The following is a 72089-nucleotide window of genomic DNA, read 5'->3' on the forward strand; positions in this document are numbered from 1 at the left end:
CATCGAACAAATGAAATTAATGCATGAAACAAATTCAAATAACAAAATTTCATGAACATCCTTATAATATAAAACATAATATTAATACATGAACAATGCAATATATTTCAAAAGATGTATATATCATCTTAAATGTTTATAGACCACATCATAAACACACATAATAGTTTGGCACTAATAAAAAAAATCTCTATATTTTTTTTCACTCAATGCTACTTTTATATGTTGAATGTTAAGAGGATGTACATTAAACAATATGAAAATTAAAAGAAAAGGATATATCTATTAAAGATGAAGAGGATGATGTGCTAACACCTTTTCTAACAGCTCTACCAGTTCAACCAATATTGGTTAATACTTTGGATCCTTTAGTAGCACCAATAAACCCCCTCATAACACGTTTGATTCCTCTCATAGCATCACTAGATCCCTTAAATCCCTTTATAATACCTATAAATCCTCCCAGACCTCTAGATACTTTATAAAGAATACTAGCATTGCCTTTTTGGTATATCTTGAAATTATAGCCATACTATTTGCATTTATTACACCTTAGTGTGACAATCTTTTTTCTAATATTACTAGGTCCTTCTTCCTTTTCTTCCTCTCTTTTATTCTTTATTGGTCGACTTATATTTTTTTTGGATTCAAGGGTAGTACAATTATATTTTCATCTTTAAGATTCAATACAGCCTCAGACTATGTTTTTATAATGTAATACATATGATATAAATCTTCAATTTAATTATTTTTTTGTACTTCAACCAAGGTACCATATGCCTTTTCAGTATTCTAGTCATCTTTTATTCACCATAAAAATAGTTTTTCTTATCCAAATCAATACAAAACTTTATTTGACCATCATGTACTCGATACTCAACATTACTAACTAAAATCATTCTCATGTTTTTTCCCATTCTTAATATACTTGTCCAATAACTTCCTCGTATATGGTGTAGTTTTTGTTTCTCATCTTATAGACTATACAAATCTACCATAAAACCTATTTATTAGTTTCAATATAATTTTTTTTAGCACAATCACAATTGGAATAGCCTTGTATTTCCCAACCTCAATATTAAAAGCTTTTGACAAGTTGTTAGTGATATTTTCTACCTTGATTGTATTGTCAAATAAATGTCTAGCCTACGTCTAACTAGGTATTTTTTTTTTAACCAATTCTATGCTCCATTGCATACAATCTCAATATCCTTCATATAATTGTTGTATTCCATATTTGTATAAGCTTTTGAGGCACCTAAATCCTTATATATATATATATATATATATATATATATATATATATATTATATATATATATGTTTGCAACAATATATTTGGGTTGCCTTTGAGAAAATCTCCATCACAACTTTAAACAGACTTTATTAAAAAAAAAAACATAAAAATATATGAAAACATCAAATGAGTTATAAAAAATACAAATAAAATATTTTGTTGTAAAAGAGGTATATACCTTTTCTCTATCATATATGATACAGAAAGGTCTCTAGTGTATCTTATGCTTGATTAATCCATAAAGTGCATATAAAAACAATCTTTTTATGTATCATTGCTTTCATATTGAACAACAACATAAACAAGAGAAAATTGTTTATTATTATCATCCAAACCAACTACAAATAATAATACTCCTCTATAAGAACTCTTTAGATGGTAGTCATTAATCCTAATAAAAGGTGTACATCCATTAATGAATCTTTCATTCATCACCTTTAAACATACATACACCATTTGAAATTTCCTTAGTGAATATATTTCATAGTTGTAGTTAAGTTTAAATCTTACAAACACATTAGAACCTGGGTTATATTATTTTAAAATTTAAATATATCTAGGAAGTCTCTTGTAAAACTTCTTTGGACTTCCTTCCACAAGGTCTTTAACCTTAGTCTTAGCTCTTCATAAATGTATCAGGAATGACTTAATCCCAAACATATCATTCAATATTGTATCAAATGCTTCACTAGATATGTTTGGGTCATTAATAATTGAAAGCAACTTCTTTGTTATCCAAGTAGAATTAATTGTTTATTTATTTCCAAGCCTAATACGACTATGTTGGTCTTACAAAGATTTAACCATGAAATTCTTGCTACCAAGAACTAAAGAAGCATATATCGGCCACACACAATAATCACGTATACTTGTAGCTCCAACCGTTTTCCTTTTGATTAACTTATCTTTTCATATGATATCCATGTTTCACTTTATATTCTCTAAGAACATCTCTGAAGTGAGTGATATTAGTAAAAACTTAACATTCAACAAACTTATCAATCCATTAACACCTACCTTAATGTTGTTTAAGGATTAAGACAATTTAACACCTATAAGGGGGTGAATTTGATGTATCACTAAATTTTACAATTAATACAAATTACTTCAAGTAAATGCAATAACCAATAATTTAATTAAAGTACTTAGAGTAAAGAGTTAAGGAAGATAATTTGCATATTCATTTTTTAACGTGGTTTGGCAAGCCTACATCCATACCTCAAGTAGTAAATTGTACTTGAGTATTGTATTCCTTAACTTATCCGAGCTTTAAAGTATAATTTTCACTTGATGAATTCACACCAAGCTTTTTACACTACTTGAAGAAATCTCTCTTAAGATATTTTTTTTTGTGAGATTCCCTCATCAATTCCAAGAGTTTTTACCTAACTCTCAAAGATTTACAAAGATAATTTTGTTTTCACAATAAACTTTCTCAATAGAGTGGATAGCACAATTGAAATTCTAATATCTTTATACCTCTCTAGATAGCACTTATAGAATATGAAAGTGTTTAAGTGTAGTGAGAATGGGATTAAATACTCTTTGTACTATAATATCAAGGTTTAATAGCACAAATTAGAGTATGATCAAGGATTGATACTTTTGTAGTTGTTTTAATCTTAGAATGGCTTGCATAATATATATGTTCAGATTCTTTTACTAATTTTACAATTAGACAAGCTATATATGTGTTTCTAAGAAAAAATAGTTGTTTATAGCCATTATTGTTACTCTAACAACTAAAATGGTTGACCGGTTCAAATTGATCAAGCTATTCAATCGACTAATTAACCCTAAACGGTCGACCAGTTCATGCAGAATTCAAGATTTGAGAGTTTAACCTAGGTGAATTTTCAGAACCAACTAACTTAGTTTTTATCTGATTATTATCATTCCTTTAATGTATACAAAGTGAAATGTGTGAGTTCATTTTAATTGTACTATCAAGTAAGATATAAATATTTATGTTTAAGCACTAAAATGAACACTTATTCTAAGCCTTCATTTTACTCTCTTCTTGGACTTTTGAATTGAGTTCTTTATGTAATTTATCATGCTTGTTGATATGTTCTTTGTATAAAACTTGTTTGAAGTTTTTTCTTAACCAAGCATAATATTAGTCCATTTTTTATTTTATTGTTATCATCAAAATATATAAAAACATGAATGTGTAACTCAATCAACACTTAAAGCCATTTATGCCACTTATATCCTTATCAAAACTATTAGTAGTTTCACTGCCTTCAACATCAATATTATCTTCATCACTGTTTAACCTCTATACATTCTCTAAATCTATTGTATCATTCAATGTTTGACCAAAACAAGCATCTCCTTGTAAATTATCAATCCATTCATCTTCATTTTCATTCTAGAATTCAAATCATTCCTTATATAATGAAATATAATCCTTGTCATCTTTACTAGAATCATCATCCTAGTAATATTTCTCACATTTAATATGACCCTCTACGCTAAAACCAACCATATTACTTAATATATTATAATTTAAACTACCCACTCCAACACTTACACCTTTACTAGAACTATCAACACCCACTTGAAAATCAACACCATAACTTCTATTAACACTACGAATATCTACATTGGTAGTTGTACCCTCTTCAAAACCCATACCGACACAATTATCATCTTTATTGAAATATAAATCTTATTCTTCAATAATTATTGTGACTTCATTACCATTATTGTTTATAAAATATTTTCTTATATTAAATCTACCAACAACATTTGGTTTGACTTTATAACATTTAGGCATTTTTATTATTAATAAAACAACATTATGATCAACATCAACATAAATATGGATTTTTTTTCATCTCCTTACTTCATGCATGTTCATAATTTACAATGTCAAAACATTATCAACTATTTTAATACATCTGCCATCCCTTATATTAAACTTATGCAAGTTTGTTTTATTACCTTCATCATCCCTTATATTAAACCTATACAAGTCTACATCGTAAATTATTGTGCATCAAAAGTGTCATTAAATCTCTTATTTTACATATGTATTTATTATTTTTATTTGGGTTTTGCATAATAATTGGTGTGCCTTTTGGTAATGAAGTTTGGTTTAATGTTTCGATAGATTTTTAAAGCTTAAATGAATTATTTCAAATATTTTTAAGGTTAGAATTTGGAACGAAGAATTGAAGAGAAATTTAGTGAAGATTGAAGCAAATTTTAGTTCAAAGAAATGCTCCAAATTTTCCCTAAAAAACATTTTCATTCCAATCCTAGAAAAGGTTAACACATGATCTAATTCAAGCCTAAACTTGCTTCATGTCATGTGCAAACTTCAACCACCAAACATTCAAGATTTCAATGACAATTTTAGCCCAAATAATATATACATTTGTAACCTTGTTTGATGCTTGAATTCAGCCCCTAAAGAATCCCAAAACAGCCCCCAAATTAGCCCAAACTCAACCTATGATCTTACAAGCCCACATAACAATAATATTTGGCATGTTTTGGGTAATTGATTTATAAAGAAGGACAAACACATCGATAGAAAGTTAGAGGGGACAATATCACATCATTTTAGGTCAAATAAATGAAATAAATACCTTATAAAAAAGAAAACACATGCACCAAAGTCTTCTCCAAGATGGTCTAATTTGACTTTCTAGAATAACCTTTGGTGTGTTGCCTTTAACTTTTGACTAAGATGTCCAAATGAGTTATTCTTTAATGATATGAAAATATAACAGAACTTTCAAGTATGAGTTACAAATTTATTGTATTTTTTTTTATTTGGATGTCGACTTTTAGTTTTGACTTGTTATCTAATATAAGTCTTTCATATTGTTTAATACCACTAACTTCGCCGATATTCCATGAGGTATCTCAGGTCTGGTTAGCACAAGTTCCATTACATTGCTTTGATATAGTTGGGATGCACTACCCTAGTTGGGTAATGCAACAATTTGGTTTGTCTGAGAACATACTAAATTAAGTTAATACTAGTGACGAGCTGCATAGTATCAACTATAAGAGAAAACATAATGAGAATTAGTTAGTGATTCATGTACCTACCTAAATCTTTGAGATATTACGAGGGATTAAATACTTGAGGATCGACATTTGACAACACACACACATGAAATGATATTTTCCCATCACGTGTTAGTTTATTACACTTACCTAGTTATGTTTCCCTAGGTGTCCACATTATATGATGTATTATTATTATATACCCTGATATCCGAGATAGAAAATCGATTGACACAACATTTTTTAAATACAACATTTTTTAAAATTATTAATGTTACTATCTAATTACTTTTTAATATATGTATATAGACTTATTACTTATGACGTGAGGCTCAAAAGGTAGCATCCACTATTAGTGAAGGCATCAATGATATGAGATCATAATTTTGAAACCCAGCCCTGTGGGTCGTTTCAGGACCCGGTTGACTCGGGGCTGGAACCGAGCCGGGTTTAAGAAAAAATAGGGGAAGTCACAACCCGGTGTGACCCGGTGTGACCCGGTTGACCTGGCCGGTTGTAACTCGTTGATAATTTTTTTTTTTTTTTTATCAAAACGACATTATTTTGATTTATACAAAAAATAGGGTTGACCTAGGTGACCCGGTTAAAATCCAATGACTTGAGAAAAACCTATGACCCGGGCCTTAAGTCGGGTCGGCTACCGGGCCGGGTTTCAAAACTCTGGATGAGATGTGTCATGACCAACATCACACTCAATTTGTTTCGTGGTGGACTTTAAGATATTGAGAAAGTTAAATGTCTCGAAGTGACATTAATAAAAGATAAGATCGCTATTGTGAAAGTGTTAGGAATACTAGTTTATATTAGAATGTCCTAGGCTTGTTTATGAGTTATGTTGATATTGATACTAACTCTTATATGGGTGCTATAAACCCATTTTTTAATTGAACAAGTTGAGGTGGTGGTGTAGATTTGTCCATGAGTTGAGGTGATTTTACAAATAGTTAGACTGTATGATATAATATTATAAGAATTATGAATAAATGATTAGATATAGTTATTTTAATTTTAATAAAATGTTATGTATGTGAATAATTGTATTTAATTATGAGTTGTAAAATAATTATGTGAATAAAGTTTGAATATTTTTGGGTTACTACATCTAGATTAATTTTTTTTAGCTAGTCGCATATAACTATTAAGACTAATAAAAAAGTAAATACATATTAGATTTTTTTTGTAACGTGTAATTGTTTTTTTTTTTAATTTTTAAATTTACATGTGAGTTAAAATAATAATAAAAAAAAAACTGATTGGAATGACTATATATACCGTTTGGGTTATAAAATACAATTATAAACATGAAACGATTAGCAGCTCATTGTCTCCTTGTTTTCCCAAGTCCGACTCTCTGCCCTCACTCCCTGGCGTCTCAATCTCTTTGTTCTTTTCGCTAAATTCTGGTCTGAGTTACATCGATCGGCCAGGCGGCCACCCCCAGAAGCCATCCAGCCAGCAACTGCGCGCGAATGTTTCTTTAGAAGCAAGGAATCGAGGCAATTTTTAGTGAGGGCTTTGTAAGTACCCATTATGGTATTTTTTTTCTTTTCACTTTCCTTCTCTCTCCACATCCCTCCTATACACATGTCTGTCTGTAAACAACAAATTTTAATTTCCAGGGTTTATTTGTCTGTCAATTTCAGTTTGTAACTTTTAATGCCTTTTGAATCAACTTTCATGTGTGCCAATTACAAAGTAGTAGAACAATGAAAAATATATATTTGTATGACTGAATGCTATGACTTTTGTTAAGATGATGCAAGCTGTAGAATGAACAATCCATTGGCAGCAATAGAGTTGACGAAAAAGCTGCCATCTGTAAAAGATAATCTGCTCTACTGCTTAAATCGGTGAAATTTATCCAAAAACTAATTTGTGTTCTTCATTGAGTGACTTTTAGAGAGAAACCCAATTCTTATTTCTGTTTATTTTTTAAACCCATTTGTAGATTTGTTGAATGAAGTTTTGGGTAATTCTTAGTTGTTCATTTTGGCTGTGATTTTGGGATTCTTGAGATCAGATTTGAGTTGAAAAAAGAAAAGGGAGATCAGGCTTGAGTTCTTGTTGTTGGTTGATCTTGATTTTGTGTTCTTTTTTTTCAGAAATAATTCATAAGCAGTTTGGTAAAAGATATTCTTGGAGTTCAATCAATATTCCATCCTCGGCAACATTTAGAAGTTGTATTTGGAAAATGGAGAACCAACACGATGACAATTGTTGTCTCTTTACTCCTTCCATCATCACCCTCACAGTCAGTGCTGTTTTGATTGCAATTACCCGCATTCTCTACATTCTATGTCAATCAGGAAAGCCCTTGCGTCCCTCAAAATCCCCAAAACCACTCAGCACTTTAATTGTTTTGGGATCAGGTAACTCAAACAAATTCTTTTAACTGTAATATTTTTCAGCTATGTTAATTAATTATTATTGCTGTCAATTATAGGAGGACACACGGCGGAGATGATTAATGTGTTGAATGTGCTGCTGCAAAAAGATAGGTTTTGTCCTAGGTTTTATGTGGCTGCTGCTACTGATAATATGAGTTTACAAAAAGCTCATCTTTTGGAGGAAAATGTTTTTAATCTGGTAGGTTCATCAAATTATTCTCTTTTTAACTTTTCTCATTTTGGTTTTCTCGGTATAAAATGTGGAACTTAGGTCGAATTGAATTCTTGGCTTTATGAGTTAGGCTTAATGTTGCTTTTATCTTTTATTTTAATTGTGAGTGGTTTTAATTGAAAAGGAAAAAATAATTGTGAATGGTATATTTTGGATTTATACTAATTTGAAGTGGTTTTTAACTTGTTGTTGCAGAATGGGGGTAAGGGAGGCTCTACTCAATTCCTGCAAATTTACAGAAGTAGGGAAGTTGGTCAGTCATACATAACCTCTATTGGAACAACTTTCCTAGCTTTGGTTCATGCATTATGGCTAATGATTCGAATCAGACCTCAAGTGGTAAAATTTCTATTCTTTTTCTAGTCGTTTCTGTTTCTAAAGAAATTCCTAAATTAAGTGCCACTGACATTCCTCAGGTTCTATGCAATGGCCCTGGTACTTGTGTTCCTCTTTGTGTAATTTCATTCTTGTTCAAGGTATATGTCTTCTTTCTCAGCCCTTAGTCTTTGTGTTGTGTTTCTCTAATATCGTGTTGGAGTTAATTGTAATACCATATCATTTGACCTGCAGATGGTGGGGGTTAGGTGGTCATCTGTTTTTTATGTTGAGAGCATAGCGAGAGTGAGGAAGCTCTCTTTAAGTGGTTTGCTTCTTTACAAGTTGCGGATAGCTGATCAGTTTTTTGTACAATGGCCACAACTACAGAAAAAATATCCACGAGCTCATTATGTTGGCTGTCTCATGTAGTTCATTGATTTTACCAGTTACATGAGTACATATTAAGCCTCCATGTTTTTGCACTGTAATCTACATTTTGAAGTTTTCTTTTGAGTGGTATTCAACCTGTAGTTCGTAGTCTCCAGCTTGAATTACATGTGAGAAGGAGATCTATTTGTTTTATGGATGTCCATAACAGGGAGAGCAAGGGAGGGGAAGAGTGTTGCTTTTGTGAAGCTCTTATTGCATAGATATATAATATATACATATACAAATTCATATGCGAGAGTGATGTAAGGTATGAACATGATTTGCCAGCATGTGAAGAGCATCTCTTCGCCACTATGCTATGAGCTGGTCATTTTACTGCCTAAACATCTCTTCGTCACTTGTTTGGTACAATTCTAACTCTCTTTTGGTGTACTTTTTTAACACAATAATTGTTTGGAATATACATTTGCTAGCTGTTTCTCATGCCTTATTTATGAAATGGAGGAGATAGTGACTAGGAGAACAAAATTTGTTATAGGAGTGAATGTTTGATAATGGAGGACTTGGGGAAAATTTTGAAGGGCATCTGGAATGTGCATGGCCCAATCCAGCACTTCATGGTGCTTGCAGCTAAGAATAGATCAAAAGAGGCATGTGCAAACAATCGGAGGTAGATAGATGGCTGTTTCTTTTTTCTTTGGTGGATGCTGTTTATTGTGGGATTTTCCAGTTGGGAGCAAGCAAGGAATGAGCAGGAGCTGCCATCAATATACTCTTTGTGCCCTTGCTGGAGTACATTCTTCCCAATAGTATAGCTGCTGACAAAAACTGTATGCATCACCAGCTGGATACAACACAAGTGATCTTATGTTTTTAAGGGAAATGTTTTGGACGGGAGAAGCTGTCCTGAGGCAGCTTTAGATGGAAGATGCATGTCAAATATTGCCATGTCATATATCCATGAGATTTTAGAGTTTGCGGTTGGGCTGTTGGACGTCAGCCAACATTTAATTATTATATAATTATATATTGTTATTGTTAAATAAACTACAACTCCTCACTGTGCACAAATGACTGAATTTTTTTTTCCCATTCCTAACACTTGGTCTTTGTGGTTTGCACAATTTTCAAATTTAGTTAATTAACTTTATATTTTTGTGCTTTTATACTCTGAAATATGTTTTGATTTGTTCTCTGGCTTACTTGATTTGTCATTAAATGTTTTAACACTTTACTTGTTATTAACTGTTTCAACATTAAATAAAGAATCAATTTTATGAAATAGAGTTGGTTTTTTTGTCAAAAATAAATTGAGAGATGAATGACCAAAATTGAAGAAACAACTCTTTTTCACAAAAGGTATGGGAAAGTTCTATTTGATCTCTTAAATTTATTATTATTATTTTTCATATTTTATCACTTTTCTTTTTGGTTATATACTGATTTTAAATTTTATTTTCATCACGTTTTAGTTTTATTTGTGGAGGTTGAGAGTAAAGAAAAAGTTTTGAAAAAGTTACAAAAAAAATAAAGCTTTTAGGTGATTGAGTTTCGATCATCAATAACTTTAATTTTAGTGTTTATGAAAAGTAAAGATGGTTTTTACCTTTAATAATACCAGAAAAAGTAGACCGTTTTAAAAAAAATTATTTGATTTTGAGTTTTTTGATTAATTAACTTTTTTTCATTGGAAATGAGGTTTTAGAGGTCCTTAGAATTTTTTTTTCTTTTTAATGTTATCGATGAAAAATGATTGAAATTTGGTTATTTAGAGGCTAAGATCTTGGACCCTGGTTTTTCAGTCATCGAAGACAAGTCTAGTTATCGAGAAAGGTTGCAGAGAAATGACGTGTTATTTCTCTAGATAGGCGTTATCTGCTTTATTTAAAAAAAAAAAAAAAAAACTAGTTTGGGCTTCCAAGCCCAAACATATGGGCTTGGATTTCGGCCTAAACACGCATGCATTGCAAGCCTAAGCTCACAGGCCATCCTTTGAGGCCTTAATGCACCTTGGGTTGAATGTTTAGGAAAAATTTTATGATACTAAAAGACTATTAGTTATTTTTTGGGTCTACTTTAAAGAAAACAACAAACACAAAGAGGTGAGAGAAAAAAAAACTCATGATCCAACATAAAAGGTAAATTGTGCTTAGAACTAGGAAGATGTTCATTACATGTAAAGTAAATGTGCTATCACAATAGAAAGAATAAATTCATCCCATCTTTGAAAGATTTGATTTGGGATAACATATTCATCCTTGTTGCTAATGCAATGTCCATCCTATACTTGGAGAAATGTGCGATCACATTAGAAAGAACATGTCAATTCCTTCCAAGATAAATTGCGTCGTAGGATTAGAGAGATGTTTGTTACTTTCAAAGTAAATGTGTTATCACACTAGGGATACTAAAATAATCCCATCTTTGAAAAAATTGATGGGGAGAGCATATCCATCCCTATTATTGATGCAGTGTCTATCTCATCATTGGAGAAAGGAGTGATCGTACTATGAAGAACATGTTAATCCCTCCTAAAATAAACTATATCGTTGCACTAGGGAGACAATCACTACTTACAAAGTAAAAGTACTATCACACTAAGAAGAGTAAATTCATCATATCTTTGAAATTTTTTTCCTTATAGTCGACGCTAATGATGTGGTCCTATTTTATCTAGTGGGCTTGAAGGTCGGGTTTGGCTTAGGATAAAGTCATTAATTTTTTTATTCTGACTATTTGACCTGCCCTTCTTTGGCGAAAGCAGAAGTAGATTATCATTGTTACTTGCAAAAAATCTCCTTTTATCTATTTAGGGACTCTACGATGATTAAATTAGAATTGATTCAAGAAAAATCAATTATCCATTTGACTAAGGATTTTTCTATTACGATAGAATTGCTATTGTTAAAGCAGAGAGAAAAAATTAAACCTAGCATGAGCATCTTTGTTTCCTCCTTTTATAGCCCCTTATGTTCTTCTTTTTCTTATAAGGAAAAAGGTTGATCTGTCCCATCAAGATAAAATATATATGATCTACAATCTCATCTAGGGTCAGCGCTTGGTTGCATCCAGGGATAATGAATTTGGCTACTCACTAGTCTTATAGGCGTCTAGGCTAAGCGTTTGGCTGTGTTCATAGACGATGAGTTTGATAATTTGTTAAATTCATAGGTGTCTGGGCTCAACACTTGGCTAAGCCCAAGAATTATGGTCTTAACCTTCTCATAGTCAACTTATTAGAGAGCAGTTCAAAACAAATAAACAAACAAACAAAAAATAATAAATACCGATTTATCAGAATATATCTTGTTTTCAATTTGATTTCAAATATGAAGATTAACCATGTATTGAAACAAAATTTTCTAACACGTAATGAGCTTGCAGAGCTAAGATTAAAAAACAGGTGGATTGATCATGCAATACGTTGAATGTAAATGGAAAAAACATTGATGTCATTCGGGATATGCATAAACAAGGAGAAGTTTAGATAAGATAAGGGCACACACATTAAAGCACTGTTCAGCTATAAATGTTGGAACTTGGAAGGGTTGTCAATCAAGCACAAAATAATAAAACTCACCTCTTTGAACTTTGAAGAGCAAAATCAAATTCAAGGATAACAAAGTTTCAGTTCATCTTATGAATTTATACACTCGTTCATTCTCTCAAATATCCATGGGCCGAATTACCATGTCAGAAAAGCATCTACTTCCACGTAGTCCAAAAGCTATGTAGTTTATTAACATACTTTTACTTTCGCACATCTTATGGCCAATCTATGTCCAGATTCGAATGGTAAGCCTTAAGGAAAGAACTGGAAGCATAGTTTTAAGACTGGTCCAGTAGTCGGTCTGGTCTGATTCAATACTTGAATTTTAGGTTTTAATTGGGTTATTAGATTGGCTGAGTTAATTTTTTTTTAAAAAAAAAAATGATTTGTTTTAATAAAAAAAAAAAAAAAAAAATAAAAAAATTGACGGGTTTGCAACAGGTTTTGTTGGGTCCCGCCAGGTCACACTAGTTTTTTTTTTATTTTCTATTTTTTCTTTAATCTGGTCTGATTCCAGTCTTGTATTGGATTCCGGGATGAATCCCATCAGGCCAAGCTGGATTATAAAACTATTACTGAAAGGGTTCAAATTCTAACAGAATGGACAACTGGTCAGCAGGGATGGCTAAGCATTAATGACAATTCATACACGGCACCACTTGCAGTTTTTTATTGCTATGAGAGGTCATCCACATCCACATGCGAATTCAATCCTGATCACAAGTGATTAGTCTCCTGAGATTCAGTGAAAGATCTTTTAGTCCCTGCTACTCAATTAACATTTTACGTTGTTTCCAGCAGATAGACCTGCAATCGCTATAATTTGATCATTCATGTTCTTTTACAGCACTCCTAGCTAAACTGTTTTACAGGTCTGCTACGTACACGGAAGAAAACTACATTTTAGGACATGACAGAGGCACCCGAATTGTATGTAACCATGGAAATCTGTCACCGGTCAACTTCCAGGCTCCCATAGATCGTAGACATGAGTTAGCTTTCCAGCATGGGAGCTTTAGAGACCTCATCGGCATTTCTTTTCTCATCCTTGCAATTCCGGTCGTCTAGATAGTGGTGATAGGCGTAGGAAATGAAACCCCAGATAGCCAACACCATTGAAATTACCTTCACACCACCCATTTTGTCATTGAATACGAACACAGCTAGGACTGGAACAATAGGCAATCCCAAAACACTTATGGAATTGGAGAACAAGGAAGAAACATCAAAAACCAATCCAATGCAGCCAATCGCGAAAACCTGCCAAGATATGGCAGTCCCAACTAAGTTCATCACGTAAGAAACCTTTCCCATTTTATAACCATCCATTTCTCTTGTTAAACCCTTCCAGTCTCCACTAGCAAAAAGTCCAACTACAATAACAGAAGTCGCTACTATTTGTTGATAGATTATCATGTCCAGGACTGCCTTAAATGTCTGCTTCTTTATAACCTTGTTGAAGCAGAGCTGTGTCAAAGAGAGCACCAGTCCATACCCCGCGGAAGCAGCAACAGTGCATATGAAACCAATAGCATACTTTGCTTTGGAGACTCCAGAAGTGCCGTCTGAAGACTCATTATTAAAGACAAGTAGGATAGAGGAGATGGTAAGGAGGACTAGAGAATTGATTATAAATGGTGTGAACTTCTGTGCATTGAGCAAAAAGGAGAAGACAGAATTGAAGGCCAACTGAGATGCACAGATGAGGGTGTAAGTAGACACGGAAGGTACTGCAGTCCAATAGTGTATAGATAGCAGTCTGCTGCTACAAGCAGTCCAATCGATACGTAAATCAATGCAAGTGTTGTGACAGATGGTGATGATTTTATTTGGCTATCATTTGTGCTTGGTTTACTGGTAGTTGAGATGAGATAGAAGGGAATAAGAACCGGAAAGCCTGCAAGTTGCACTAGTGTTGCCATCCATTTGCTGTTTCCACCTTTAACAAAGTACAATCTTCCCAAAAGCATAGCCGCTGACTGTCCAGCTAGGAGAAAGACTGTATAGATTGACAAGCGGATCCACCGCCTGTAGTTTCTTGTTTGTGGAGCCGTTGAGCAGTACTGATCGGTGATACTTGTATATTGAGGTAAGTTTGTTTGATCTTTAGCTTCTTGGTCTGATAATAAGAACAGATATCGGACAAGTCAGCTACTGTACAAGAATACATGATCGTATTTGAAAATAATATATTTGAGCGTGTCGATATATATCTCCCAAGTTGGGAGCTTAAAAAACTAAAACCTTGTTGCAAGGACAAAAACATGATTCATAGGAACTTATTAAAAAGATCTCCAAGACAAAGACCCTGAAAAGCCTCCTCCATGGAAAGAGAATTTACAACGACTACCTAGGAGACGATTTAGCCGGCAGAATTTCACCTGGAGATTTGCAGGGAAAACCAGTATAGCTGCCTAGCTGTATAACAAAAAATGTAAAAGAATCCTACTCTCCTTTTGCTTTGCTGTATCTCTTCGAAGAAATTTGATGCGTATTTCTTTCATCATAAATAACCTATGATTCCATGGTGACTATGTTCTCTTAATAGTACTACTGCTAAATGTAGGCTTATTGCAGACCTCATGACCTTTCCACCTTATTAATTCCCATACATACACTTGTGAAAGAAGTTAAAACAGAGGAACATTGATGAAGTTGCGATATATATATATATTCTCTTTGATAAAAAGTGCTACACATCAAGAATTAGAGAGAGCTGACTCACCCATGATGCGAAGTTGAACTTCCTGAGCTTCTCCCATGTCAAAGGTAGTGCAGAAGCCACAAAAGATAAAGCTTAGAACAGAGAGAGAGAGAGAGGGAGGGAGAGAGAGAGAGATTTCAAATGAAATGAAGATGCAGCTTGCAAATGTATTTATGCCATTTAAATTAATCTTTGGTTGCTTTTGTTTTGATCGTAACAGTATATGGTAAATAAATCTGTCATCCCATGTTTTTCTTCGAATTAGTGACTTACAGGGACGAAAGTAGATGCAAGGTGCTTCTGCCTGTATTTTTTTTTTTTTTTTTTTCATTAGGCATCCTAGTCAAGGATTGGCATGGCAGGCCCCATGATCGTATTATATATGCTTCTTTTATGGATTGATTGATAATCTCCGAATGGTGGATGCATGATCTGTAATCAGTCTGGATGCTTGAGGGCCTTTCGTTTGCTTTCATTCATCTCAGAACAGAGTGGCCTTTTCCCCATAATATATAAAAAAGATTAGGTTAATATTGCATTTTGCAGAACTGCTTTTTTTTTTTTTTCTTTTTTTTCTTTTTTAACCGAGACTAAAAAAATATTTGCATCGCATATATGTATATATACAACCCGACATGGCTTTATTAAACTTCCAAAACTATATATTGTTTATTATTTTAACGTTTCTTCAAAATTTTATTATAATTTTTTTATTAAATAAAGATCTTAAAAAAAAAAATTTTACCAAACGTGGTAACTAAATAAAATAAAATATTAAAATTGCTAATAAAGAACTTGTCAAATTTAAAAATTAACTACATCTTAAAATAAATACTACAATTAAAATAAATAAATTAAAAATAATAAAATTTGTCTTCTACATTACTAAATAATTTGATTATGTGAGACACTCACAAACAAGCACGGGTTTGTTAACCCCCTCAAAAAATTATAAAATTGAGGGATAATTCTTGTCACATCATAAGGGCAGACACAATATATATATTGCTTCAACAAATTCACAACTTTTCAAGAATTGTTCTGATGAGCCCTCTTAACACCCAAAATGCGTGAAATAAATCAACCACGACGACAAGCATATTTCTTGTCCCAAATAAATCAAGTATAGGAAAGATACTAAATTATGATTTTATATTTTAAAAATATTTCTTGTCCCAAATAAATCAACCACGACGACAATATATATTTCTTGGCTCAATATATATAGCAACTTTCACTTATTTTTCCCACGTACGATATGTTCTTTTCTTCTTTTTTTCCTTTTTCAAATCCCTTTAAAATTCAAATTACATATTAGCAGCATGCATTGATCTTCTTAATTAGTGTTTTACAAGGGAAAATGATGCGCTTTTAGATTAAGGTTTTGTTTGTTTTTATGTTTTTTAAAAAATATTTTTTTAAAAATTTAAATTTAAATATAACGAAATAGAATTTGGAAATAAAATGGCATATGGTTTTTTGGTTCTTTAACGAAGCAAGCCATGATATTCAGACACCAGCTATTTGCGTAAAAGTTGGAGCTCGGACAAGATTTACCTCGAGTATTTGTCAGATTAATTCAACGCGCTAGAAGACAAGAAGACATCCAATTAAGAAGATCCACAAGAGAGATGGGTTTTGCGGGAAGTGAGATGAGACGTGTATGGATCTCTCTTTAGCATTCTCTATTCTGTGATGATTAAAATTTATTTTTTTATTTAAAATTATTAAAATTATTTTAAAAAATAACGATATAACAATTCTACTTATGTAATATAAACAATCTTGTTTCTTTTTGCATTTTAAAAATATTTTAAAAAAATTAATTTTTTTTGTTTATTTATTTATTTTAAATTAATATTTTTTTAGTTTTTTAATCATTTTAATACATTAATTTTAATATATTTTAAATAAAAAATATCCATAACTACACTATCAGACAGCTCATACCCTACCTAGTAAGGGTGTTCACGGTCCAGTTCGGTCCGGTTTTAACATAAAAATTCAACCGAACCGGAAAATACCATTTCTTGTTAATATAACCCGAACCGAACCGAAAACCGGTTCAAACCGAACCGGTTTTGTTCGGTTCGGGTCGGTTTTTTAGCCTTAAAAACCAGAAAAACCGAAACTAATAAAATAAAAGAAAACTTTTGGGGAAAAGGGAAGGGGAAGGGTGAGTGGGCTGAAAAGATTTTGGGGAAAAGGGAAGGGGGAGGGTGAGTGGGGTGAAATGTTTTGGGGAAAAGGGAAGGGAGATGGTGAGTGGGGTGAAATGTTTTGGGGAAAAGGGAAGGGGGATGGTGAGTGGGCTGGAAAAGTATTGGAGGGGGAGCCGGCGGATTAAATTGTTGAAATAAGTCAATTAAATTGTTGAAATGCGTCCAAAAGGAAGGGGGGTTCGGTTTAGTCCGGTTCAATCAGTTTAAGCTTTTTAAAACCGGAACCGAACCGGACCGGGTGGTTTTTTTAAAATTTTTAATCGGTTTATTCGGTTTTTTTATCGATTCGGTTTTTCGGTTAATTTTTTCTCGGTTTTCTCGGTTTAATCGGTTGGTCGGTTTTTTTGAACACCCCTACTACCTAGTAATTGAACACTGGAAGAGAAGCATTAACATACATGCATGTAAGCACTATAAGCAAACGACACTTGTCAAGTTGTGGCTGAAGATGAGTTTCAAGTCTCCATGCTGACCTGACAGGCGGTCCTGAGGATGCGATTATTTGGGAGCTGATCCTCTATGACGGGAAATGATGGCCTTCTACACTAGCTACGACCAAATCAACTGCTTGTTAGACATTCAGGCCAAAATTAATGGTCCCGATGTGGATGCATGCTTTTAATTTGATTTGAAAGAAGGAAAAAAAATAATACCCACCCGGCCACTTGTTGATCTGTTGTGTCCCATCGTCGACGAATACAAGTAGTCAAGGATGCTTAGTTAGGCCGCCAGTTTTGATAATGATTTTTTTTAAAAAATATTTTTTATTTTTAATATTAATATATTAAAATCATTTAAAAATAACAAAAAAATAATTAAAAAAATATATAAAATTTTACAAAATAAAACTTTCCAACCACAAAACTTGAGATGAATTCGTGTTTTTAAAAAATTGAATTAATTTTATTTAAAATAAATTTGTTTTATATTATTTTAATGCTCTAATATTAAAAATAATTTTTATAATATAAAAAAATTTCATTTTAATACATTTATAAATAAAAATTATTTTAAACCATCATCACGAACATAATCCCAAAAATAAATCAATAACTCCGGTTGGTTTGCCTATAAGGATATTTTCAAGCCAGCTAGTGTATTAATTAATTAATTGAAACTAAATTCCATGTCGGTTTTAGACGAGTCCCTGAAAAGCTATCCTTTTTTTTTAATTGGTCAAGGTTGGATCATTGTCAAAGCAAAAAGATCATACAAATTAAATGAATTTCTAGCCATGAGTACAGTGAAGTGATAACGTTGAAATTAAGAATAATTGTGACTGAGTTGGTTATGTGTGGCTCTAACTGTGTTTAATTTTCTATTTTAACAATTAATAATAAAGAACCCGTACTCAACAGGAGGATGTTGTTTGATTTTTATTGGCTATTAGCTCTTACATAGAACCACACAATTAGTTTTAGGTATAAACGAGCAGTCCTCATGTGTTTTATGATGGATTGTATTGGGTTTCTCACTCTTACATTGTTTTTTCTTTATCTACATTTAGATAAAAAAATTTAAAAATAATCCTAGAAATATGACTTGCTTGCAATTTGCAATGTTGATGTATAATACTAATAGATGAAGTTTTCTAATTTTTGTCACTTATGTATATGTTAATTAAAAACAAAAAGATAATTATTTCCGATCCAAAACACTAAAATAATTGGTGGCTTAACATTTTTTTTTTATATTGTGAATGATCATTTTCAAGAACTAAATCACATGAGAGAGTTCATTAATTCAAGATCTACTGTGATTACATTTTTTTTTTTTTTTAACTTGGTCTGATTCCAGTTCCGAGTTAATCCATCAGGCTAGGCTGGATTATAAAACTATGACCGAAAGGTTCAAATTCTAACAGAATGGACCAACTGGTCAGCAGGGATGGCTAAGCATTAATGATAATTCATACACAGCACCACTTGCAGTTTTAAATTGCTATGAGAGGTCATCCACTTCCAAATACGAATTCAATCCTGATAAGTGATTAGTCTCCTGAGATTCAGTGAAAGATCTTTTAGTCCCTGCTACTCAATTAAAATGTTACGTTGTTTCCAATATGCTCGTATAATTTGATCGTTCATGTTCTTAACTGTTTTACAGGTCTGCTACACGGATGAAAACTACATTTTAGGACATGACAGAGGCACCCGAATTTATGTAACCATGGAAATCTGTCACCGATCAACTTCCAGGCTCCCATAGATCGTAGACATCAGTTAGCTTTCCAGCATGGGAGCTTTAGAAACCTCACCGGCATTTCTTTTCTCAGCCTTGCAATTGCGGTCGTCTAGATAGTGGTGATAGGCGTAGGAAATGAAACCCCAGATAGCCAACACCATTGAAATTACCTTCACACCACCCATTTTGTCATTGAATACGAACACAGCTAGGACTGGAACAATAGGCAATCCCAAAACACTTATGGAATTGGAGAACAAGGAAGAAACATCAAAAACCAATCCAACGCAGCCAATCGAGAAAACCTGCCAAGATATGGCAGTCCCAACTAAGTTCATCACGTAAGAAACCTTTCCCATTTTATAACCATCCATTTCTCTTGTTAGACCCTTCCAGTCTCCACTAGCAAAAAGTCCAACTACAATAACAGAAGTCGCTACTATTTGTTGATAGATTATCATGTCCAGGACCGCCTTAAATGTCTGCTTCTTTATAACCTTGTTGAAGCAGAGCTGTGTCAAAGAGAGCACCAGTCCATACCCCGCGGAAGCAGCAACAGTGCATATGAAACCAATAGCATAGTTTGCTTTGGAGACTCCAGAAGTGCCGTCTGAAGACTCATTATTAAAGACAAGTAGGATAGAGGAGATGGTGAGGAGGACTAGAGAATTGATTATAAATGGTGTGAACTTCTGGGCATTGAGCAAAAAGGAGAAGACAGAATTGAAGGCCAACTGAGATGCACAGATGAGGGTGTAAGTAGACACAGGAAGGTACTGCAGTCCAATAGTGTATAGATAGCAGTCTGCTGCTGCAAGCAGTCCAATCGATACGTAAATCAATGCAAGTGTTGTGACAGATGGTGATGATTTTATTTGGCTATCATTTGTGCTTGGTTTACTGGTAGTTGAGATGAGATCGAAGGGAATAAAGAACCGGAAAGCCTGCAAGTTGCACTAGTGTTGCCATCCATTTGCTGTTTCCACCTTTAACAAAGTACAATCTTCCCAAAAGCATAGCCGCTGACTGTCCAGCTAGGAGAAAGACTGTATAGATTGACATGCGGATCCACCGCCTGTAGTTTCTTGTTTGTGGAGCCGTTGAGCAGTACTGATCGGTGATACTTGTATATTGAGGTAAGTTTGTTTGATCTTTAGCTTCTTGGTCTGATAATAAGAACAGATATCGGACAAGTCAGCTACTGTACAAGAATACATGATTGTATTTGAAAATAATATATTTGAGCGTGTCGATATATATCTCCCAAGTTGGGGAGCTTAAGAAACTAAAACCTTGTTGCAAGGACAAAAACATGATTCATAGGAACTTATTAAAATAGATCTCCAAGACAAAGACCCTGAAAAGCCTCCTCCATGGAAAGAGAATTTACAACGACTACCTAGGAGACGAGCTTTCGCCGGCAGAATTTCACCTGGAGATTTGCAGGGAAAACCAGTATAGCTGCCTAGCTGTATAACAAAAAATGTAAAAGAATCCTACTCTCCTTTTGCTTTGCCGTATCTCTTCGAAGAAATTTGATGCGTATTTCTTTCATCATAAATAACCTATGATTCCATGGTGACTATGTACTCTTAGTAGTTCTACTGCTAAATATAGGCTTATTGACCTTTCCACCTAATTAATTCCCATACATACACTTGTGAAAGAAGTTAAAACAGAGGAACATTGATGAAATTGCGATATATATACTCTCTTGGATAAAAAGTGCTACACATCAAGAATTAGAGAGAGCCGACTCACCCATGATGTGAAGTTGAACTTCCTGAGCTTCTCCCATGTCACAGTAGTGCAGAAGCCCAGAAAAGATAAAGCTTAGAAGAGAGAGAGGGGGAGAGGGAGAGAGAGAGAGAGAGAGAGAGAGAGAGATTTCAAATGAAATGAAATGAAATGAAGTTGCAGCATGCAAATGTATATTTATGCCATTTAAAATTAATCTTTGGTTGCTTTTGTTTTGATCGTAACAGTATATGGTAAATAAATCTGTCAACCCATGTTTTTCTTTGGAATTAGTGACTTACAGGGACGAAAGTAGATGCAAGGTGCTTCTGCCTGTTTTTTTTTTTTTCATTAGGCATCCTAGTCAAGGATTAGCATGGCAGGCCCCATGATCGTATAATATATGCTTCTTTCATGGATTGATTGATAATCTCCGAATGGTGGATGCATGATCTGTAATCAGTCTGGATGCTTTACGGCCTTTCGTTTGCTTTCATTAATCTCAGAACAGAGTGGCTTTTCCCCCATAATATAGAAAAAAGATTAGGATAATATTGCATTTTGCAGAACTGCTTTTTTATTTTTTCTTTTTAAACCGAGACTAAAAAAATATTTGCATCGCATATATGTATATATACATTTTTTTTTTTCTAGAAAAAACAAATTAGGGAAAGATATTAAATGATGCATAGATAGCTGGATAAGGAGATTTATTTTATTTTAACGTTTCTTCGAAATTCTATTATAAATTTTTATTTAAATAAAGATCTTAAAAAAATAAAATTACTGTGAATTTTTTTTTTCCATTCCTAACAATTGGTCTTTGTGGTTTGCACAATTTTCAATTGAGTTAATTAACTTTATATTTTTGTGGTTTTATACTCTAAAGTATGTTTTGATTTGTTCTCTGGCTTACTTGATTTGTCATTAAATGTTTTAACACTTTATTTGTTATTAACTGTTTCAACATTAAATAAAGAATCAATTTTATTTTTGTTTTTAAGCACTAGTAGTAGAAGGCGATCATTTCCTATCATAGAGGATCAGTTCCCAAATAATCGCATCCTCTGGCCCGCCTGTCAGCATGGAGACTGGAAACTCATCTTCAGCCACAACTTGACAAGTGTCGTTTGCTTATAGTGCTTACATGCATGCATGTTATTACTTCTCTTCGGTGTTCAATTATTAAGGCTTCGTATGAGTTTGGGTATTTTTTTAAAATATATTTTATTTAGAAATGTATTTAAAATAGTATTTTTTATTTTTTAAAAAATATTTTTTAAAATCAACGTATTAAAATGATTTAAAAAACTAAAAAAATATTAATTTAAAAAAAAAAATTTAAATTTTTTTTTAAATGCAAAAATAAACAAGGTTGTTTATATTATATAGTTAGAATTTTTATATTATTATTTTTTAAAATAATTTTAAATAAAAAATTAAATTTTAATCATCACAGAATACAAGAATGCTAAAGAGAGATCCATACACGTCTCAGTCTCACTTCCCGCAAAACCCATCTATCTTGTGGATCTTCTTAATTGGCTGTCTTCTTGTCTTCTAGCGCGATAAATTAATCTGACAAATACTCGAGGTAAATCTTGTCAGAACTCCAACTTTTACGCAAATAGCTGGTGTCTGAATATCATGGCTTGCTTCGTTAAAGAACAAAAACCATATGCCATTTTATTTCCAAATTCTATTTGTTATTTTCAGTTCAATTTCTTACCAAAGTAAACAAGTGGACCGTTTTATTTATTTATTTTTCATTTGTTTTGCAAGAATACCACTGACCTGCCCCTTAAAAAGTCCACAAATTCTTATCTTTATTTTAAAAAAAATCAGGTTCAAATCCTATTGTATATTAATTGTAATTGTTTTTTAAAGTGTTATTTTTTATTTAAAAATATATTAAAATAATATTTTTTTTTTTTTTTTAAAAAAATATTTTTAATATAGTGCATTAAAATAATCTAAAAATACTAAAAAATATTAATTTGAAGTAAATAAAAAATAAAAAAAAATTTAAATTTTTTTTAAAATATTTTTAAAATACAAAAACAAACATAATCTTAATCTAAGAAGGCATCATTTTGCCTTGTAAAACACTAATTAAGAATATCAATGCATGCTGCTAATATGTAATTTTAATTTTAAAGGGATTTGAAAACAGGAAAATAAGAAGAAAAGAACATATCGTACGTGGAAAAAATAAGTGAAGGTACTTCATTCATATATATATATATATTTAAAAAAATTATTTTTGATATCACTATATTAAAATGATTCGAAAACACCAAAAAAAATATTAATTTAAAGTAAAAAAATAAAAATAAATTTAAATTTTTAAAAAATATTTTTAAAATATAAAATCAGAATTTAGTATCTTTCCTATACTTAATTTATTTGGGACAAGAAATATGCTTGTCGTGGTTGATTTATTTCACGCATTTTTGGGTGTTAAGAGGGCTCATCAGAACAACTCTTGAAAAGTGTGAATTTGTTGAAGCAATAAATCCGCGGAGATGCAGAGAAGACCTTATTTTATTTTAACGTTTCTTCGAAATTCTATTATAATTTTTTATTAAATAAAGATCTTAAAAAATAAAATTACTGTGAATTTTTTTTTTCCATTCCTAACAATTGGTCTTTGTGGTTTTGCACAATTTTCAATTGAGTAAATTAACTTTATATTTTTGTGGTTTTATTACTCTGAAGTATGTTTTGATTTGTTCTCTGGCTTACTTGATTTGTCATTAAATGTTTTAACACTTTATTTGTTATTAACTGTTTCAACATTAAATAAAGAATCAAATTTTATGAAATAGAGTTTGTTTTTTTGTCAAAAATAAATTGAGAGATGAATGACCAAAATTGAAGAAACAAACTCTTTTTCAGTAAAGGTATGGGAAAGTTCTATTTGATCTCTTAAATTTATTATTTTTTTATATATATATTTTTTATCACTTTTCTTTTAGGTTATGTGCTGGTTTTAAATTTTATTTTCTTCAAGTTTTAATTTGTGGAGGTTGAGAGTAAAGAAATTTTTTTTGAAAAAGTTAGAAAAAAAATAAAGCTTTGGGGTGACTAAGTTCTCATTAACTTTAATTTTAGTGTCTATGAAAAATAAAGATTGTTTTTACCTTTAATAATACCAGAAAAAATAGATTAAGTCTCAATTTTTTTTAAAAAAAATTATTTGATTTTGAGTTTTTTGATTGATTAATTGTTTTTCGTTGAAATGAGGTTTTAGAGGTCCATAGAATTTTTTTTTCTTTTTAATGTTATCGGTGAAAAATGATTGAAATTTGGTTACTTAGAGGCTAAGATCTTGAACCCTTGTTTTTCAGTCATCGAAGACAAGTCTAGTGATCAAGAAAGATTATAAAGAAATGAAGTGTTATTTCTCTAGACAGGCGTCATTTGCTTTATTTAAACAAAAAAAAAACCTAGTTTGAGCTCCGAAGCCTAAACATATGGGCTTGGATTTCAGGCCCAGACACGCATGCATTGCAAGCCTAAGCTCGCAAGGCCATCCTTTGAGGCCTTAGTGCACCTTGGGTTGAATGTTTAGGGAAAATTTTATGATACTAAAAGACTATTAGTTATTTTTTTGGTCTACTTTAAAGAAAACGACAAATACAAAGAGGTGAGAAAAAAAAACTCATGATCCAACATAAAAGGTAAATTGTGCTGTAGAACTAAGAAGATGTTTGTTACATGTAAAGTAAATGTGCTATCACAATAGGAATGATAAATTCATCCCATCTTTGAAAGATTTGATTTGGGATAACGTATCCATCCTTATTGCTAATGCAATGTTCATCCTATACTTGGAGAAAGGTGCGATCACATTAGAAAAAACATGTCAATCCCTTCCAAGATAAACTGCGTCGTAGGATTAGGAAGATGTTTGTTACTTTCAAAGTAAATGTATTATCACACTAGGGATACTAAAATAATCCTATCTTTGAAAAAATTGATGGGGAGAGCATATCAATCCCTGTTATTGATGCAGTGTCTATCTTATTATTGGAGAAAGGAGTAATCGTACTATGAAGAACATGTTAATCCCTCCTAAGATAAACTATATTGTTGCACTAGGGAGACAATCACTACTTACAAAGTAAATATACTATCACACTAAGAAGAGTAAATTCATCATATCTTTGAAATTTTTTTCCTTATAGTCGACGCTAATGATGTGGTCCTATTTTATCTAGTGGGCTTAAAGGTCGGGTTTGGCTTGGGATAAAGTCATTAATTTTCTGATTCTGGCTATTTGACCTGCCCTTCTTTGGTGAAAGCAGAAGTAGATTATCATTGTTACCTGCAAAAAATCTTTTTTTATCTATTTAGGGATTCTACGATGATTAAATTAGAATCGATTCAAGAAAAATCAATTATCCATTTGACTAGTGGATAAGACCGGTCTAGTGGCCAGCTTGATTCAATACTTGGATTTCGGGTTTTAATCAGGTTATTGGGTTGGCCGAGTCAATTTTTTTTAAAAAAATCAAAACAATATTGTTTTAATAAGAAAACAAAAAAAAAAAGAGTCAACGGGTTTGTATTCAGGTTTTGCCGGGTCACATTAGGTCACACTAAGTTTTTCATTTCCTTATTTTTTTTTCAATTTGGTCTAATTCCAGTCCCAGATCGACTGGATCCTTGATTAACCCGGGATAGGCAAGGTTTCAAACTATGACTGAAGTTTCAAATTCTAACAGAATGGACCAACTGGTCAGCAGGGATGGCTAAGCATTAATGACAATTCATACACAGCACCACTTGCAGTTTTAAATTGCTATGAGAGGTCATCCACATCCACATGCGAATTCAATCCTGATAAGTGATTAGTCTCCTGAGATTCAGTGAAAGATCTTTTAGTCCCTGCTACTCAATTAACATTTTACGTTGTTTCCAGCAGATAGACCTAAACCAATTCATACTCAGCAATCCTTCCAATATGCTCGTATAATTTGATCATTCATGTTCTTTTACAGCACTCCTAGCTTAACTGTTTTACAGGTCTGCTACACGGAAGAAAACTACATTTTAGGACATGACAGAGGCACCGGAATTGTATGTAACCTTGGAAATCTGTCACCGATCAACTTCCAGGCTCCCATAGATCGTAGACATCAGTTAGCTTTCCAGCATGGGAGCTTTAGAAACCTCATCGGCATTTCTTTTCTCATCCTTGCAATTCCGGTCGTCTAGATAGTGGTGATAGGCGTAGGAAATGAAACCCCAGATAGCCAACACCATTGAAATTGCCTTCACACCACCCATTTTGTCATTGAATACGAACACAGCTAGGACTGGAACAATAGGCAATCCCAAAACACCTATGGCATTGGAGAACAAGGAAGAAACATCAAAAATCAATCCAACGCAGCCAATCGTGCAAACCTGCCAAGATATGGCAGTCCCAACTAAGTTCATCACGTAAGAAACCTTTCCCATTTTATACCCATCCATTTCTCTTGTTAGACCCTTCCAGTCTCCACTAGCAAAAAGTCCAACTACAATAACAGAAGTCGCTACTATTTGTTGATAGATTATCATGTCCAGGACCGCCTTAAATGTCTGCCTCCTTATAACCTTGTTGAAGCAGAACTGTGTCAAAGGGAGCACCAGTCCAAACCCCGCGGCAGCAGCAACAGTGCATGTGAAACCAATAGCATATTTTGCTTTGGAGACTCCAGAAGTGCCGTCTGAAGACTCATTATTAAAGACAAGTAGGATAGAGGAGATGGTAAGGAGGACTAGAGAATTGATTATAAATGGTGTGAACTTCTGTGCATTGAGAAAAAAGGAGAAGACAGAATTGAAGGCCAACTGAGATGCACAGATGAGGGTGTAAGTAGACACAGGAAGGTACTGCAGTCCAATAGTGTATAGATAGCAGCCTGCTGCTACAAGCAGTCCAATCGATACGTAAATCAATGCAAGTGTTGTGACAGATGGTGATTTTATTTGGCTATCATTTGTGCTTGGTTTACTGGTAGTTGAGATGAGATAGAAGGGAATAAGAACCGGAAAGCCTGCAAGCTGCACTAGTGTTGCCATCCATTTGCTGTTTCCACCTTTAACAAAGTACAATCTTCCCAAAAGCGTAGCCGCTGACTGTCCAGCTAGGAGAAAGACTGTATAGATTGACATGCGGATCCACCGCCTGTAGTTTCTTGTTTGTGGAGCCGGTGAGCACTGATCGGTGATACTTGTGTATTGAGGTAAGTTTGTTTGATCTTTAGCTTCTTGGTCTGATAATAAGAACAGATATCGGACAAGTCAGCTACTGTCCAAGAATACATGATCGTATTTGAAAATAATATATTTGAGCGTGTCGATATCTCCCAAGTTGGGAGCTTAAGAAACTAAAACCTTGTTGCAAGGACAAAAACATGATTCATAGGAACTTATTAAAAAGATCTCCAAGACAAAGACCCTGAAAAGCCTCCTCCATGGAAAGAGAATTTACAACGACTACCTAGGAGACGATTTAGCCGGCAGAATTTCACCTGGAGATTTGCAGGGAAAACCAGTATAGCTGCCTAGCTGTATAACAAAAAATGTAAAAGAATCCTACTCTCCTTTTGCTTTGCTGTATCTCTTCGAAGAAATTTGATGCGTATTTCTTTCATCATAAATAACCTATGATTCCATGGTGACTATGTTCTCTTAATAGTACTACTGCTAAATGTAGGCTTATTGCAGACCTCATGACCTTTCCACCTTATTAATTCCCATACATACACTTGTGAAAGAAGTTAAAACAGAGGAACATTGATGAAGTTGCGATATATATATATATATATATATATATATATATATATATATATATATATATATATATATATATATATATTCTCTTTGATAAAAAGTGCTACACATCAAGAATTAGAGAGAGCTGACTCACCCATGATGCGAAGTTGAACTTCCTGAGCTTCTCCCATGTCAAAGGTAGTGCTAAGCCAGAAAAGATAAAGCTTAGAAGAGAGAGAGAGAGGGAGGGAGGGAGGGAGAGAGAGATTTCAAATGAAATGAAGATGCAGCATGCAAATGTATTTATGCCATTTAAATTAATCTTTGGTTGCTTTTGTTTTGATCGTAACAGTATATGGTAAATAAATCTGTCATCCCATGTTTTTCTTGGAATTAGTGACTTACAGGGACGAAAGTAGATGCAAGGTGCTTCTGCATACATGTATATATACAACCCGACATGGCTTTATTAAACTTCCAATACTATATATTGTTTATTATTTTAACGTTTCTTCAAAATTTTATTATAATTTTTTATTAAATAAAGATCTTAAAAAATAAAATTTTACCAAACGTGGTAACTAAATAAAATAAAATATTAAAAATTGCTAATAAAGAACTTGTCAAATTTAAAAAATTAACTAAATCTTAAAATAAATACTACAATTAAAATAAATAAATTAAAAATAATAAAATTTGTCTTCTACATTACTAAATAATTTGATTATGTGAGACACTCACAAACAAACAAGCACGGGTTTGTTAACCTCCTGAAAAAATTATAAAATTGAGGGATAATTCTTGTGACATCATAAGGCAGGCACAATATGTGTGTATATATATATATATATATATATTATTTGTTTGTTTTTGTGTTTTAAAAAATTTAAATTTTTTTATTTTATTTATTTATTTATTTTAAATTAATATTTTTTAGTATTTTTAGACCATTTTAATGTATTATATTAAAAATAATTTTTTAAAAAATAAAAAAATATATCATTTTAATATATTTATAAATAAAAAACACTTTAAAAAATAATTTTAATTATATTTCTAAACATGCTCTAAATCTCATTGCAAGAATTTGTGGACTTTTTAATGGGCAGCTCAGTGGTATTCTTGCAAAACAAATGAAAAATAAATAAATAAATATAAACGGTCTTCTTGTTTACTTTGGTAAGAAATTGAACGGAATATAAACAAATAGAATTTGGAAATAAAATGGCATATGGTTTTTGTTCTTTAACGAAGCAAGCCATGATATTCAGACACCAGCTATATGCGTAAAAGTTGGAGTTCGGACAAGATTTACCTCGAGTATTTGTCAGATTAATTTAACGCGCTAGAAGACAAGAAGACAGCCAATTAAGAAGATCCACAAGAGAGATGGGTTTTGCGGGTAGTGAGATGAGACGTGTATGGATCTCTCTTTAGCATTCTTGTATTCTGTAATGTTGTCAATTCCATTCCATTCCGTTTGAAATAACCGAAATATTCTATATCAATTTAAAAAATGAAACAAAACAGAATAAATTTCATCTCATTTTAAATTTTGGTCCGTTCCGGATTTTTCGGCTAAATTCCTCTCGAAATGTTCCGGTTTCATTCCACATGTTCCGTTCCGCTCTTGAAAAGCCAATGAATCAAATTGAACCTTGCTTAATTTCATTAATTAAACCACCTGATTATAAAAAACTCTTTTTCATTACTATTTTCAATAGCAATGATATTAATAATAATATTAAAAATTATTATTACTATTTTCATTAATAATGATATTAATTTTTTAAAATTAGATTTATCACTAATATATATGGTTTATATTCATGTTGTTTTTTTTCATGTCTATACTTTATAGGAATTTAAGCAAAACAAAGGGATGCTTTAGATTCCATTAGTCACTTGATAACATTAACCTAATTTTATATTTTAAATATTTTTGTTAAAATATTTTACTTTTATAATATTTTGATATTTTGTTAGTTGAATTACTTTAAGTTAAAGATCTATTTAATTTTGACTATTTAAAAATATTTTAAATTTTAAAATTATATTTGTTTGGCATTGTGTTTGTATTGCATAGTTTATAATTAATTTATTTTGAATTTGAATTATATTTGTTGAATATATATAAATATATGAACAGTATAACCCCGAAACGGTACGCTGAAACACTCCGAAACTGAAACATTCCATTCCAATTGAAAAAACGAAACACCTATCGAAACGGAATTGACAACCTTGGTATTCTGTGATGATTAAAATTTATTTTTTTTATTTAAAATTATTTTAAAAAATAATGATATAAACAATTCTACTTATATAATATAAACAATCTTGTTTCTTTTTGCATTTTAAAAATATTTTTTTAAAAAATTAATTTTTTTGGTTATTTATTTATTTTAAATTAATATTTTTTTAGTTTTTTAATCATTTTAATACATTAATTTTAATATATTTTTAAATAAAAAATATCCATAACTACACTATCACTATCAGACAGCTCATACCCTACCTAGTAATTGAACACTGGAAGGGAAGCATTAACATACATGCATGTAAGCACTATAAGCAAACGACACTTGTCAAGTTGTGGCTGAAGATGAGTTTCAAGTCTCCATGCTGACCTGACAGGCGGGCCTGAGGATGCGATTATTTGGGAGCTGATCCTCTATGACGGGAAATGATGGCCTTCAACTACTAGCTACGACCAAATCAACTGCTTGTTAGACATTCAGGCCAAAATTAATGGTCCCGATGTGGATGCATGCATGCATGCTTTTAATTTGATTTGAAAGAAGGAAAAAAAATAATACCCACCCGGCCACTTGTTGATCTGTTGTGTCCCATCGTCGACGAATACAAGTAGTCAAGGATGCTTAGTTAGGCCGCCAGTTTTGATAATGATTTTTTTAAAAAATATTTTTTATTTAAAAATATATTAAAATAATATTTTTTATTTTTAATATTAATATATTAAAATCATTTAAAAATAACAAAAAAAATATATAAAATTTTACAAAAAAAAAAACTTTCCAACCACAGAACTAAACAGTTCACATTATCATATTTTTCACTGTTATATTTTTTTTCCAATAAATAATGCTTATCATATTATTCTAAAGTTCTCTTACCTCCCCTTATGAAAAGATATGATTATGCAGGCTGGTTACAAACCACTGTCATTGTGAGATGAATTCGTGTTTTTAAAAAATTGAATTAATTTTATTTAAAATAAATTTTTTTTATATTATTTTAATGTTCTGATATTAAAAATAATTTTTATAATATAAAAAAATTTCATTTAATACATTTATAAATAAAAATTATTTTAAACCATCATCACTAACATAATCCCAAAAATAAATCAATAACTCCGGTTGGTTTGCCTGTAAGGATATTTTCAAGCCAACTAGTGTATTAATTAATTAATTGAAACTAAATTTCACGTCGGTTTTAGACTAGTCTCTGAAAAGCTATCCTTTTTTTTTAATTGGTCAAGGTTGGATCATTGTCAAAGCAAAGGATCATACAAATTAAATGAATTTCTAGCTATGAGTACAGTGAAGTGATAACGTTGAAATTAAGAATGATTGTGACTGAGTTGGTTATGTGTGGCTTTATCTGTGTTTAATTTTCTATTTTAACAATTAATAATAAAGAACCCTTACTCAACAGGAGGATGTTGTTTGATTTTTATTTGCTATTAGCTGTTGCATAGAACCACACATTTAGTTTTAGGTATAAACGAGCAGTCCTCATGTGTTTTATGATGGATTGTATTGGATTTCTCACTCTTACATTGTTTTTTCTTCATCTACATTTAGATAAAAAAAAATTTAAAAATAATCCTAGAAATATGACTTGCTTGCAATTTGCAATGTTGATGTATAATACTAATAGATGAAGTTTTCTAATTTTTGTCACTTATGTATATTTTAATTAAAAACAAAAAGATAATTATTTCCGATCCAAAATACTAAAATGATTGGTGGCTTAACATTTTTTTTTATATATATATCATGGATGATCATTTTCAAGAACTAAATCACAAGAGAAAGTCCATCAATTTAAGATATACCGTGATCACATATTTACATGTGAGTTGAGAAAAACAAGTTATAAGAGTCAAATAAAAAAATAGATATTTCTTCTTCTTCTAGTTGATTCCTTACCACTTGACTTTTACTAGTTGAGCTTCTAACTCACTTGTTAGAGACTTTACATTGCTTATTATCAACAATGCACCCCTAATCAAGCAGAATGACACCGTTTTGCAAAACAAATATTTAAATAATTTTTTATATAAAAAACAAAATAACATATTTTTTATGGTTTTATTTTGAGCATCTATTTTTGAACGGTTCGTAGCCACCAGGAACACACATGCCCCTTTTTTTTAAATTTAATCTTTAAAAGATTTATTAAATTCTATTGATTTTTTAAAAAGATAAACTCTTTCATAATCTAGATAATGTATAATACCATATATATAAACCATGAAAACATTTTATTCTTACTATAAACTTGTTTCTACAATAAAATTAAATCAAATTGTGAGAATTAAAAAAAAAATATAATAAAGTATTTTGATTGGATTTGGAACTAAATAAAAAGCTTAGGAGATTATACAATTCTCTCTCTCTATTTTTTTTGGGTTTAACAATAAGGATGTCCTTAGACTAAGATACATATCAATGGAGACTAAATGCTTTCTTAAACAATGTCAATATGGTGTATATAGATGAATTTACTATATTTGTTTTCAAGTACTGTCATTAAGGTATGTATCCAAGAAACAAGCAAGAGAGTGAATCTTATGAGCCACCATGCCAACCTCTTAAAGTTATAAATTTCCTTAATATTCTCTATTTTTAGGGGTGTTCAAAATAATCGAGCAATTAAAAAATCTAAGAAAACTAAAATAAAAAAACCTAGAAAATTGAACAATAAATAAATAAATAACATATTGAAAAACAAATAAAAAAAATTAAGTTTGATTTGGTTTCGATTTCAAATATCAACCGATTGAATTAAACCAATTTAACCAACAATGATTGAACCAATTATAGAAAAAAGATATAAAATGAAGATTTTATAAAAATCCTTAAACACAATAGCACCCTTACCTCCCCACCCTTTTGTTTTGACAGGAGACTTGAGTTATAGGAAATATCAAGTTTAAAGAGTGAACTCTCTTATCAAGTATAAATGATTAATGATGATGTTATCTAACAATAGCTTCACACTCTTCTACTCTCTCAATAAGAAATAAAACACGTAGATTCATTACAAGTACACCAGAATACATAGAAATAACCCTTAGGTTAAGTGCAAATGTTTAATGATGATGTTATAGCTATCCAATAATAGCTTTATACTTTTCGACTCCCTTAATAGAAAATACAACACTTAACTCTATTATATGTACACTATAATACACATAAACAACTACAGTACCAAGAAACAGCATACAAGGAGTGTAAATTCAGTTATGAATTGGCAATCACTCTTGGAGGATTATCATTAAAAAAAATTCAATTCTTCCAATTGTTTATTAACCCCTTCAATCTGAGATAGAGGAATTTCCTTCATTGTATATGAAACATAAGGGTGCATGGAAATTCAAATCCTCATCCAGTGATTACCATTTCAGTAGCAGCGGCGTTGGTATTTTGTTTCTTGAGCTTGCAGTCATCAAGATAGTGCTGATAGACATATGAAAGAAAGCCCCATATAGCCAACACCATGGCAATAGCCTTGATAACATCCATTTTGTCACCAAAACAGAAAACGGCCAGCACAGGGACCACAGGCAAACCAAAAGTACTGATGACATTGGAGAAGACTGAGGACACCTCGAAAATCAACCCTACACAACCAATAGAGAAAAGCTGCCAAGATATTGCTGTCCAAATTAAAGTCATGCAGTAGGAGACTTCTCCAAGTTCAAAACCCTCCATCTCTTTCCCTAAACCCTTCCATTCCCTGCTAGCAAAAAGTCCCACTAGGATAGCAATGGTAGAAGCTAGTGATGGATAGATTGTCATATCCAGAACCACCTTGAAGGTTTCCTTCTTTAGGACCTTCTTAAAGGCAAATTGGGTTAAAGAAAGCAGCAATCCATATCCAGCAGAAGCACCAACAGTGCATATAAATCCGAGTGCGTACTTTCTTCTGTAGACTTGTTTAGATTCTGCGGAGTCGTCTTGGAATACAAGGAGGATGGAGGAGATGGTGAGAAGCACTAAAGAATTGATTATGAAAGGAGTGAGCTTGAGGGAGTTGAGGAAGAAAGAGAACAGAGCATTGAAGCCCAGTTGGGATGCACAGACAAGAGAGTAAGTAGACACTGGAAGGTATTTGAGACCAAGTGAATGCAACATACAAACAATGGCTTGAAATAAGCCACAAGAGATATAAATTGAAGCAAGGACTAAATTAGAAGGCAAGTTTGTTTCTAAGTTGCTTGTGGAAGGACTTTTTGGTTGTGACAAGTAAAAGGGAAGGAGAATGGGAAATCCAGCAGGCTGCACAAGTGCTCCCATCCAGCTACTATTCCCACCCTTTTCAAAATACAGTCTTCCCAAGAGAACGGCCACTGACTGGCCAGCAAGAAGAAGTAATGAATAGATGGCCATTAGGAGCCACCACTTGGTGTTTCTCTTTTGAGGTATCGTTGGCTGGCTGGTCTCATTTTCTTGCCTAGCTGGGCTTGCCTCTTTGCCTACTTTCCCTGGCAAGGATACATAAATATAGAGTAATTCAGCATATTTACGTTCTAGTCTACTAGTAAATTGGTTTAGTACAGAGCATAATCAATTATAAACCAATCATCCGATAACGGGCCACTTGAGTTTCTAATATCCTGAGGAATCCATGAGCATGCGGAGCACACAAACAATTATTTGAAGCTGTGTTCTTCCCACTTCAGTTTGCTCTTTCAGACTGAAAAGCATAGATTGTATGTACTAGAGCTAATAACATCTCAAGAAATGAAAATCGTGTACTTGGAATCCTAAATATAAAACCCTTTTCAATCTAAACAACATATTCAAATAATATATCCTAGCTATCTTTAGGTGATGAGGGATGAAGATAAAAACTATGTTTAATAACCATTTGTACTGAATTCATACAAGCAATCAGCAGTGTTTCTTTCTGTAAAGTTTAGGACTGGAAGGAAGGAGAATAGGAGTCAGGTAAAAGCTTGCTTACCCATGACTTGGAGCTGCACTTCCTGAGCTTCTCCCATGACAAAACAAAATTCCCAATTGAGCAAGCTAAGAAGAAAGGCTTGTTGAGATTTAAAGCGAGAAGAGTTCTCATTTTTTTGGTCGATAATAAGGATATACAATAAAAAATAAAAATATATTCGAGCCTATGTAAATTTGTATTTTTGTTGCTGGTCTTTGATGCTACTAGGCAGTTTAAGCAGAGCATTGTTAAAACCTCTGTTTCAGAGGTGATTCCAAGCTGCCGGCAAGGGTCGAATTATAATTGCGTAGATGATAAAAATAACAATACTCCTGGTGCTGCTGCTATACGTGGAACTACGTAACTAGACAGGATTAGGGTGCCTCATTTGTGTCACAGGAAAATAAATAAGAATGTGTCGTTCAGATACCATCCAAGTCGAGGAAGAGCTGTTTTATATATAAAAGTAATTGTATTAAAAGTTAAAAAAAAAAAAAAAAAGTATAAAAGTATGATGGATATATTTCTAGAAGTACAAAGCCTTGTTACCCAGGTCAAAATTATCAAAAGCATCCGATGAAAAAAAAAAAGAGCAAAGGCTAAATGAAGCTCAAGAGTGCGAAAGTAAATTGCCAAGATAAACAGCTGGTTAACTAGTCGATCAATGGTTTAAATAGAAACCCAGGAAATCAAAAACCCAGGAAACGATCGATTGATTCCTGAAAATCACAGAACAAGTCGACTGATTCTATAGAGCAGTATAAGTGGTAAGCAGAACTCAAAAAGCAATAAGAGTAATGATAACTCAAGACTATAGGAAGCGCCAAATGGACTTGAGTGTAGCTGAAATATGATCCCTTAGTTCTAGCTTAGCCAACCAGAACCACACCAGTTCAAAAATCTCATCTCAAACATCCTGATGAGATTGATAAAACTAATAAAAAACTCAGTTATTCTTCTCATACCAGATGAAGTAAATTGTGGTTGAGAGGACTAATTGAACAAGAAGATGCATGGACTCCCTTTTCTTTTCTCAAGTATGTGTATGCCCATTGAAGCAGAGGTCACCATGTCATAGAAGACTAGCCTAGAAGGGTCTTGCTCATGATAGCACCTCAAATTATAGCAAAAATAGGGCATTGACAAAACAAATAGTCTTGTGTCTTAACCTGCGACCCATAAAGAATACATATCGAAAAAGAAATGATATGAAAAGTATGTACTCTGCCCATGGTATGAAGACAACCCATAGAAACAAGCCAAATGATAAATGAATGCCTCAAGATGAATCCTCGAAACCAAAGTAGATGGTGCATGACACGACCAAAAGATTGATGTCTTCTCCCAGATGCAGGATTGTCGAAGTAATAAATAACCCGGTAAGACCGGGGTCGAATCATAGGGAGGTGAACTATATAAATTACAAATAATATATATATTTAATAAAACAAAGAGTTTATGAGAATTTTATGGGATATTAATGTAAGGATTAAACAATGATAAAACAATTATCAAGGTTAGAGGATCCACTAATAGTATTAGAAATAAATATAGTATAAACTCTTTTTATTAATCAACTAGAAACCATACATAAAGGAGGTTCAAATCAGATGATTTATCCCTAATAGTTCATTATAAATTTCTATCATGATCATATTAATTATCTTATTTTAGTAACACCATACTTTTAAATATTGTCAGGAATTCATAATGTTAACTAATGTTAACAACAAATCAAGTTCCTTTCATAGCACAGGTGTAGATTATACCATACAGTTGGCTATAAAAGTGCCAAGCATTTGTTGTACTAAGTGTTATACAACACAAATCTAGATTAACCATTTAACAAGCAAGGTATTAAGAATTAATAAAATAAAAAGATAAGACATGTTAATAACAAACTTTCTTGTATATAAATATTGAAGTTCATATTGCGTTTATATTATACATATTCTAACACCATTAGTGAAACCTTTTCACCTTGACATAATAAACTTAGCTAAACATAATGAAGAAGAGAAACATAAATAAACAACATAAAAACGTAAGTATAGTAAAGGAAATGAAAAGCATAAACAAGAGATTAAGGAAAATATAGCATGGAATAAAACTTAAACATTACAAAAATATAAAGAAAGAAATAAAGAGCATGATCTTGATCTGAACAATCAAGATGCCTAAATACATGACAAATACCTCCTTTTATAGGCAAAAATTTAGAACTATTGATTTGATGACTAATTGTTGAGTGGGTGGCCAGATCTTGACTTGGTGACAATCCTTGTCTGAATTAAACGTCATTGATAACGTCAGAATTTGAATCAATGTTACTCATGAAAGTTCTAGGAAATTATCTCAGCTTTTCAGGAAAAAAAATTGAGATAATTTAAACTTCTAGAACTCGAGATATGGGTTGAACACTTAATAGTGTCTGGGCTGCAGGACAGTTCAAACTTCTCCGTTGTTGCTATAATTTGAACTTGAAAACAACCTTTTTAAATCTTGGACTCCGCATAAAAGTTTAAGGCCTATGTCTTAGCTTTCCATCCATATAGAGTAGATCTAAATCCAAGATCTACAGCTCCAGATATGACCCAATAACCGAACAGTGTTCCAGTTTGGACTGAACCAACATTTCTTTTCTAAGTTTGACCATCTCTTTATCCTTTCAATTTTAGTACTTAAACTTATCAATCAATCCTTTCATTGATGTGATAGGCCTATATTTAAGATGAACATTTACCATAAATTAAAGGTATCTTATAATATCAGACTTGTTATTATAAAACATACTTTAGTTAAGGAGTTATTGATACTTTAAGTGCAAAATGATGATATAACACCTTGATAAAAATGCACTTTTAAGTACTAATCAGTACATAGAGCTTGTAGGTTTGGATTCTCTAGGAACCCCCCATACCGAGTCAATGGAGAACCTCCCTAGAGAATGACCTTTCCAAATATAATGGTTTGATAAAGCACTCTTAGGGTGAATGTGAAATGAGTCTCAAATAGGCTGAAGCTCCAAACTACCTAATGGAAAGGCTCAAGTACCCTCTTTAATGATGTTTGCGAACTTAGCATTCTAGAAGAGCATAGTAGATGTTATCAATTTGAAAAGCAAGAGGTTACTAAACCATTGCCCATGTAGAAATTAATAGTCTAACAACAAAGAAGTAATAATATCATCACAAATACATGAAACAAACTTCCTTCTACACCAATTTCTATTGTGAAGAATCTTTTTTCATGACCAAAAGGACACTGAAGGGGGTCTGATGACAAGACCAAAAGATTGATGTCTTATCTCAAGTGCAGGAGTGTCGAAGTAATAAATAACCCAGCAAGATTGGGGTCGAACCACATGGAGGTTAACTATATAATAATAATAATAATAATAATGAGTTAAAGAGAATTTTTAGATGTGAGATTCATATGAGGATTAAACAATGATAAAAACAAATCTCAAGGTTAGAGGATCCACTAATGGTGTTAGAAATAAGTATAGTATAAACTCTTTTTATTACTTAACTAGAAACCACACACAAAGGAGGTTACAATCGGATGATTTATCCTTAATAGTTCATTATAAATTTTTAACATGATCATATTAATTATCTTATTACTTTTAAATATTGTCAGGAATTCATGATGTTAACTAATGTTAACAACAAATCAAGTTCCTTTCATAGCACAGGTGTAGGTTATACCATACGGTTGGCTATAAAAGTGCCAAGCATTTGTTGTACCAAGTGTTATACAACACAAATCTAGATTAACCATTTAACAAGCAAGGTATTAAGAATTAATAAGATAAAAAGATAAGTAAGACATGTTAATAACAAATTTTCTTGGATATAAACATTGAAGTCCATATTGAGTTTATATTATACATATTCTAACACTATTAGTGAAACCTTTTCACCTTGACATAAAAAACTTAGCTAAACATAATGAAGAAGAGAAACATAAATAAACAACATAAAAACATAAGTATAGTAAAGAAAATGAAAAGCATAAACAAGAGATTAAGGAAATATAACATGAAATAAAACTTAAACATTACAAAAATATAAAGAAAGAAATAAAAAGCATGATCTTGATCTGAACAACCAAGATGCCTAAATGCATGGCAAATACCTCCTTTTATAGGCCAAAATTTAGAACTATTGATTTGATGACTAATTGTTAAGTGGGTGGCCATATTTTAACTTGGTGACAATCCTTATCTTCTTGTCTGAATCAAATATCATTGATAATGTCAGAATTTGAATCAACGTTACTCATGAAAGTTCTAGGAAATTGTCTCAGCTTTCCAACAAAAAAAGAATTAGTGCATTTGGACTTCTAGAACTCGAGATATAATCTGAATACTGAACAGTGTCTGGGCTGCAGGACAGATTCAGACTTCTCCGTTGTTGCTACAATTTGAACTTGAAAACGACCTTTTTGAATTTTGCACTCCTCATGAAAGTTTTAGGCCTATATCTTAGCTTTCAAAACTAAATCCAAGTTCTACAGCTCCAGTTATGATCCAATAACCGAGTGGTGTTCCAGTTTGGACTGAACTACCATCTCTTTTATAAACCTATCCTTCTTTTTATCTTCTCAATTTCAGTAGTTAAACTCATCAATCAATCCATTGATTTATGTGATAGGCCTGCATTTAAGATGAACATTTACCATAAATTAAAGGTATCTTATATTATTAGATATGTTATTATAAAACATGCTCTAGCTAAGGAGTTATTGATACTTCAAGTGCAAAATAATGATATAAAACCTTGATAAAAATACATTTTTAAGTACTAATCACCTGACATGCCATAAAGTTCTACCTCTGAGTAGAACACTGTGGATCCATCCCGACTAAATTGAAGATCTGTATAAAACAAATCTCTAAAAGTGTTTGAGAATAGCTACTCTACTCTAAGTTATAACCCTTTTAATTCCCAAGCCACCCTCTTTTAAGGGATAACAAATAAAAACCCAGATGACTTTATCCTCTAAGTGTGAATGAAAATAGACTATTTAAAGAAATACAGTCAGGATACCTTTAATCCTCTTAATAATATAGTAAGAAAGAATAAACATAGAGGACCAATATACCTTGATAGATAAGAGAGCTGATTTGATTAGTTGAAAACGCTTAACATAAGTAAAAAAAGTTGAGGTCTATAATTTGATCTTTGGCAGAATTCGCTCCACCAAAGGCATACAATATGTGTGTGTCAATCTAGTAGATATCAATGATACACCTAGGTTCCTAACCGGTAAAGAACCTAATTTGAAACCCAAGATATTCTATAAAGAGGTCCCAAACTTTTCATCAGCTTCTGATAATATGACATGACTCTTTTATGGATTTATAACAAGTCTAGACAACCTTGCAAAATCGTTCAAACTCGTCCTCGCAATCTTGATCGAGTCCATATTTGCTTAATAAAAAATCATAAAGTCATTTGCAAAGCACAAGTGAGTAATGGTAGACTACCGATATCTCTAATGATATCAAAACTTTGGTTTTTACGAAGTCTCTCTAGGAATGCCATTTAAGCCCTCTATGGCCAAAACAAACAAGTTAGGAGACAAAGAACCTCCCTATCAAAGACCCATTTATAGCCACTAAGAAATGAGCTATAGATATGCATACCTCAATCCATCTAACTATGGCACTAGGAACTCCAATAGCCCTTAAGCCTGTAAAGATAAGTTCCTAACTAATTGTATAAAAAGCTTTCGTAGTGTCTATTTTCAAAGCACATCTAGGTATAGGACACGCTAAGTGATAGTTATGCATGAGATCCTAAGTTAACAAGATAACATTTGATATTTTTCTACCTAGAACAAAAGTAGTTTGAGGAGGACCAATAATAACTGGAAACATCCCCTTTATAATGACTTTAAATATACATTTGTACATCACATTACAACATGGAATAGATCTAAAGTCATTCATAGTGATGAGTGTCATAATTTTAGGGAGTAAAACAACCCTAGTAGCATTAACACATCTAGGAAGAGTAGAGGAATAAAAGAAGTACCTTACAATAACAATAAAATCTCTACCAATAATCTCTTTTGAAGAACGAGTATAACCATTCGGGTTAGGATCCTTATCATCTGGGATGAAAAATAAAGATTCCTTGATCTTATCAGTTATGATGCATGACTTTAAAACAAGAACAATGTCTAGAGGAATCTTGTCATTGAAGTACTGGGACACATCCTCTGAAGTGATGGAGTGAGTATAAAGTATCCCTTAAAAGTAACAAACTGCCAACTAGCTTAGACCCTATTGATCCTAAACCTGAGATCCTGTCTTATCAGTCAACTAATGGATATTGTTCTTGACCTGTTTATGAACGAGTGATCTATAAAAAAAAACTTGGTGTTTCTGTCTTCTAAGTTTAACCATTGAATCTGAGATCTCTACTTGTAAAAAGCCTCATCATCTTTACTCAACTAAAAGAATTCCCTAACAAGCTCACTCTCTAGCTGTTGATATTCATCATTATAAAAAGAACCATTAAAAGTAGTTTGTTTTACAGCCCATTTAGTTTTTGCCTCAACCACATAACTAATGGTATGACTAATGTACTAGTGATGCAAAGACTTCAACTTAGGCTTTAACAATCCAAGTCTTTTGGTAAACCTATACATAGGGTTACTATCAGTAAGAATTTTCCATGTATCTACAATTAGATCCAAGAAGCCATTCATGTTAACTCATATATTTAAGGACTTAAAAAATGTTTTTGGTTTGGAAAGATGATAAACGAATTAAACAACTATAACATTGTGATTTGAGAAGTCTCAAGGTAGGAATTCAGAACAAGTAACTAGCCAAGTAAAGAATGAATATAAGTTACCAAATATCCAATCTAACTTCTCAAGAATAATACCCCTTCCATGCTGAATAAGGAATTCTAACTAGTTTCGTTGCTTGAGCACAACTGTCAAAATCATCTAGGTGGCCATGTCAAGAAGGATTACCTTCACATTTATCAATAGAACTCAACATAACATTAAAGTCTCCTAAAATAAGCCATGGTGTAGACTAAAAAGAAATAGCTTGGAAACTCAAATAATCCTATAGGTCCTGACACCCCCAAAGGTGTATTGGGGTCATAAATAAAGGTCACAACAAATAAGCACTAATTAACCAAAATAGAAATGTCACAAGTTATCCATTATTGAGAAGAATACATCTAAACAACACTACATACCATCAGATTTTATCCAACTAGGATATGATAGTTAGAATTAACTAAGACATTAAAAAAAATGTCATGATAAAGGATTTATATTTGCCTCAACCCCTCTCATATGGTTAAATGTTATCTTAGTCATAAGAATGTCTACTAATCTAATATTATATTTATTAATCCTGACCTTTATAGCTTTATATTTTGAGAAGCCATTAAGGCTTATAATATTCCTACTTCCTATATTTTTCATGTGCATAGAAAATAGGATATCAAAACAAAGGAAAATGATTACAGGGCATTAAGCCTTTTTTTTTTGTTTTTTTCCTACTTTGTCTATTTTCACGATTACTATAAGGATTAGGTTTACTTGTTTTACTTGGTTATGGAGGTGTCAAGATTGAATCAAAATACTCATTGGTTAAAGAAGTTAATAGATGTTAGTCCCTCTTAAGATGTAATATGTCATGATCTGGGTCAGCTTTTGACTCCCTATTATCATGTAGCTTGACCCTCTCAACATTAAAAGGTTTAGCTATTTCTGTAATGGTTGGATCTTTAACTGGTCGGCTTAGTTCTCTAAAGTTTGAATTGGTCAACCATTTCCAAGGATAGTAGCTTCCAAAATCTCTGTTATTCAATTGGTCATCCGATTCCTATGATAACTGAACTGGTCAACTGGTTCCAACTGATCTATCTATCTAAGTTATTGATTTTTCTGCAGCAGTTGCAATCAAAGGAGATACAACCCCTTCGACAATAATAACTGGTGAGCTATTAAAATATAGAGCATTCCTTATCTTTAACTTGAACATGTCTTTCACTGACAAGTTTGGATCGTTACTGTCATAAGCTTCATACATAACCTATATCAAAGCTAAAAGACATGGACCATGGGTAGCAAAGCATCTAATTCAACACAAACTTTAACATAGTCAAGTCAGGTGCCACTAAGTGTTTCTTTATCACAAGCTAATGGTCTCTTCACAATACTCATGGCTATGTTGAGGTTTGTCTTATTTTGAAGGGGAAAAGGTAAATCCTGAAGGCATACCCATACTGGCACCTTTGAAATTTTATTCTTATTAAGAACAAAATATGGGTGTTATGGTTAGAGGATTATTAATTCCCCCCCAAACATCCATGGTCCCTTCTCTAGAGTTAGCTACATCCTCATTCTTGAATCGAAAAATCAAGAAATCTTGTTGTGTTGTCATGACACTCTCAAGGCCACAAATCTTCCATACTTGGAATGCAATAAAATTAGTTGCATGGTAGGGCATCTGATAACTCGGGAAGAAACCTACCAAACATCAATTCCATTTCGACACACTCTCATTAATGACATTATCCAGAATTTCCAAAATGGTGTTAATCTTTTTTCGTGGAAAAGAGACTATCTTGGCAGGAGTTGTAGCTTTTGAGACCTTCACTCTATCAACCCATAAAGTGCTAGAGACAGAGTTGGTGGTACTGGTGTTCTTATAAGCCTGGTGGCAACTTGTGTATTGATAGGTTAGGTTTTTTTGTAAGGTTGTTTAAGGATAATCTTTGTTTTCTTAGGACGATGAGGAAGGGTTTTGGTGATGTTTAAGATGTTTAAGGTGTAGGTGATGGTGGTATTATAGGGTTTTTTGGTGGCTGTAATGGGGTTGGTAGTAGGCTATGGGTTAACCAGTTAATTGTTTTCTAAGTTTGTTGAACCGATCGATTGGTTTTTGGGTGATTGGTTTTGGTAGTAACATCAAAGTAGTAAGACAAAGAATAGTCCAAGCATGTATAGCTTAGCATGTAAAAGAACCAGAGTAATCCAATGGCTAGATCAAAAGAGATCTACAAAAAAGCAATTTAATCTAAAAACGGACATAAGCTAGTACATGGAGTTAATATGTTTATCAAAAAGTTGAAGTTTGATCTCCACCATTCGAAACAAATCGAATGTCCAGTCAAACCTATCTGAGAAAAATAAAGCTGGTCTAACAGTGAATATAAGACAAACCAAGTTTGTGGTTATGTCTTCCTTAAACCTACATTTTTCCAGAAATCTTGCAATGATTGCTTCTCTCAAATGACACTAGATAAATCAAATCCATACGGTGAGGTTGTAGAGTAGGGTAAGGTGCATAACATATCTGAGTTTGAGCAAAATCTAATTATGGCTCTAAAAGCTGATTTTATTTCTTATCTCTCTTCCAAACCTTATCTCTTTAGTTCTTTCCTTGTTGGGTCAAGTTGAGGAAGATGTTCCAAGTTAAGTTGCTTTGTCACTTACCCCAACATGATATATACCTTACTAGTCTTTACAAGAGAGCGAGCACTCCAAGTTTCTTTGATTAGTCTTATATTATAAAATAATTGTGTTAATTTTATGTAAAATAATACATGGGATCAAGTAGACAAGCAGAAGTGGTTTAAAATGTTGGTCTAAAAAGGCCTAATAAGAAATTTGACTACTATAAACGAAAACCTTTGTTTAGAAAATCCTTTTGGTGTGCATAAGTTTAATCCAAAAAACTGATTGAGAGCTCTACTACTTAGCATCCTGTGAAGCATAGAAAGGCTATTTTAGACTTCAAAACCCCACTTTTAAAATTTGTTTCTAAATCCTTTTGTAATTCAGCTCAAGGATGTCATCACGATCTATTTCCATCTTATTTTCATTGGCTCTCCTTTTTTTCTTAATGAAATTTATAGCACATGTGTAGCATTTGACGATCATTCTCCTAGATTGAGATCGTCGTGAATGTTGTGGGTGGAAAGGATGAGGAACTATTGTTCTTTTTCAGTAAAAAAAAAGGAAGGAATATGAGTCACCACCTAGTATTTTGGTACCTAGAAACCCTAACATGTTTTAGAGTTTCGATAAAGGGATTGATTGCGTAAAAAAAATGATATTAACATCTCTAATATGTCTTACTTGAGGTAAGCTGCATTGTTTATTTGTCTAATGTAAACTAAAGTAATGTTTTATTTTCTAATAATTAATCCATATAGGGTTTAAGAAAAGTATTTCTCAATAAAAAAAGGTCATTACCTTATCAGGTTAAAAAACTAATTGTTCTAATGCGAACATATAAAATAAAATAAACTATCTTTTTATGTAATATAAAGAATATGTTTTATGTAAAAGTTAATAATCTCATATATTAAAAGAAAAAAAATTGTCTTTTATTTATTTAATTAATATCAGGAATACATCTTATATGTAAATTCATAATCCCTTATATTAAAAAGAAACAAAAACAAAATGGTATTTATGACATGAAGGATGAAATCTTTTGAAATTTTACAAACTTGTTGTAACATCCATGTAATATTTTTTAAAAAACATGTTTAAAGTATTTTAGATTTTTTTAAAAAAAAATCCTTAAATAACTTTAGGATTTTTAAGCATATACAAGGGGAAAGAAAATATTTTTATTATTTTTTTAGGCTTTGTTTAGAAAAAAATATATTTTTCTTTGTAATAAAACTACCAAAAATAGGCTTAAGTGGTATTTGTCAAGCACACCTTTAAACCCAAAAAACCCCTTAACAAAAAGTATGGCAAACCAAACAGGGTCATAAACCCTTTCACCTAAATTTTGTTTCTCGACCTGATTGAGTTGACTTGACTAGGTTGACCTGAAATTTTTAGTTCGATCATAAATCAAATCAAAAATCCTAGTTTGACCCGAAAACATTCCAAACACAAAACCCAAGCTAAAAAATAGATTAAACACCTAAAAAAACTAAAAAAAACTTGAACAAAATGGATCAAACTCCAAAACAAATGAAGAACACATAGAACAATCAAGAACATTGAAACAAACCCAGCAACATGGAACCAAAAAAGATCATATTTGGTCAAAATAAAAGAACATAAATGTTGGAAATCATGCACTGATCAATAATTTAGCATCAATTCACTTTGATTATCATTTAAACATCACAATGTTGTTAAAATAAGTTTCGGTTTTAAACCAACCCTAGGATTAAAATATTAAAATCATGTTAGTGATGAAAATAAACACTAGTTTATTGGTTAATCATGCATAAAAAAGGGTTTTGTGCAAAAACAATAGACCAAAATAGATCCAAACCTAGTGGCTAAGACAATGTTCTTCCCAAAAACATGAAGAAGATTGCCTTTAAACCTAGAAAAATTCTCAATGAATGTAACCACTGCCAAACCTAGAAATGAGTACTTTTGGCTTTTAAAATATGCTATTTTGTATCCCAACAAGTCACAATATTTTATACAAACATACTTGAAACAAAAAACTAACAAAAAAAAAACATTAAGGCATCAAAATCAAGCATGAGATGCCAAATAATAATAATAAAACTTTCAACTTAAAACAAAACATATGTTCATCCAACATGAATTCAAAATTGATTTTTTGAACCTATTTTATGCATTAACATACCCAACAAAACTAGGATAAACACCTTTGCTTCAACATGCATAGCTTAAGTTAAACAAAAACTAAAACAACATTGTGTGTGTGTGTGTGTGAATGTGTGTGTGTATAAACTTAAACAACAACTTTAGTGTATTAAACGAATAGAGAGTAGTTATTCTAGGTATAACTTTAGTGTGTTTAACATCATTTGTTAAACATTACAAACCTTTTTTCTATTCTTGTAAACAAAAATATATAAAAAAAAAAATAAAACAACAAAAGTAAGCCACAAAGGACATACTTTTGGACCAGCAAGGTATACCTAGAATAACTACTCTCTATTCGTTTTTCTTTGGAAAATTTTGCCTCTCATGAACTAGCAAAGCTTAAGAAAACTTTTGGACCTCTACACTTATGTTTCTTATTGATATTTATCATCTTTTTTCTTTTCTTTTTTCCTTTTTTTCCTTTTTATTTTTTTAGCTCCTTTTCTTAATCTTGAGGGGGGTATTTATAGGGTTTTGAGAGGTTTTGAATATATTTCTAACCTTTTGATCTTGATGGAAGTGTTGTAAACCCTTGATAAAGACCCATTAAGATCCTTTGTGTGTGAACACATGAAAACCAAATAATTTTTTACATGATGGTTACACTTTCAAGGCTGACTGAGTTGCTTTCGAGGCATTGTCAAAGCAATTATGACATCATCATCGCCTAAGACCACCTGAAGTTTGTAGAGGGGATGCATACCTTTCATTTAGATTAAACTTTGCTCAATTTGAAGGTTAGTAGCTTCACAATCATTTGTTTGAAGTTTCTAACTCGATCAGTCAAAACAATCAAAACATAGATGAAAGCTGACGAACAACATGTCATTCACCTTTTCTTTATTAGATCTAAATGACACGTCGTTTAAGGTTCTTAATTTAGGATTTGGAAAATTTCAAATTAGTCATTGTTCTTCCAATTGCTTTTATTTGTATCTTTAATAGCCTTCAAACTTTTAATTCCCTGTAATTTTACCCCAGTCAAATTCAATTACCAGCTCCAAAGTTAACCGTTATTTTCATTTAGTCCTTATGAATTTGTACATTTTGACCCTTAATTGACCAACAAACTTCCAAAAAATTCTTCAATTTGGCTATTGATTTGGTCAATTCCAGCCTTTACATTCACGTGTCCTTTTTAGTTTGGTTCTTGATTTTAGATTTCTTCAATCAAGTCTTTAATTGCTCATCCAACTTCAATATTTATGCAATCAAGCCCTTGATTTGACCAAATTAACATTTAAAAATTACAATTATATCCCTAGACTTTAATTTCTTTCAATTAAAGTCTATATTGACTTTAAAAAATAATTTTTCTTGCAATTAAGCCCTCAATAAATTCAATTAAACGTTGAAACATTTCAATTGAGTCCTTAAAAATCCAAATTTGAATTTTCCTCTTTAAATTTAATTTTCTTTATGAATAGGGTCTTCATCAGTCAAAACTATACTGTTAAATTTTTTTAATCTTGTATATTTTAATCTTTCTCAACAAGTTTTTTGGCAATTTCCTAGGTGTTTCGGTGTATTCTTTCAACTAATATTTTTTTTTTAATATTGTTCCAATATTTTTTCTTTTCTACGTGTTTTCTCTCTTTTTTTTTTCTAATTTTTTTTTTTTGATGTATAACTCCTAAAATGAGTAACAACAAATTTATGAGGTTTATCTTACAACTTTACCATGTTTATCAAACCCTTGTAGCCTCATTAACTGCGCGTCAGGATTAAAGATAGAAACAAAACTGAAGAACCAACAAACTAAGAAGAATAACTAAAAATTAATAGCCAAACTGGAAGGAAATTATTATTTTCTTTTAGCTGTGATACGTATTAACTTATTGCATTCACAAAAGCAAGTAGCTATTTATAAAATAGGGTTGAATGCCAGTACATAAGTTCAATTATTCAAAATATAAATAGTCCTTAATTTGACACAAATTATTATTATTATTATTATTATTATTATTATTATTATTATTATTATTATTATTATCTTTGAGTTTTGTTGGAAATAATAAGAATCAGACAAAGTTAGAAACAATTTAGACCATCAAAGACATGCACCGGAACATGTCTAATTCATAAACAAACACAGAGCAACTTTCCCCCTTATCTGACTGCGTTGCGCAACATTGTGCATTATGGATTCCATATTAGTTGTACTACAGAAATCTAGTATATAGGTATTATTCGCTCCATTGAGCTCTGTAAATCATTACATGCCAGGAAAATAGGTTTTGAAGTAGGCCTAGATTTTGTAATTGTACTTGATATTTTCGCCAGAGCTGGAACTTCCTGTAGAGGACAACGACAGGTCCTAAGATAATTGATGTAAAATCAAATTTATTGCCATAACTTTAGTAATACTATAATTGTTTCAAAGATAACCTCAAGTTCCAATTGAGCAAGTTTCTTTCCCTTCAAAGGACAAGTCATTACCAAGATCACAACTCAGATTATCATTGTGTAACCGAGTCTAGTTTCTGCTTGGGAAGAAACACAATCATAAGTTGCTTCTGTCTGATTGGATGAAGCTACTAGCTTGATCTCCTTTTTTTTTTGAAGAACACTCATCACTAAAACTACATATTAAGACATTACTCTCCCAGTTTCTATATGATATTTAAAGTAGGAGTCTTCTTAAGAGCAGAGCATGCCTACAAACTCATTGTGGGATTACAAGTTTGGAAGATATTGAAGAAACCTTTGATAAAAAGAGTGCACAAAACAAGCCTTTTGCGATTAGAGACCTTGTGAATTTGAAATATAAAGATGGTGAAGATGTTAAATAACTTTCAATGGTTATTGAATCAAATGTCATTGACGAATCTTGAGTTAACGATGAGATACAAGTACCAATCCTATTAAGTTCATTGCCTGATAGTTGAGAGATTTTGGTGGTGTTACTTAGCAATTATACTCTGAATATAAAAGCTCACTTTTAAGTTAGTAAAGGAAAATATTTCCAATGAAGGGAAAAAAAAAAAGAGGAAATGGATAGGCACTTATAAGTCTCATGTACCAATTATAAAATGTAAGGGGAGAAAGCAAAACTGATTTTATCATGGCAAGCAAGATAGAGATTATGGTGATTAAGAAGGAAAATAAAAGCCTAGAGAGAGATCTCATTCAAAGGATGGAATTAAGGGTTATTAATGTGACAAGCTTGGACATATTCAAAAGGATTGTAGAAAGTACAAAATATATCAAAAAGGTAAAGGCAAAGATAAGAATGAAGAAAATGGTACAACTATAGTTGTTTTCAATGGTGATGTTTCCATTGTTTATGATAATGATTATGTTAATCTTGCATGTCAGGATACCACTTAGGTTGCGGATTCAATTGTTTTCTACCATGTTATACTGCTGTGAGGTTTCTTCACATCCTATATTGTTGGTGGCTTTGGTCAAGTTAGGATAAGAAACCAATAGATGACTAGCTTTATAGGCATTAGAGATATCTGGTTAGAAGCCAATTTTGTTTGCAAGTTGAAACTTAAAGATATTAAGCATATACTTGATATGCTCCTACTTGATCTCAACAGGAACACTTGATGAAAAAAGCTATCACAATTATTTTGGAGATGGTAAATGAAAGCTCTCCAAAAGTTTTTTTTATTGTTACTAAAAGGAAGAAGATTGGTCTCTACATGTCACAAGTCAAAGAGGTTACGGGGAAGGTAAATGCAATTGAAAATGTCTCCACCAATTTATGACATAAATGGTTTGCACATTTGAGTGATAAATGCCTTGGCATTCTTTCCAAGAAGTACATTTTGTTAAAATATATGAACTTAAACACTTGCACTAATTATTTAGCTTAAAAATAACATAGAGTTTCATTTCAAATATCACTTTCATATATCATATATTGCCGATTCAGTTCATATTGATTTGCTCTATGACTTATGAGTCTATTAGAGTTTCTTTATACTTTGTTAGTTTTATTAATGATCATTTCAGGAAACTTTGGGCCAGTTGTTTAAAAATCCAAAGATCAAGTATTTGATGTCTGTAATGATTTTCATACTAGAGTCAAAAGGAAAACATATGGAAATCTAAAATGTGTTTGGTCTAACAATGATGGTGAATATAAGGGTATTTTTTTAGAAATACCGTAGGGAACATGGTATTAAGCTGGAGAAGAAGATTCAAAAAGACTTCGCTACAGAATGAAGTGGCTAAAAGAATGAATAGAACAATTGTTAAAATAATTTGATGTATGTTTTCTTATGCAAAGCTATCTAAATCCTTTTTAGAGTGAGACAATGAAAACTGCAGTTTCTATGATCAACCTTTCTCCATCAGTTTCTATTGACTTTGATGTTACAGATAGAATATGGAAACAAAAATATGTTTTTTATGTGTACTTAAGAGTATTTGGTTGCAAGGCATTTGTACATGTTTTTAAAGATGGAAGGTATAAGCTTGATAACAAGACAAAGCTATGTGTTTTCCAGGGTTTTGAAGATGATGAATTTTGTTATAGGTTACGAGATCATAAATAGAGTACAATTGTTAGATGTAGAGATTTTGTCTTATTTAAAGATCAAACCATTACAGGTTTTGAATAGAGGGAGAAGATGGAGTCTACTAAATTTATTCCTACTAATTTTGATCCAAGATCTACTCTATATTTACCTTTGATGCCTTTTAATCATTGAAAAGATTTGCAAAATGATGATAATGGTGGTTTTTCTTTTGAGCTATCAGTTGATGATCCTAAGCCAGCTGATGATGATGATAATATTGTTATTCCTATACTGCTTATTCAAGAAGCTCAAGATTAGCTACAATTGAGAAGGCTCACTAAACCTAGCAAAACTTATGCTAGATATTCTCTTAATGGGTATGTGTTGGTTACTAATATGGAAGAGTCAGAACATTAAAAAGAAAAATAAGTGGTTAAAAATCATGCACGAAAAGATGAAATCTTGGCATGAGAATCAAACTTTCAATGTAGTAAAGCTTCCAAAAAGGCAAGAGAGCACTGAAGAACAAATAGGTTTCCAAGTTAAAAATTAAAGCAAATTAATTATAACTAAGGTACAATTAAAGAATCAAAGGGTTTTAGTGTTTTATAAAATAATATAAATAATATATTTAGAACTTTACCTTATAGATTTTGGGTTAAGATGATTTTTTGATATTTTTTTATGATAAAAATATGACCGATAAAAAAAAAACATTTAGATACAATTAAATATATAATCTAATATGGTAAATTAGATACAATCCTCATATTATTAAAATATAATGATACATAAAACCACTTCCTTTCAAAATATCAATCAAGTGGAAAAGAAAATGACAAATTAAAAACCAAATAAATCAAATTGAAATATTTCTGTTTCACTAATTTGGTTTTGAAAATCTGAAAGAACAAACTGAACTGCTAAAAACTCACCTCAAATTATACCACAAAAGATGAATAATTTGGGATTTCCTATGCATTTTATTAAATTCCTGTTCTGAGGTGATCATGACAGCCTGCCGACCTGATCATGTAGAAGTTTCAAAATAAACGAGGTTAAAAACACAAAATTAATGGCGCTACAGAACTACACAGGAATATTAGTGTGCCTGTCACAATAAAAAAAAAAAATTAAGAACGCGTTTGTCTTACAAAACATGACGGGAGATTGAAGAAGATACTTGCCCCACCACTGAAAACGTGTAATTATGTGTTGTGATATATACCAAACCCCTTGACTACTAGAAAAGCAGCAGGCGGCCATTTATGAAAATCATGTGATGTGAGATGAGTGGTTACCGTAGGAGGCAGCCTCTCTCAGAGTTTTCTTCTATCTCCCATTCAATGTGCAGTGTGTTTTTCTTGGAAAGCTCATAGTTCATCTCTAAGGAAACCTTTGTTTGGAATTGATGTTTCTAAGAAACGCTATGAAAAAAAGTATTTGGTAATATATGTTATTTTTTAAAAATATTTTTTATTTGAAATATATTAAAATAAATATTTTTTATTAGTTTTAAAAAAAATTATTTTGACATCAATACATCAAAATTATTCAAAAATATAAAAATAAATTATAAATTTTTAAAAAAACACTATTTTAACCGTGTTTTTAAATCGTCACCAAAACTTCACAGCCATGTTATTTTTGGTCTTTTAGACTTGCCATTAGATTTGCAAACCACTAGATTAAAAAATAAGCAAAATTGGTCTAATCTTTAAAACTCGTGAAATTTTAGACCTGAGTTTAATTAAAAAGCTTAAATCTCAACAAATTTAATTTTGAATGATGAAATCATTAATAAAATATTAATAAAAAAACCTGCAAAAGCATAAAAAAAAATAGCACAAAAAAAGAATAGGGATTAGATTTGATGAAATTTTTAAAAAAAATCAGTTTAAAAAATGATCTCATACAAAATAAATAAAAATTTAAAGAATGGGGATCAAATTTGAAAGATTAAAAAAATCATAAGGGAAAAAAATTAAAAAAATACATTTATAATTTGATAGATTATTTAAAGATTAAAAATGATAGGGGGTGAAATTGACAAAAATTATAGGGGGCTAATCCATTAAAAAAACAAATTGTAAAAAATAACAAAAACAACACCCCAAAGAAAAGAATGATAAGAAAGTCGATTGGGGTGAAATTGAAAAATATTTATAATTTGATAGATTATTTATAAATTAAAAATTGGTAGGATTTAAATTTAAAAAATATTATTTAGGGCTAACCCAATAAAAAACAAACCGTAAAAAATAACTAAACAAAACTCAAAAGAAAAGGGATGCAAAATAAGAAAACATCACCTTCAAAAACAAAACACAAAAACCAAGCAAATTTAAGAGAATCTTATAAACCTTATCTAATCTCTAAAATTCAAAAAATGAAATCTTGAATCTAAATTCAATCAAGAAGTTTAATTCTCAACTAATTTAATTTTGAATGATGAAATCAATGAAAAAATATTAATAAAAAAATTGCAAAAGAAAAGGAAAATAACAACAAAAAATGAGGATAAAATTCAATAAATAAAAAACCCGACAATTAAATTTTTTTAATAAATAAAAATGATCTCAAGCAAATTAAATAACAATTAAAAGAATAAAGACTAAATTTGAAAGTTTAAAAAAATCATAGAGGTGAAAATTAAGAAATATTTATAATTTGATAGATTATTTATATATTAAAAAATAGTATGAGTGAAATTCAAAAACATTTGTAATTTTATAACTTATTCTAAAATAAATTAAAAATAATAATCAAAATAATATGTATCAAATATGAAAGAAAAATAAATTAAAGGGAATGGAATGAGATTTTGCAAGAGTTGATGCAAAGTTCAAGGAAGAGAGAGAGAGAAGAAAAGGAAAACAAAATGGTTAGATATTTTTAGTATACACGTTGCACCATCGTGTAGAGAGCATTAAAATCTTTCAAATGTCACCCCTAGAATGAGGTTTTTTGTGGTTAGATTGTCCCCACACACACCACTTGAACAACATGGGAGCTGTCCACATGTTGGCACGTGCAACGCAAAATTAAAATAATACTCATGAGCAAACTCCAAAATTACAACAAAACCAATGTAAAATTATCAAAAAAAAAAAAAATCTTATAAAAGAGTTATATTGTTTTTGTCTATAAAAACATCAAAGTAATTGTACTGTTCTGAATAAAAAAAAATGACTAAAACACCCTTGAGTCAAAGGTAATGCAATTTTTTATTTTAAAGCTAAAGTAGTAATTTTACTGTGAAAGAAATAAAAAAATAACAAATTTAACCATATATAATTTATTAAAGATAATTGTCTCATGGTAAAAAAAAAACAACCTTGCCCCCACCACCTAATTCAATTGTTCTTTTTTTTCAATAATAAATTTATAATTACATGATTATAATTAAACGTTAACTTTGCTTGGAGAATTAAGTTTTTTCTAATTGTCAAGATCGTGCTGATAGACGTAAGAAACAAAGTCCCGAATAGCCATCAAATGTGATAGATGCAATAGTTAAGCAGAGGAGATGGAGGTTAAAAGGAAAGGAATTAAATAGGAACACCATGGATGGATTGGGGGGGGGGGGGGGAATGATCACCCATATAAAAGAGAGTGGAACTATCCATATCAAAATACTATGAATTTGATAATGAAAGGTGTGAGAGTACCATTATTTAATGTATTATATTTCATCAGATTGTGTGAGTGGTAATCCTTTCTCTGTCCTATTTTTGTTTTTCCAGCAAATTTGGTATCAGAGATTAAGAGTAGATATGGCTTCTAGCAATAACAATTCTCAATTTAATATTCCTCATCTTATTAAACAAAACTATGATATGTGGTGTGTTCAATACAAGGCACTACTAAGATCACAAGAATTATGGGAGTTAGTTGAAAATGGTTACACTAAACCAGAATCAACAAGAGAAAAGGAAGCAATGAGTAATGTAGAAAGACAAAGAGCATACAAGAGATTTATGATGTAACAAAAAGAATCAATCTTAATGATGTTAATATACTTTGCTTGTTTTTAGGAAATGATCCTATTACATTTGAAGAAGCATATCAAAAAGATAGATGGAAGAAAGCAATGAAGGAGGAGATCAATTCCGTCATAAAAAATAATACATGGGAATTGGCAACACTTCCCAAAGGATACAATGCAATAAGAGTAAAATGGATCTTTAAGACAAAGAGGAATGTATAAGGAGAAATTGCAAAACATAAAGCCAAATTAGTAGCGCAGGGGTACAAGTAATAATATGGAGTTGATTATAAAGATGTTTTTGCTCCAGTAGCAAGAATGCAAATAGTAAGATTGATGATTTCCCTAGCAGCTCAGAAAATATGGAAGATATTTCAAATGGATGTAAAGTCAGCATTCTTGAAAGGCAACCTTGAAGAGGAAGTGTATGTAGAACAACCAGATGGCTTTGTGGTAAAAGAAGAAGAAGATAAGGTTTGCAGATTAAAGAAAGCTCTTTATGGGCTTAAATAAGCACCAAGAGCATGGAACTCCAGAATTGATGGCTATCTTTCACTGAAAGGATTCACAAGATGCCCTTATGAACATGCATTACATGTGAAGAAAAGTTTATAAGGCAGAGTAATGTTTGTTTATATGTTGATGATATACTTTTCACAGGGGATGATCCAATTATGATTGAAGACTTCAAGCAATCCATGGTGAAGGAATTTGAAATGAAAGTCTTAGGTCTCATGGCTTATTTTCTAGTATTAGAGGTGAAGCAGTGTAGTGATGGAATCTTTATTTCACAAGTCAAGTGATTAGTACTTAAAAGTGCATTTTTATCAAGGTTTTATATTATCATTTTGCACTTAAAGTATCAATAACTCTTTAACTAAAGCATGTTTTATAATAACATATCTAATAATATAAGATATCTATAATTTATGATAAATGTTCATTTTTAAATCCAAGCCTATCACATAAATGAAATGATTGATTGATGAGTTTAAGTACTGAAATTGGAAGGATAAAGAGAGGGCCAGACTTAAAAGTTTAGTGTTACTTAAATAAGATAATTAATATGATCATGTTAACAATTTATAATGAGCTATTAATGACAAATCATCCGATTGGAACCTCCTTTATGTGTGGTTTCGAGTTGAATAATAAAAAGAGTTTTATATTATACTTGTTTGAAATATCATTTGTGGATCCTCTAACCTTGACATTTATTTTTATCATTATTTAATCCTCACATTAATCAAACATCTTAAAAGTCCCCTTTAAGATTATTATTATTATTATTATTATTATTATAGTTAACCTCCCTGTGGTTCGACCCTGATCTTGCTAGGTTATTTATTACTTCGATATTCCTACACTTAGGAGAAGACATCAATCTTTTGGTTGTGTCACCAAGTATGCAATAGAAGTTTTGAAGAAATTTGCTATGAAAGATTGTTGTCCAGCAGACAATCTAGTTGAATATGAAACCAAGTTAACTAAAAGAAGGAGAAGGAGATTTAGTTAATCCTACATACTATAAAAGTATTATGGGTTGCTTGTGTTATCTAACATGTACCAGACCAAACATGTTGGCTTGATTAACAGATATATGGAGAAGCCAAGAAGTTTACATTTGAAGACAACAAAGAGGATTTTTTGTTTTGTTAAAGGAACTGAAAGCTATGAATTGTTTTATTCATCCTTATAGAATCTTGAAATTACAGGTTACATTGACAGTGACTGGGCAAGAAATTTGGAAGATAGAAAAAGCACAATTGGATTTATATTTTTTATGGGAGAAACAACTTTTACATAGACATCAAATAAACAATTTATTGTTGCATTATCCACATATGAAGCAGAACACAATGCTACTGCATCGTGTGTTTGTCATGCAATATGGCTAAGGAAACTGATAGAAGATTTGCAACAAAAATAAAGCAAGGCTACACGAATCTTTGTTGATAACAAGTCTACTATAGCACTTGCAAAGAATCCAGTTCTTCATAAACATTCAAAACATATTGACACTTGATTTCACTTCATCAAAGAGCACATAAAAAAAGATGATGTGGAGTTAGTTCGTGTCAAAACTCATGAAAAATTTGCTGACATTTTTACAAAGCCATTAAAGACTAATGTTTTCTGCTAATTGCAGAAGAAGCTTGGAATCATGAAGATGGATGGAACAAGTTTAAGAGGGGAGAATGTTAGTTATTAAACTTGTTTATCAAGATTAAGTGTATTGAAGTTAGTACAATAAATAACTATTCACATTAGAATACTATGATTCTAGAAATACTATGAATATAGAGATACTATGAATTCGGAGTAAGTATTGAAGAGTTTAATATTAATTAAGTACTTTGAAGATTGTAAAAGATATTTTATAATATCTATATATATTGTATGGATTTGATAATGAAAGGTGTGATAGTACTATTATTTAGTGTATTGTATTCCACCAAATTATGTGAGTAGTAACCCCTTCTCTGTTATGTTCTTATTTTCCAACAAAGTTGGTATTTGAAGTCTTTAATCAAAGTGTCTTTTAGTTCTCCTAGTTGTCTCCTAAGTATATGTATGTAACTATTAAGTATGTGTTTATCTTTTAAGTCTTTTGAATTATCCTAGACTAGTATAAATATATGTATGGAGTATTGTAAGTCTAAATCCAAGTCCAAGTCCATTGAGACTTCCTCTATTGGGAGAGTAATAATATTTATATAAATGAGATTTGTCTTCCACTATGCTTTCCAAGTTTCATTTTTTATTTTATCCTTCAAATATTTCTAATACTTTGTATAGTTTTATTACTAAATTTAATGGTCGGCATTCTACTGTGGGCAAGGGAAATTTTTTTGAAAATCCAAGTTATTGATTAAATTAGTTATTTAAATAATATAATTAAAAAATGCCAAAAAAATAAATATCAACAAAAATATTTAAAAAAAAAAAACAATGATGAAACAACTCAATAGTGTGTGTGAGAGACAACATATTACAAACAAGCAAAGCATATGCAATTCTTTTTAAACAAATTGGTTGATTAAACAACTCATACTAGAGAGAAGCAAAACATATGGAATTCTTGCATATGTGTGAGATGAGTATTGATTATTGTGTGAAATGAAGGGTTGCTTTTTTTTTATTATTATTATTATTTTGATTAACGTGGTTATCTGGGTCAGCTTGCGTATACCTCGACTAATCACACGGGCCCTGAAGTTAATGACCATATAAGCCTCAATGACCCTAAGGTTTATGGGACTCGAACTAGTGACCTTTAAGAAGTAAACCTAAAACCTGACCAATTGAGTTATACCCTTTATGGTTGCTTTATTGCATAGGGTGGTATCACCCATCCAAAAGTTGACTAGGAGACATACACCTGTAGGTTATCCTGCGATTAAACAAAGTTATTAAGTGACTAATTTTTTTATTTTTTTTACAAAGCAAGCCGTCCTTTCCTTCTTCTTCTTCCTTTTTTTATTAATATCAAGCATGACAAGATTTCCAATATTATTTTAAATAAAAATTAATAACAACAATAATAATAGTCATCGTTAAAATATAATAACGATAATAATAACAATAGTAGTAGTAGTAGTAGTAGTAGTAGTAATAATAATAATAATAATAATAATAATAATAATAATAGTGGTGATTATAATATAATAATAATAATAATTGTAATGATATTACTTATTATTAATAGTAGTAATAGTATAGTAGTAATAGTGATAGTAATAATAATAATAATAATTATTATTATTATTATAATGATGATGATAATCATAATAGTAATAGTAATAGTAATAATGATGATAATTCATCAGATAGTGTTAGATTAGCTGAGAATTGAGTTTCGTTATTTTTTTCATATATTGTATTTCCTATCTAATGACCCAAGTTACAAGTTTGAAAAGTTGTTGTTGCTTAGCATTTGTTTTTTTAATTTCATCTTTCAATATTAGTTTTTTAAATAAAAAAACTTTGTGGTTTTTTTAAATTTATTTTCTATCAGGTTAACCCAATCTCATAACTTGGAGCATAAGTTTTGTGATAACATGAGCAGCCTCGGCTCTTATTACCCAACTTACATATTTATAATGCTACCTTTAATTGACTTAATACTGGTTTTATTTGTCATTTTTCTTATCCAATTACATACTTCTTAAGTTTTTTTATATAGATATCAAGATACTTTTTTAAAATTTTGTTAGCTGATTATCGTTGTTATTTTTGTATTGACTCATACTATTTTTGTTCATTAGTTTTTTTTTTCTTATTTATTTAAAATATAGTTATATTGTTTAGACATTGTTTTTTTTAACAGGCAAAAATATTATCTCACGGCGTGGCGTGAGCTCATATCTATTGCAAATGAGTTTTAGTAAATAGTATAATACAATAAAATACCATTCTAATTTAGATTTTTTTTCAATATTTAATTAATTATGGACTTAATGTTTATTTGGTGGTGATTTTATAATTTCATGCTTTTAAAAGGCATTTAGAAGATAAATTTTGATCAATTTTATATTTCAGATTCTATTATTTTGAACACATACATTTTTATTCACGCGATGTTTAAATTCATGTAGATTGACGAGGGGGAGGGGGAGGGAGAGGGAGAGAGAGAATGCCTCCAAATACCATTCATGTCACAAAAACTAATAATTTTGGTGTGGATGTGTTCTCGTTAGAGAGATGAGTCTATTGGCGTTGATGACAACCATGAAATAGTAAGACAAATTATTTGGAGACCTGAAAATATATTTTAGTTATTTCATTCATTAATTCATTCTATTTATTTATTTCTCGTGTGAATTAAATTTAGTTTTGAGGTTGGAAATGAGTGGTTAGAGGTCATTGGAAAATTTCTGAAGTTTTTTTCAATAAAAATGATGGGCCAACAGCTCTCGACTTTTCAACAATAATATGGTTGTCGAAAGTAGCAGACAAAGAAAGCGTTGTCTTTTGCAAACACCATCGAAGACGATGACACGCTCGATCCAAGTGTTTTTGGGTTTTCTATTTTTATTTTTAATTAGAGCGAAGAATAAAGATGACGACGTGTTCAGGGTGAAAAATCAGGAATTTTGTTTTATTTTTTTTTCCTAGTTAGGGTATTTGTTTTATTGAAGGGGTATTTTACATTACAATTTAACCTAGAGAATAATAAAAAGATATCCTAATATTAATTACAATTTAACCATTGAAGAACATTAAACAAAAAAAAAAAAAGAAAAAAGAGAGGTAACTTGCTTTCAGGTTGTTTAAATTTTTTTTTTTTCCAGAAAATATAACTGCACCAGACAAGTAACAAGACACATAAAAATATTTCCATTAGAATTGAATCTCAATTCGTTTGTAGCAAAACAGCAAATCTACGTCACAGGAACTACAACTTTCATCGTTGGATAAAAAATCAAAAAACAGATAAGAATATATGGTGATCTGTGTAATTAGAAAAAGAATCTTCTTCCTGTCATGCCTCCATTCCCAAGCCAAATACCAAGTCCAGGATGGAAATGGAGGGTTTTTTCTTCAACTTTGTTGAATGTCTTCAGCTGAATCTCTGAGCATCATCTTCCAAGTATCCTTATTTCACTCTACTTGTCTCTCTGTACATCCAACAGAAAACTTCTATGTAGTCTCCTCTTTGGTCTTCATTTTTCAGGCCTGTATTACAAACTTGTGTCAATTGAACATCAAATGCAGGTAATGAACATCCAAGTGAGACTCGGAATAATAACCAGATCGTAACAAAATTCCATCGGCAGATAGACAGCTATTGATCATTACATCTCACTGCCTCAACCATCAAGCATCTTGTATGGTTGGCTGCATAATTCTAGATCATCACAAACTGCCAGATTATTCTCAAACACGGAAGTGAGGGGCTTACCGGTGAATGAGGGATGTGAAGAAGAATGACGGCAACACAGTACAAACACAGAGAAATAGCAGCCCCAGGAACAGAATTGTAAAACAGCCGCTTATTGTCTTTTGTGGGTATGAAAACTGTCTTTAGTGTATTGGTCAATTCAAAAAGTCGATGAGAAACCTGCAGAAGCAAGTAAAGATAGCAGCATAAGGATAAGTATTGTCTTTGTTACTACCATTATTCCTGATATCATTATGTGGTTAAGAACAAGTTTACTTACTAGGACATAGATGGCTGTTGTAAGCATGAAATTCAGTAATGGATATTCTGGAATAAAAGAAAGGAGCCACTTGGGCTGTCCATTGGGCATGTCCGATCTGCAAATGCAAGACAGGAAGTTAGAAATGCATTTATTTCTCCTCGCTCTATCAAAATAGATATCTGTAAACTCGTGAAATTCTTTCCCCTCCGAGTGTTTTTTCTCATGAATAGAGAGACTTGCCATTGTGTTAATAAATAAGGTTTTTCTTTTCTGTGCATTATGCATATTCATGAATTTTTAAACTTTATAATTCTTCACAACCTTTACCCATTGAAGCGTGCATGAGGTTTCTTTAAACATTAGATCAATATGATTTAAAAAGAGAACCTGTGTGGAGAACAAGCTAAAAAAGATGATAGACATATCAACAGAATAGAAGAAAAGAAGAAAAAAATAGAAGCTGCTACCTTGAAGCCACAATCTACACTATATTGGGTTTGTTATAGATTAGGCACTCAAGAATGATCCCCTTCCCTTCCCTATCTTATTGATTATTTTCATTTTCAGTTTACAAGGGTTGATCTTCTGTACTGAATTTACAAACTTGTGCTCCCTTCTTTTAATAAAATTACTTTTCCAATAAAAACCCATACAAGAAACGCCTGTAGGACAGACCAGAAGCAGAACCCCAATTGTAATTCTTGCATGGATATTTCTAATATTTTAAATTGCTATTCCATTAGCCCCAAGTTCTTGAATGCAAAAACATATTCACAAATTTGTCTGGCCACTTACTGTGAAACTAGTCAGAAATGTATTTATTAAAATGTACTCTGTTTTGTTTTAATTATTTAGATATTTAATTATACAGTACCAAATATGACATTTTCTTGACACTACTACTTTACACCCTTTTCTCACACAAGCCACTTATTGCATGTCATCTTCAAAACTATCAACATGTTGCCAAAGAAACTTGCAATTGATCACACGATTCTTAAAGAAGCCCATAGTCCATCACTCAAAAAGGTATGTGGAAAGATGAGCATTTGATTATTAAATAACATGCAATGTTTAAACATACAACCTAGTTAGAATTGGTTTATAAAAAAGGTAACATCCAAATTGGATCAATGTTAAGTCCTATAATGATATCATGGTTGGATTTCTTTGTTGCAATTGCTGGTTTAGTGGTGTCTTGAGCTTTGTGAGGGTGCCCATAAAAACTATTTTAAGGATTCTATCTATGATTCAAATTCAGTAAATTATCCAGGCTGGTAGAATGAAAATGGAGAAAAACATAGAAATAGAAAAGTAAAAATGAAAGAAACCAAATAGTTAATCCTCAAACCTCAGCCAGATGTGGAACTGTGAAATATAGGTCTCCAAAGTTATCTTGCCAAGCCAACTGTGGATTTAAAGTAAACAAATTAAGGTTAGTGCAAAATTAGCATGGTTATTCAAACAAAAAAGGCAAACCATGAGAAGTCACTGCCAATAAAAACATATATACAGGGAAGATAACATACGCAAAGAGAGTCGAAGAGACATTCCGGAGCTGCTGAGTGCAATTCCGCAAGCAAATGTAAACACTGGATCGCACAATGTAGATATTATAATAAGATGCTGGAAGAGTAAATTAGACAATATTAAGGACACATTCTGCACACCATTCATAGATGTCCATAAGTGTCCTTCATCTGTAATAAGTTTCTTAAGAAGGGAAAAAGGAAAGTGCGCACAAACACCAATATATAAATGTATCCTTGATACATACGTTATGGGAATCCAAGATGTGTAGGGGTGGTACTTGTTGTAAGAAACTTTGTCCAGCTTGTATATATATTCATACCACAAATAACCAACCTTGGAAGGAAAAAGAAAGAGATCAAACCATCACCAAAGGATGAAAAATAGATTATAGAAAATCTAATGGTAATAATGTGTAGACAGAGTCATGCAACTCACAGATACTGAAACAGCTACTATGCCTGTTTTGATTGACAGTTTCTTCTTGGTTTCAGATTCCTCCAATTTCTCCATCCACTTCTCAATCTGAAATCTCAAGACATTTTGAGATTTTAGTTGTTTGGGTAGCAAGAAGAAATACTTAATGTGACCACAGTTCAAGTAATTACATTGGGGTGAAAATATGCATATATCATCCCAATGATCCATATATAGCGATCAAGTCCAGATCTGAAGTGCCACTCATGCAGCCTAGGAAGGTCTGGCTTTGCAGGATCAGAATAGCCTGCCATAAAGATATAACTATTAAGCACATGCAGAAGCAGGAAAGCAATCACGATATTGCAACTGAACTTGAATCTTGACACTTAATCAAGCTAAATTAATCAAATTTCCATTATAAATAATTCTAGAAGAAAAAATTTCTTTCTTGACAACAAAAAATAAAGCATAAAATTAAATAACAAGAGAGATATACATGCAGAACAACAATGGAGACTAATTAAGGCCATTAAAATTATTACAATAGAAAAACAACAAACAGAACATAAAAAAAAAATGAAAAAATCAGCGACATTTTTAACTCCGAGTCTCATCTCATTAAAGTGCACACAGAGTTGAAGTTCACCAAGCAAATGATTACGAATCAAAACAAGATAAATATGTAAGATACTAACCCAATAGGAAAGTTAATGGACTCCAGAGAAAGTCAAAAACTCCAGGGATTTCCCAAATCAAGATAACCACAAGAAAGCATGAAAGAATCTTCACAGCCATCACTGAGCTATTCTCGTTATACTTGTTAAAAATACCGAGGGCTCCATAGACCATTAAAGTGAATAGAGTGTGCATTGGGCAAATATAATACAGCATGTAGTCATTGTTAAGGATAATACAGCAAAATGCCACAAAGAAATTGAGCCGCCACATCATCTGCACCAAGTAACATGCATTTAAAATCATTTTTATAAGAAATGTATACCAAAAGCAAAGAAAGAAAGAAAAGAAACATGGCATATAACATGCTATTGTGAAATAATATAAGGTGTAGAGAATCAGTGATATGACCTGAGAAAAGCGAGCTACGCTAAAATCCTTTCTAATGTAATAGTAAGAGAAGTTTGCCAAACCCAGTCATCCAAACATATGCGGCAATAAAGACACGTATTGCATTGTATATCTCTGTCGCAGCAAAATAATGGTACATCAAGAATATGACCTGTTTCAGAAGGAAGGAAAAAAAAAAGAGTTAGTGCAGCCTCAGACTTTGCAGGGCTATTTATTATACACAACAAATGCAGCAAATAATTTTATATATGGAGCAAGCAGTGTGGACAATCTCTAAATATCCAACAAACACATCAGATTGCCACATATGACTAAGGATTTTAATGAATATCAAACTGATTTCATTTGAATGACTGAAAGCAAATTCATGTAGCATTCTATGCAATGCTTTTGTGATTTCTTGGGGAATTTTTTACCAGAATGGAGATGCACTAACTAGAAAAATAAAAGATCAAATATTTGAGACAGATTTTCCTCTAGTCAGTCTGAAATCAAAATAACATTAATAAAGAAGTGAGAATAATAACACTACCTGTGGCCATATGAAAATACATAGCATGACTAAAAAAATATGCCACGATAATCATATGCAAATTTGGTGTTACAAAATGAATTCCAAAGTAAGAAGTATAAAAGAGGAAAGATGCAGGTGTACATTTTGTTCTCCGTTGTAAACCAAGCATAACTTTATAGAAATTCTACAACTTTTATGAATTTTGCAGTCATAAATTCCTGTACAAGTAAAAAGCTTCAACAAGAAAACCTTACCTGCATCCACCCTTTCCACTCCTCAGTCTGATGCCGGTTAAGGTAAAAGCATGGATTTTCCAGTGAAAGCTGACTTGTCAGTATGTTTCCTCAATGAAGTCATTGATGAGACTATGAGAGAAGAATATCATAGGAAAACAAAAAGGTCACGATTGTAGCTCTGTCCAGAGAACATCAAAACCAAAAGTAAAATAAGACGGGATTAGCATTAATATACATGAGCAGATTATTTCATTGCAAGCAAAGCCAAATAAAACACATGACCAATGGACATGAAAATAAGCACCTTGGTAGATTCTCCCAGTATATTTTGTGCGATCACAGATTATAGAAGTACAACAAGACTGCCCCAAAACTCAGAACCTGCAAGAATTTGTACAGTAAAACTAGAGAAAGCAAGGAAAACCAACAGAAGCATGTATTCATTATCTAAAAAGTTTATGACTTACATTGCTCTCAAAGTTGCTCGGTTTTCTAGCAAGAAAGAGTCATCCAAAGTCATAAACCTGGATGACAGTTAGGTACAGAAGTTAAGAAAAAAACTTTTATGCGATTCGTATATAAGAAAACTCCATGACAATACTGCATATAAAGTGGCAAGCAACAACCTAAATTAAGTTCATTTTGATGGCAGAACTATGAAATTTGGCAGATGCCGATCTAGGGAGGCCTCCCTCCAGCAAAACAGCCGATCATCTTCCTTGATTGTCTCCTTCTCCAAGTCAAGCAGATTATTATCTGAATGACTGTAATCCAGATAAGTCACATTGTCAGCATCAGAAAGTTTTGGAACATAATATTTTCCAACGTAATTAATCTGTAAATAAGATATCAGCAAATGTGTGCCACAAGTAGAAGAAAAAGTTATTCAATCAACATCTAATTACACATCACTAGCTTAGATTCTTTTGAACGCATGAAAGTAGCATGGGTTATACAGCATCAGCAAAACTTCAAATAATGGCAACTAAATTGACACTAAAACGGTCTACTCCAGTTAATCATCAGTTTACACACACTATCATAAAATAAGGGCCATCACTCCAATCTTAACTAGTTAATTATTTGTCTAACCAGCTAATCCACACGAAACAAGTATCTTGCATAGGCTATAAAACAGGAGGGCTTATGCAATTTAAAACTCTCTTCAATATAAAAGACGGACCAAGCAAGCATTTGGAATCTCCGTAATCTTGCCTTAACAAAGAAAGACTTATGTTCATTAGCATTTCCCCCAAGATCAGTGTCAGTTCATAGATATATAAAACCAAATCTAAAGTTCACCATTGGCAGCGCAGAATAGACAAGAAATTAAAATGTGATATGAAGTAAGAGGAAACTCACACTTTTGAGGGGAATGAAGTTTTCTTATACTCTAGGAACTCTGAATATATCCATGCAACAAAAACTGGGATATAAATCCAAGCAAAAACGAAACCTGGTACATTTCATAACAACAACCGAGCAAAGCCTCTCTCCGTTACACACAAGTTGAGCAATAAATCAATGAGATTGCGTCTGTAATACATAAAAATTCATAATATAAAAAGATAAAAAGAAGAGAAAATGCTTTAAGAAATGGAACCTGTCCAGGCGTGATAGGGCCGGATAACCACCATTTCCGATCGATCCTAAATCGGCAAACAACAGGATCAATTAAACAGGATCTTCGAGAATTATTCAATTCAAAAACTAGCAGAGAGAAAGAGAGAGACGAGTACCAGAGAGAGGGCAGTTGGTGAAGGTCAGAAGGAGAAAGGAAGATCTAAAGGCATGATAAGAATTAGCACCACTTACAAGAAATTTATAAGCCGAACATAACAACAACAGAAAGAGAGATCTGTATTTTTGTAAGCAAAGACTTTGCTTCAAGAAATAGCTAAAATATGATATAATTTAGAGAGACAGAGGAGAAAGTCTCTCTCTCTCTCTCTCGCTTCCTTTCTTTTTCTCAACCACCAAAGCTAGCCAATGGTCCGTTGTGATTGCGGTGGTTCGGTTTCCTTCTTTCTTTCTGTTGCCCAATTGCTTTCAATGCTGGTGATGTATTGACTCTATTTTTTTATTATTATTATTATTTTAAATTTGAATAAGTGGTTATCAACGACAAATTAATAAATAAATGACTAACCTTCCTGTGGTGTGGTTTAGTGCACTGTTTGTGGAGAAATAAATAATTATATAATTAAATCAAATCATTTTTATCTTTTGTTTCTGTCCTTTCTTGGTAATGTCTCCTCCAACCATGTTAAAGTGTTACCTAAAATAATAATTGGTGTGTGCGTGTTTTACTCGAGCTCAATCTACGGTAAAAGGTCCTTGGGGCTTAATAAAATTACATTTGTAGTTTTTGGTCCAAAACATTAAGCATATCTTGTGGGAGTGTTAATGCTTTTTTTGTATACATTAAAAATATTTCTTTTATTTTCAAAGTCAACAAAATATTTGACCGGTTGACAAAGGATATCCTTGATTTTATATAAACTTTTTTAACAGTAAAAATACAAATTTTCCTTCTAGTGAAAACATTAATGTGTTTGTTGGAATGAAGGTGTTTTTAAATTTTAAATTTTTAATATATCAAGTGTAATTACTTCTTTAACTTTAGAAATGACAAAAACATAAGTTTAGTATTTGGAGGTATTTTTTGTATTTTATATGGGTATTTTGTGTAATTGTTAAGGTTGTGGAGGCATTTTGTATTTCTTATATTTTTTTTTTGAATTTTTTAATACATAAAAATGTCGGGGCATGCTCAGCACGTCTCAGTGCGTGGATGGCGTTCACGTCATTTAGGCGGTGTGTGTGATGTAATTTGATGGACGTAGCTGGCCTTCCCATTGTTTTAATAAATATTTGCATTGTGTCCTTTTTCATTTAGAGTGGTATATGACAACTTACAGTTGTCGGATTATCGCTAGTGGTCGTTTTGATTTTTTCTTTCTTTCTTTTTATCTCCTGGCAAGTAATGTACACCATTATCCTCTTTGTTTCTTACTTTTCAATTTCAGTCCTCATTCAATTAATTTCTTATTTCGTTTCTTTTCCATTTATAGAAGTTTTTATTATTTTCAATTTAGTCCTTCAATTGTAATTTCTTAAATGTTTGGCTTTTTTTATTTTGGTCCTTATTTTTTAAAATTTCTAATTTTTTCCTTGGCACTTTAGTTGAATTTTTTTTCATCAATTTCATCCTTAAATCAAATTTTCTTATATTAAAGCTATTTTTCAATTCAATTAAACCCTCTAATTAGAAATTTTTGTCCCTCTAATTAATGTGTTTCTCACCCTCATTTTTTTCAATTCTTTTGTGTAATTTTTTTTCTTGGTTTTATCTTTCATCATTTAATTTGTTGGGAATTCAACTTTGTATGATCTTATTGTTTTGTATTATTTTTTTTTTAATATTGGTTTTGTAATTATCTTCAAAAAAAAATTTATTAGTTTATCTCGATTTCATGACTTAGATCACGATTTTTGCATGGCTTTTTTTAATATAAGTTTTTTTTTTTTTGTTTCTATTTTATTTTTCAAGATATTATTCTAATTTGTGTTTTAATACAAATGACGTTTACTTTTTAAAATAAATAATAATTTTTTAAAAAATTATATTGCTTTTAAATAATTATTTTTATATATTATGCATTCAGCCTTGCATTATATTTCTAAGGCATGGATTTATTTAGTCAATTTCATTATGTGTTTATTGTTTAAGTCATTAGTTTTTTAGGAAGTAGATTTTATCTTTTATTTATTTAAATAAATAAGGTTGGGTAAATATAATCGGATACAAGTCTCACTTTTATGTTATGAAATATTTTGATCTTACTTGTATAGATTTTTTAATTTACACTTTGAATATTTTTATATAAAAAAACATATTGAAATAACTTGCATATCCAGTATTTTTTTGAAAACAAAATTATAACTCGCAGTGAAACATGGATTAAATGGCTAGTTTGTTTTCTATACTGCATGTAAGGTTTGGCATTTTATTTACTTTTAAAATTATTTTTCATGGAGAAATTATTAAACTAATATTTTAAAAGTATTTTTAATTATTTTTATATAATATTAATAAAATTTAAAATATATATTATTTTAATATATTTCTAATTAAAAACCACTTAAAAAAAAAAAACATTACATAACTTCACTTAGTTTCCAATTTGGTCACTACAATCAAATTACTAGAATTGTTTTTCTTTTCATTTTTCTATTTCTATTCTCTTTAGAAAAAAAAAATTTTGCTTCTTTATTCTCTAATAAAAAGAAATAAGGAGGCTACTAATTATGTTATTTTAAAAAAAAATTAAATATATCTATTCAACATAAAAGTGCTAGTCATTTAATAAAATATTTTAATTTTAATTGATGATTTGACAATTTTTTTATGATCGAATTTAAAAGAAAAATGTATTATAAAATGAGAGGGACTCATTTTAATTGAGACTATGGGTCTATTTGTTTTTTGCGTTTCAAAAAGTACTTTTGAAAAAATCTTAAATTTTTTATTTTTTTATTAACTTTAAATTAATATGTTTTAAGTGTTTTCAAATCATTTAATGTACTGATGTCAAAAAATAATTTTAAAAAAACAAAAAAAAATCATTGGCATGTATTTTAGCACGAAAAGTTATTTGGAAAGCAACCGCAACCACACTTCAAATAAGCTTGATAAGGAAATTTTTAGCATGTACATTTTCCACTATTCATGCTTGATTTTGAAATATTTTGGACATGTTGCAGAAGATAATTAGAATTTTGGATCCTTTTTGAACTATTGACCTCGTGGGAAATTAATACGTTTTCAGATAATAGATTACTGAGCAGGCAGAGCTCGACAATAAAACTGAAACAGTGATTTACTTATGTGCTGCAAAGGAAGCTATATAACTTAGTTTCAAATGTTCGTCACCATTTTCAAATAGTGAGATGAAGGTCTACAAAACATATGAAGGGCATATAATGACAAAATGGAGGAAAAAATAGAGAGAAATCTTTCTTTATTTCAATACTTTATTTGCATGAATAAGGGAATATATATAACAAATTGTTACCATAACGTAAATAATGTAAATTTCTAATTATGAATATACATTTATGGCGTAATTCGCTAATGAATATATTGTTGATCTTCCTCCTTTAATCTCGCAGAGGACAACTCATGCCAACACTCCCTCTCAAGTTGGTGCATATATATCTCGGATGCCCAACTTGCCAAGTGAGTTGTAGAAGCTTCTGCTACATACAGCTTTTGTAAGTATGTCTTCCAACTGGTCTTTGGATTTAACAAACGAAAATCAAATTATCTTGGCCTCAAGATTCTGTTTGGTAAAGTGTTGGTCTACTTCCACATATTTGGTCCAATCATGATGGACTGGATTGTGAGAGATATCAATTGTAACTTTGTTATCAGAAAATAGATTCATTTCTCCTTTAAGAGTAAATCCAATTTCAGTTAACAGCCTTCAGAGCCAGAGAAGTTCACAAAGACCTTTAGCTATCCTACGAAACTCAGCTTCAGCACTTGATAATGCTACCACATTTTTCTTTTTACTTCTCCAGGTAACTAGGTTTCCTCTAACCAATGTGAAATAACCTGAAGTTGATTTTCTATCATAAATATTTCCTGCCCAGTCAACATTTGTGTAGTCTTCCACTTCTAAGTGATTGTTTCTTGTAAACATAAGTCCTTTACCAGGAGAGAACTTTAGGTATCTGAGAATCCAAATTACTGCATTCATATGATTTTCACTCGGATAGTGCATGAATTGGCTTACCACACTTACTGCATAAGCGATGTCCGGTCGTGTATGAGAGAGATAAATCAATTTTCCTACTATTCTTTGATACCTTCCTTTATCTATTGGCACTTGGTCTGGGTATTCTCCTAGTCTATGATTTTGAATTATCAGTGTATTTGCAGGCTTACAATCCAGTAATCCTACATCTGATAATAAATCCAGGATATATTTTTATTGGGAAAGGAATATGCCGTGTTTTAACCTAGCAACTTCAATTCCCTAGAAAGTATTTGAGTCATAGATTTTTCATCTCAAATTCTATGCCATTTGCTCTTAAAGTCTTGTTATTTCCTCTGAGTCATCTCCTGTAATGATCATATCATCTACATACACTATCAAAGCTGTTACCTTACCCCGGTGATGTTTTAAAAATAAAGTATGATCCGAGTTGCTTTGTTGGAAGCTATATTTCCTCATTGTTGAGTTCAAATGCCCAAACCATGCTTTAGGAGACTGCTTTAGGCCGTATAAAGTTCTTTGTAGTTTGCACATGATCTTAGCTTCAGAGTTTGCCATATATCTTGGAGGGACATCCATGTAAATTTCTTCTTCAAGATCTCCATGTAAAAATGTGTAATGGTCAATCAAGATATGCTGCAAGAGATAATAGAACTCTAACAGTACTTAATTTTGCAACAGGTGAGAATGTTTCTTGATAATCTATGCCATAGGTTTGCGTATGACTCTTTGCCACTAGCTTTGCTTTGTACCTTTCAACTGACCCATCGGCTTTGTACTTGATGGAGAATACCCACTTACATCCCACTGTTTTTTGACCTTCTAGTAGAGAAACAAGAGTCCATGTTTTATTTTTTAGTAAAACTTCCATTTCCTCCCTCATAGCTTGGATCCACCTAGAGTCATCCAAAGCTTCATCAATACTTATGGGAATATGATGTGAGGAGAGTTCATTCATAAAGTTCTTGAGATGTTCAGACAGTTTCTTTGTCGAAACATAATTGGCAATTGGATATCTTGATCTTTGATCCTCTAGTTCTGGAGAATATTTGTTTGGAGGTTTTCCTCGATTTTGCCTGAAAGGTAGCTCACAGCCACCAAGGGTATCCATATCATCAGGAATGTGAGGTGGGATAAGAGAGCTTACCTTAATGATATTCTTAGGAGATGGGTCATTGGATACTAAAGAGTGGGGGGTACTATTACTACTTCTAGAGATGTTACTTCAGTTTTCGG

At 31.5% G+C, this 72089-nt stretch overlaps 3 protein-coding genes, 1 long non-coding RNA gene and 3 pseudogenes across 5 annotated transcripts; 1 reads left to right on the forward strand and 6 right to left on the reverse strand.

The window, feature by feature from the left end:
- Window positions 1-6640: 6640 nt before the first annotated feature.
- LOC118036923 (UDP-N-acetylglucosamine transferase subunit ALG14) lies at window positions 6641-8963 on the forward strand. Of its 2 annotated transcripts, none has more exons than XM_035042787.2 (6): window positions 6641-6876; window positions 7446-7712; window positions 7787-7929; window positions 8158-8301; window positions 8379-8438; window positions 8533-8963. In XM_035042787.2, exons 2-6 carry the CDS (start codon window positions 7535-7537, stop codon window positions 8707-8709), a joined length of 702 nt encoding a protein of 233 aa, XP_034898678.1. In that variant the 5' UTR covers window positions 6641-6876; window positions 7446-7534; the 3' UTR covers window positions 8710-8963. The 2 variants fall into 2 exon arrangements, with proteins under 2 accessions (XP_034898678.1, XP_034898677.1); XM_035042786.2 differs by having other exon boundaries at window positions 6641-6860.
- Window positions 8964-13043: 4080 nt separating this feature from the next.
- Window positions 13044-14367, reverse strand: LOC118036925 (probable purine permease 10; annotated as a pseudogene).
- Window positions 14368-19150: 4783 nt separating this feature from the next.
- LOC118036926 (probable purine permease 10) lies at window positions 19151-21237 on the reverse strand (annotated as a pseudogene).
- Window positions 21238-26016: 4779 nt separating this feature from the next.
- LOC140954216 (probable purine permease 10) lies at window positions 26017-28259 on the reverse strand. Its single transcript, XM_073410662.1, has 2 exons — window positions 27993-28259; window positions 26017-27336 (listed from the first exon to the last, which is right to left on the reverse strand). Exons 1-2 carry the CDS (start codon window positions 28027-28029, stop codon window positions 26216-26218), a joined length of 1158 nt encoding a protein of 385 aa, XP_073266763.1. The 5' UTR covers window positions 28030-28259; the 3' UTR covers window positions 26017-26215.
- Window positions 28260-33100: 4841 nt separating this feature from the next.
- Window positions 33101-35801, reverse strand: LOC118036936 (purine permease 21). The gene is made up of 2 exons (XM_035042803.2): window positions 35060-35801; window positions 33101-34577 (listed from the first exon to the last, which is right to left on the reverse strand). The coding sequence occupies exons 1-2, from the start codon at window positions 35094-35096 to the stop codon at window positions 33475-33477; spliced, it is 1140 nt and encodes a 379-aa protein (XP_034898694.1). The 5' UTR covers window positions 35097-35801; the 3' UTR covers window positions 33101-33474.
- Window positions 35802-60455: 24654 nt separating this feature from the next.
- Window positions 60456-65506, reverse strand: LOC118036927 (protein REDUCED WALL ACETYLATION 3-like; annotated as a pseudogene).
- Window positions 65507-66219: 713 nt separating this feature from the next.
- On the reverse strand, window positions 66220-67123 carry LOC140955422 (uncharacterized). Its single transcript, XR_012169438.1, has 3 exons — window positions 66810-67123; window positions 66674-66719; window positions 66220-66526 (listed from the first exon to the last, which is right to left on the reverse strand). It is a non-coding gene; the product is annotated as an uncharacterized lncRNA (long non-coding RNA).
- Window positions 67124-72089: the final 4966 nt, after the last annotated feature.

The sequence above is a fragment of the Populus alba genome, chromosome 1, assembly GCF_005239225.2.
Source record: "Populus alba chromosome 1, ASM523922v2, whole genome shotgun sequence".
NCBI lineage: Eukaryota > Viridiplantae > Streptophyta > Magnoliopsida > Malpighiales > Salicaceae > Populus > Populus alba.

What these genes read in the sequence shown, in the direction of transcription:
- LOC118036923 (XM_035042787.2), top strand. Translation starts at nt 7,535, where the DNA reads ATGGAGAACCAACACGATGACAATTGTTGTCTCTTTACTCCTTCCATC. An exon ending in TTTAATTGTTTTGGGATCAG is followed by an intron (nt 7,713 to 7,786) that starts GTAACTCAAACA and finishes TGTCAATTATAG; the next exon opens with GAGGACACACGGCGGAGATG. An exon ending in TAATTTCATTCTTGTTCAAG is followed by an intron (nt 8,439 to 8,532) that starts GTATATGTCTTC and finishes TTTGACCTGCAG; the next exon opens with ATGGTGGGGGTTAGGTGGTC.
- LOC140954216 (XM_073410662.1), bottom strand. Translation starts at nt 28,029, where the DNA reads ATGGGAGAAGCTCAGGAAGTTCAACTTCGCATCATGG. An exon ending in AGTTCAACTTCGCATCATGG is followed by an intron (nt 27,337 to 27,992) that starts GTGAGTCAGCTC and finishes TCTTATTATCAG; the next exon opens with ACCAAGAAGCTAAAGATCAA.
- LOC118036936 (XM_035042803.2), bottom strand. Translation starts at nt 35,096, where the DNA reads ATGGGAGAAGCTCAGGAAGTGCAGCTCCAAGTCATGG. An exon ending in AGTGCAGCTCCAAGTCATGG is followed by an intron (nt 34,578 to 35,059) that starts GTAAGCAAGCTT and finishes TATCCTTGCCAG; the next exon opens with GGAAAGTAGGCAAAGAGGCA.